General features: G+C 42.4%; 3 protein-coding genes across 8 annotated transcripts in view; all 3 read left to right on the top strand.

Annotated features, from left to right (window-relative positions):
- The first annotated feature begins 18112 nt into the window (after positions 1-18112).
- On the top strand, positions 18113-59366 carry cusr (Copper-only SOD repeat protein). Its single transcript, XM_056410054.1, has 11 exons — positions 18113-18141; positions 38714-38765; positions 43128-45204; positions 46593-46692; positions 48000-48074; positions 48304-48402; positions 51919-52051; positions 52349-52463; positions 53172-53296; positions 58683-58763; positions 58889-59366. The coding sequence occupies exons 2-11, from the start codon at positions 38726-38728 to the stop codon at positions 58990-58992; spliced, it is 2949 nt and encodes a 982-aa protein (XP_056266029.1). The 5' UTR covers positions 18113-18141; positions 38714-38725; the 3' UTR covers positions 58993-59366.
- Positions 25134-36361, top strand: LOC130190575 (uncharacterized). 3 transcript variants are annotated; one of them, XR_008830996.1, is made up of 12 exons: positions 25134-26696; positions 26781-27090; positions 27284-27376; positions 27551-27604; positions 28602-28736; positions 29112-29246; positions 29439-29507; positions 29612-29706; positions 33773-33899; positions 34032-34149; positions 34224-34300; positions 34786-36361. XR_008830996.1 is itself a non-coding variant. In XM_056410061.1 (11 exons), the coding sequence occupies exons 2-9, from the start codon at positions 26947-26949 to the stop codon at positions 33789-33791; spliced, it is 744 nt and encodes a 247-aa protein (XP_056266036.1). In that variant the 5' UTR covers positions 25134-26696; positions 26781-26946; the 3' UTR covers positions 33792-34149; positions 34224-34300; positions 34786-36361. The 3 variants fall into 3 exon arrangements, 2 of the variants coding, with proteins under 2 accessions (XP_056266036.1, XP_056266034.1); XM_056410061.1 differs by having other exon boundaries at positions 33773-34149; XM_056410059.1 differs by lacking the exons at positions 33773-33899; positions 34032-34149; positions 34224-34300.
- A 4747-nt stretch (positions 59367-64113) lies between the features above and the next one.
- The window catches only part of LOC130190150 (xaa-Pro aminopeptidase 1-like), a 13859-nt gene continuing 5883 nt past the window's right edge, over positions 64114-72089 (top strand). Inside the window, exons 1-9 of one of the 4 annotated variants that reach the window (XM_056409420.1) lie at positions 64114-64204; positions 65258-65385; positions 65661-65691; positions 66249-66353; positions 66697-66789; positions 67805-67948; positions 68204-68299; positions 71584-71665; positions 71782-71992. In XM_056409420.1, the coding sequence (XP_056265395.1) occupies positions 65269-65385; positions 65661-65691; positions 66249-66353; positions 66697-66789; positions 67805-67948; positions 68204-68299; positions 71584-71665; positions 71782-71992 (879 nt within the window). In that variant the 5' untranslated portion in view covers positions 64114-64204; positions 65258-65268. Of the gene's footprint in view, positions 64205-65257; positions 65386-65660; positions 65725-66248; positions 66354-66696; positions 66790-67683; positions 67949-68203; positions 68300-71583; positions 71666-71781; positions 71993-72089 lie in introns of those variants that run through there. The other 3 variants (XM_056409419.1, XM_056409421.1, XM_056409422.1) reach the window with 3 other exon arrangements.

The following is a 72089-nucleotide window of genomic DNA, read 5'->3' as shown; positions in this document are numbered from 1 at the left end:
AACAAGAGTCGAGCTAAGATAAGAAATGGAGTAATGGTTGTGACAAGCAACGTCAGAGTGAGTTTCCTTGACCACAGGGGGAGAAGTGTACTGTAGTGTAGGTCGGTAGGTAGGTAGGTAGGTAGGTAGAGTGAAAGACCTGTCACTATTTCCTTTCCAGGATCATTTCCAACACAGTAAAATGTCCAGAAGCAGTTTGCCAGTTGACCACTAACCAAAGCGTTGCCATTTAAATCAAGGCTCTCCAAAAAGAGCTCACTGTAATTCTCCATGTACAGTGCATCCGGAAAGTATTCACAGCGCTTCACTTTTTCCACATTTTGTTATGTTACAGCCTTATTCCAAAATAACCCATAATGACAAGTGCAAACTGTTTTTTGCAAATTTTTGCAAATCTGTTAAAAATAAAGAACGAAAACATAACATGTACATAAGTATTCACAGCCTTTGCCATGACACTCAAAATGTAGCTCAGGTGCATCCTGTTTCCACTGATCATTCTTGAGATGTTTGATTGGAGTCCACTTGTGCTAAATTCAGTTGATTGGACATGATTGAGAAAGGCACACACCTGTCTATATAAGGTATCACAGTTGACAGTGCATATCAGAGCATAAACCAAGCCATGAAGTTCAAGGAATTATCTATAGACCTCTGAGACAGAATTGTATCGAGGCACAGATCTGGCGAAGGGTACAGAAAGATTTCTGCAGCATTGAAAGTCCCAATGAGCACAGTGGCCTCCATCATCCGGAAATGGAAGAAGTTTGGAACCACCAGGACTCTTCCTAGAGTTGGCCGCCCAGCCAGACTGAGCGATCGGGGGAGAAGGGCCTTAGTCAGGGAGGTGACCAGGAGCCCGATGGTCACTCTGACAGAGCTCCAGCGTTGTTCTATGAAGAGAGGAGAACCTTCCAGAAGGACAACCATCTCTGCAGCACTCCACAAATCAGGCCTGTTTGGTAGAGTGGCCAGATGGAAGCCACTCCTCAGTAAAAAGCACATGACAGCCCGCCTAGAGTTTGCAAAAAAGCACCTGAAGGACTCTCAGACCATGAGAAACCAAATTCTCTGGTCTGATGAAACAAAGATTGAACTCTTTGGCCTGAATGCCAAGCGTCATGTCTGGAGGAAACCAGGCACTGCTCATCACCTGGCCAATACCATCCCTACAGTGAAGCATGGTGGTGGCAGCATCATGCTGTGGGGATGTTTTTCAGCGGGAGGAACTGGGAGACGAGTCAGGATTGAGGGAAAGATGAATGCAGCAATGTACAGAGACATCCTGGATGAAAACATGCTCCAAAGCGCTCTGGACCTCAGACTGGGGCGACGGTTCATCTTCCAACAGGACAACGACCCGAAGCACACAGCCAAGATAACAAAGGCGTGGCTTCGGAACGACTCTGTGAAGGTCCTGGAGTGGCCCAGCCAGAGCCCGGACTTGAACCCGATTGAACAGCTCTGGAGAGATCTGGAAAATGGCTGTGCACCGACGCTCCCCATCCAACCTGATGGAACTTGAGAGGTTCTGCAAAGAAGAATGGGAGAAACTGCCCAGAAATAGGTGTGCCACGCTTGTGGAATCATACCCAAGAAGACTTGAGGCTGTAATTGCTGCCAAAGGTGCTTCAACAAAGTATTGAGCAAAGGCTGTGAATACTTATGTACATGTTATGTTTTCGTTCTTTATTTTTAATAAATGTGCAAAAATGTGCAAAAAACAGTTTTCACTTTGTCATTATGGGTTTTTGTGTGTAGAATGTTGAGGAAAATAATGAATTTAATCAATTTTGGAATAAGGCTGTAACATAACAAAATGTGGGAAAAATGAAGCGCTGTGAATACTTTCCGGATGCACTGTACCTCCTTTTCCTTAGGAAACTTAAAGACGAGGGTGAAGTCGTTTGTCCCTCAGACCTGAAAACTTCCGTCAACACTACATTTCAAAATTTGTTTCCATTTAATTTCCCCATCAACTTTGAGTGCTGCGGTGCGAGATAACACTCCACACTGGGCTGTTGAGGCAATCAACAGGTGTTTTAGAAGCTCGAGTAGGAGCGGAAACGGTGCGCGTTGATGCAGAAAGTCTTACCTCACCGCGGCCTGCACAGCTTATGCCTCGCCAACTCAGACAAAAACAGACAAACACATTATTACTTTCTGCATCCAAGTCTTCTGGCAGGGTCTGAATACTTATGACCATGCGATATTTCAGTTTTTCTTTTTTAATAAATTAGCAACAATTTCTACATTTCTGTTTTTTTCTGTCAAGATGGAGTGCTGAGTGAACATTAATGAGAAATTTAAAAAAAAAAAATTTCTTTTAGCAAAAGGCTGCAAATGAAACAAAGAGTGAAACATTTAAAGGGGTCTGAATACTTTCCGTACCCACTGTACACCTGTCCACTAAATCAGAGTCAAATTGTGCTTCTGAGGTGAAGAAATCCTTTCCAGCTAGAGGCGGACTCATTAATATGCTCAAAAACATTATTTACTCGTTGGTTGTTTGAAGTCTGGATACAAAATCACGACTTGGAACCGAGAACGAGTGAAATAAAAACCTGAAATTAAAAAGGAAGACGGCTCCCACAATAAAGCCCGAAGCCTTTTCATTATCCCGGCAAAGTCGGTACGCTCTGTAATTCAGCATAATTGACATACTCAAAAGAAGTCTAATTAAAAAGAAGATATTCAATGTTAGCACACAGCTGTAATATTGGATTTATGTTTTGTTTAAATACCCCAACTTAGGTTTTTTTGGTTTTCGCATACTACAAAACAGCCGCCGATGTCCAGATACAACAGACTTTGAAACTAACAAAGTATTCTACAACAGAAAAGTGAATCCCTTTGTCGCGCTCCGAGAAGCTATATGCATCATGTATTTCCATTCTGCTCCACCAATGGTCTCCACACTACAGCAACCTCCACCATCTCTGGATGTGGCTCCATTACTGCACATGTAACTGTTTGTACTGGTACATCTGTGCAGTGGTTTCCACTACGGCGAGCCGGCTGTGCCCCAGTACTGTACTGGTGGGACTCAGGGACTCGGTCTCTGGCCTTGATCGTCATCCATGTCCTCTGCACAAACACCAACTGTGTCAACACCAGGGAGCGGCGGAGAACATGAGCGCTATTGATAGCATGTGAGACGTGTTATTGTCGAGGGTGCTGCGCTCGCATTCCAATAAAAACGATAACTGGCAACTAGGAATTTGGAATTGATCCAAAATAACACCTACCGAAAAGAAAGTCGATGGAAGAATGTGTAGAAAACATTCTGTGTGTGTGTGAACCCACGCAACTGACATGAGGTTGTGTTTAGCAGAACAGCCTACATTGTGTATCTGGAGGTGTTGTCGGCTTCTGGGAGTTGATGGAGAGTTTGCGGAGCACCTGAAGTGTGAAAAGCTCCAGATGGCCCGGCAGCGGTGGAGAGTAACACACGTTCTGGCCAGGTTGGCTGGGTGAGCAGGAATTGAAACCACCTGCTGAATCTGGTGAGGATGTTTTTATTGTTCGTGGAGGAGGAGAAATGAACTTTCAATAAGGTGTTGACTGACAACGAGACGTGGGAGAAGCGTGAAGCTCGCTGACAGCGCTGACGTTCTTCTCTATTCAGATCCGTCTAGCCATAAAAAAACAGCCCGTCGGAAAGTTTTATCGGTGAATGCCTGACAGACAAATCCAGGTATGAATTTAAGTGTCAAGGCAGAGTTGGACTACAGATTCTAGACAGTATAAACAGACCAATAAAAATAAAATAAAACCTAGGACTGACATAACTAAATATCTTTGGTTTTGGCTCAATTGCTAAAAGATTTGTAAAAGAAATAACTTGGTGTAGGGGACTCTGTTGGGAGCATATAATTCACAAGACGAGTAGGGTGATGTGCATGATACGTGACCGGGTCCCTTTAAGAGCTGGGAGCGTAACCAGGGCAACGGGGTGGCGTCGAGGGGTTTAAAAGGTCACGAGGTGTCAGTGTCACGGGTGAAATGTTTGTGTGAGGAAATAAACGGCCACAGAGGTGTGCAGCCAAAGAAAGTGACTTTGTCCATCTCGTTCATTCCCGCGCTCCTACATTGGTACCTTTATGGAGACTTAAAAAGGTTAGCACCTCTCCCACGAGGGCCCATTATGGGTTATAGTGCAAATATCTTTGTTTCACGCTCATCGTTGAACCTCTGAGAACACTCAGCCTGTGGCCCCAACATTCGCCTCACAACTGGGCACAAGGCACACGGCTGTGTCTCAGTGGTCAGCGGGTCGTCCTCCAATCGGAGGATCGGCGGTGCGATGCCCGGCTCCGCTAGCCCATGTGGATGTGTCCTTGGGCAAGGCGCGAGTTGCGAAAGCCAATCGGCATTGAGATGCTCCGCCCGTCATCACTGACGTCGTGCCGCTGGTGAATCTAACCGGCTGCTGCTGCTCTCGAAGTCGGGGAGGTTCCCCGAGCTGTGTGAGCCTCCGGGTGATGTTATGAACCCAAACACGAGGGCGTTTGATGGTCTGACATATGTGGGATCTCCACAACAAGTATTAAGCAGAAATAGTGGGTAATTCTTTCACGGTGGATGGCAGAAATGACAACTGTTTCCACGGAGATAAGCCTCTCCGGCGCAAACGACGCGAGTATACCACAAATAGTCGGGCGAGTAAACTCACGCGGGTAAATTTACATTTGGAGTGAACGCAGGAAAACCCCAAACATCTCCCGTAGCTGTGCCTCCAGTGTATGAATGTGTGTAAATCTTAGTTACACCTGATGGGCAGGTAGAACCGTAGCCCCTCCCATCAGTGTATGAATGGGTGAATGATGTCATGTAGTGTTAAAGTGCTTTGAGTGGTGGGAAGACTCCACCAGTCCAGGTCTATTTACTGCATTAATAACTCCTGCCAGAGCGAGATGAACAAGCAGAATGAACTCCGCCTCACGTCATTAACAAAGCCGAGCGTCGCCCCGACAGACTCATTATTTTTGCTTCAGGCGAGATGCAGAGGGACAGGGAACACCAGCACAGTTACATAACGACCTTTTCTGCTGACCGCTGTGCTGGCCACAGTGATCTGGCGGACCTGACCGCCCCCCTTCTGCCTCGTTATATAAAATCCAGACAAATGTTATTTTTGAACCACCACCAAGGCATTTGGTTCTCGCCTTAAACGCCATCTCACTTCATTTTGAAAGTTATTAATATTGATATACAGCCTGGCGGCACAGTACAATAGAGGAAAGATATTTAAAATAAAATATATATACATAATTTGATGTTCGTGATATTATAATTTTTTCTAAGTTATCAGTAGTTCACATTTGCCTTTCATTATTATTTTTGCTATGTCTCTTTCTTTTTCGTTTTCTTTTGTTTTTCTTTTTCCTGTTCTGGTTTTTTTGTTGTTGCTTGTACGACATTTTATGTTTTGATCCATATGTGTGTGTACTGTCTGTGTGCCTCTAGTAGTTGGGAGGGGGCGGGGTTAAAGGGTTAGGGGAGGGGCTAAATGGTTCGGGGCGGGGCTAAAGGGTTAGGGGAGGGGCCGTCCAACTCCTCATCTCAGAGGAGCCTACAGACCTCGGTCTTTGGACGGTCCTCCATTCGTACATTTTTTCTGTTGTTAATGTCTGTCAGTATGTACACGTTATGTATGTACTTATGGAAAATAAATTACTTACTTACTTAACCAATTATTGCGAAAGCCCCATTAGGGGAGGTGAGGTCACTTCTGATGAACGCAAAGCACTTCAAGGCCTTCAATAAGTGAGCCTCCGCTCTAAAAGGCACCACTTTATTTAAAACAACTACAGTCAACTTTGCTTTCTGTCTCGTTAGTTTGGCCGCAGTTACACAACAATCCCAAAATCTCATTAGTCTAATTCCGTCAGACGGGTTTAGAGCGCTGCAGTGCCCGGTCAGCCCCCTCAATCTGACCGCGTGCTGGTTGGAGAGCTCATTCAGAGGTATTAGGGGGATGACAGGTGATGCGAGAAGGACGTGAGTCAAGTCGTTCCCCATGTCAATCAGTTCAAACTTGAGCGGACACTACATTTAACTTGATTGGCGTGCGTTGGATACGAGTTGTATGGAACCGTGCTGCCTGGATGAGGAGCATATGGCAACAGAAAGGCAGGATTTCTACCTTGGAGTTAGTTTTAACGTTTGGTGTGATTCTGTCTGTGCGGCTGTCCACACTAAAAGACACCAGATCTGAATACTGTTGACTCTGCTTTAAAGCGTGCTACTTCTGACCATAAACGTCTAACAGCTAAAAATTTACCAACAACTATTTGCCGAAAATGGCAAGAATGATCAGTAGCTTACTAATGAGCAATTAAATCAGGGTGTTTTTAAAAATAAGATAATTAGTGACAGGAAAAGGGTAGAAAAGATCTGGCAGTAAAACACTGAGGACAGAAAACTATATTGACGCTATGTACAGTAAACAAACTGTTTGGTTGGAGTTTTCAACTCATTATATTGAAATTTGTATTTTATGCCAAATGTGCAAATGTACCCATCTGATAGAAGCTCTTAGGTGAATATGTTGGATCTTGTCTTGCAGTAAGTTCACTGGAGAGAATACGGGTACGCATACACGCAGGCCATTATAATACTTTACTAATATGAAGATAAATGCAGCTGCTCAGGTCTGGAATACTGCACACACATGCAAACACATGGAAATATACGGCCACTCTGCAATGAACACATCCGTCTTCTTGTGGCAACACTGAGGTCATTTGTGAGGAAACATCAGCTGTTTCCTTAGCATGTCTCTTCATCTCTGATCCCCAACAACAAATGTGCTGCATAGTGCCGACAACCTCATTTCACAAGGGGAACCCCGCCCATAAACATACACAGCTTTCCAAATAAGTTTCCACCATAAATGTCAGACATACACTCAAAAAAACGATTCAAGCCCTTCTTAGAGGTGACCCATTTAAATATTGTTTGATACATTTAAATAAATCAATTACAAAACGAAGATATTTATAATGAATGGGTGTAACACAAAATGTATGAATACTTTCATTTAATAGATTTATTTAGGTTACACTCACAAAAACGATTCAAGCCCTTCTTCGAGGTGACACATTTAAATATTGTTTGATAAATTTAAATAAATCAATTACAAAAATAGATATTTATATTTAATGGGTGTAACACAAAATGTATGAATACTTTCATTTATTAGATTTATTTAGGTTAGATGGTGTGCATATCAACTCAAAATAAATGTGTTTCATTGAGGACTACCCTTTGCGCATGCGCCAGCTGAAAATCAGTTGTTTGCATGAGGTGAAGACACTTTCAGGGCTGTACGGTGGTGTAGTGGCTAGCACTGTCGCCTCAAAGCCAGAGGTCTGTGGGTTCAATTCCCAGTCGGGGCGTTCCTTCTGTGTGGAGTTTGCATAGTTAGTTAGTTTATATTTTGAGTTGGACAAACACAAATTAATTTAATTTAATGAATATCATCATTTTATTTGAGATGTATTTGATACAAATGAGTTGGACTAACTTAATTACATTTTATTGCACTGATGTGCTAAATTTGAGTTGGAGTTGCATATAATTATTGGATGGAAAACCTGCCAACAATTTAATTGAGTTCATCCAATGAGTCATTTCTTTGAGTGTACTTAGACGCAGCTTGGAGAGTTTAGTCTGTCTTGTGGATGGGAATCATCGTAAAAACATACGTAAAAGGAAAGGTCAAATGTAACTATGGAAAAACCTTAAATACAAGTACTAGTTTTTTTTAATCATTAATTAGAAAAAGTCGACACACTGAAGCTAGATTGTACGTATGTTGGTGTGATGCCCTTCAAGGTAACATTGGGACTGCAGCTCTTGAAAGATTCCCACTGGACAATAAAAGAAAGAACCTTCCAACACCCACTAACATCTGGCTTTTGTCTTTGGTGGGAAAGGTAACAATCAGCATTCCTTCCCTGGACAAACGTCTCTGCAGCAGTCACAGGTCTTCATCAGGAACACGACACCCAGTTGGACGCGCTGAATTTTAACTATTTTTTTGCGGTCAGCTACTCTCAGCCTCAAGTTCTCTGCGTCTCCATCCGAGCTACAACTTCTTTAATAAGTCGGCGCAGAGTTTTTAGGGGAGATTGAATAAGTACCGCCGTAACATGGTCACTGGCCTCCAGGCTGCTGTCTACTTTTTTACAAACACAGGGCTGTGTTTTTATGACACAACATAACAAGTGTGTGTGTGTGTGTGTGATGTTGTTCTGGAGAGATGACACCATCGCCCTCCAGGTCAATCTGTGTGTTCCGCGCTGGCAGCACGCCGCTCTCTACAAAGCCTTTCTGCCCAGATCCCCACAGACAGCTGTATGAACAGGAAGAGCGCCTCGCTGAAGAGTTCAGGCAGAGTGCGTGACACGGCGGCTCTGGAAACATCCCCATCAAACACTCACTTTTGTTTTCATTTGTTTCCTTAATAAGAACAACTTGAAAATGTGATACACCATTAATCCGAGCGTGCAAACACCGGTCCCCGGGGGAGTTCAGGGGTCGCGTTCATCCGTCCACGGCACCTCTGGAGCTGATAGATCATCGGTGCTTTGCTCAAAGGTCCTTCAGCGAGGTCAGAGCTCGATGATGTGACGCGGGCCGTGTAGTTCGAGGGCGCTACGGCCAGCCGCGCTGCCAAAAAAAGCCGATGGAAAGAAAAAATGTAATGCAACTGCCAATTGTCATAAAAAAAAGCCTTCACGTTCATTTAAAGTCACTCATTTAAGATGCGTGAGGGAAAACGTTCGGAAAAGGCTCGTTCCCATCGTTCAGTCACAGGACTAATGTGTTCGTTAGCCGAGTAGCTGAGCAGCTACCACGGCTGGACAGGCTGCTTTAGAGTCACGCCATACTGTCGCGGGCTCAAAGTCTGTCGGGCGATCCAAGCCACCAAATAAGTGAAGTCAGCCATAATGTTTCTTTAACACGCGGTCTCGTTGGTATCTAACCCACAAACTGTTCAGTTTAAGCTGCGTTTGGTGCCCGTGAACTTGAACTGGATTACTGAAATGATTTGCTTTCTCTACACTAATCACCTTGATGCACATTTATTAGTCCAGATCAGCTCAAACTACAGTTCAGCTAAATGTCGTGCTTTGCCAATAAAGACCACACCCATATGTTTTGCCTCACAGGAGCTCTAACCATGATATATCAGATAGCTATGTTCCCAAATTCTGTTTGAATTATAGATTGAGTGTCAACACAATTACAAAACTAACTTCTTATCCTCGTCTTCAGGTCATGCCGGGGACATTTGGGACTTTAAGAACACACACACACACACACACACACACCACAAGTCATGTCCAAGAAGCCATAAAACACCAGAACGAAGCTCAAACTGATGACATCATCTTTAGGACACGCCACCACATTCTCTTTGACCACAAACTGGATGACATCACTCGCCCATGTAGTTATAAACAACGGCTTGAATAAAGAGCAGAGAGACATGTTATGTGGGGGAGACGTCACATGGCCTTGTCCCACATGTTGTGACTTCCCACCCCGAGCGTATCAGTGAGCGTCCTGGAAGGACAGAACAAAAGACGAGTCCTACCCAGTGATTTCCTTTGCTGAGGTAAAGGAAATACAGCGGCAGCATGCGACATGACACCACCCACATCTGACAGGGTATCTCTCCCCGACTCCGACCAGATACATCCTCCGTGGAAAGTGTGTGTGTGTGTGTGTGTGTGTGTATAGCAGCGATCCGACAGGGGGGGGAAACGATAAGGCGGAAAGCATGCTAGTCAAGAGAATCTGTTTTCGAATGCCTGGAAGAAAAACAGTTACTATATTTGTATCAAATTTAGAAGCAGCTGCTGGCATTCGTTTAGCAAGTGAGGTTTCCTTTCAAAAATATAGATTACAGTTATTTTTGGTCTCTGCCCCAATTAATGTGTGTACTGCACAAGAAATGGGCCATTTCTATTGGAACTTAATTATTTTGTTCGTCGAGTGACGGTTAAAGGTCGGTCAGATCAACCTACATTTTATTTTAGTGGGATGAAAATTGTACTGGGAATTTCTAAGATCTCCTAGTCCACCTGAGTGAACTGACACTTGAAGACGATGTTTCAAAAGCCAACCATTTCTTTTTTCGTTTCAGCCCATTTCATTGTCTTTGGGTGGATATTTCCCTTAGAGGAAGGGTTGCGTTGCCATTTGAAAGCACAGGATGTAATGCAACATCGCTCCTTGAGTAATTTGAATGTACTATGCACTCAAGCAAACACACACTGACTCACAAACTGCTTGTGATGCCCGATGTGGTCGCTGAGCAGGGCCCCATTCCTCGTACCTGGCTAACGTAGTTAGCTGGATAATTTTCAGGATAGGATTACATATATCAGGCATTTTGGTTCCTCGAAGCAAGTTTGGCTAAATCACCATAGCAACACATCCCAAAACTTAAACCTGGTCCAGCGAAGGCTAACTTAAGTAAGCTGGATAAGCCCATTGATGAAGAAGCGATATTAGTTCGATTAGCGTTTTATCGGGAGAGAAGAGAGTTCATCGAGATCTGTTATCACGCCATGATGACTTCCTATACGAGCGCTATGGATTCTGCCCACAAGGAATCATTAATTTACAGACCTTCTGGAGCCATCGAATTGCCCTCTGGCTCAAACGAGGCAGATGTTGTCAATCGAAAAAGGCTTTCACGCCATTAATATGCAGGTATTTATGATGTCATTTTCCTCAAATTTCATTGCTATAAAAACAATGATATGTCTTTGAGCAGGGGTGCTCAATACGTCGATCGCGATCTACCAGTCGATCGCGGCGACCTTCCGGTCGATCGCGGCGGAGTATTGGTCGATCGCATGGCATTAAAAAAAATTGACCCGCCCCCCTGAAATTTTCTCTATAGCACGTCTTTGTTCTTTTAATAACCTAAACAGCCGTCTGTTGTTGATCGTATCTACACAACAGCATGTCATTTCTGTCTCTACGTGTCGCGTTGACACTTCTCGGCTCGCCGTCTCGCGCGCCGCAAAGTGCGCGCATCGGGACGGAGCAAAAAAATAGTCACTTGAAAGTCACCGAGCTGTGTGAGCCTACGGGTGATGTTATGTATAAATATATATAGATGATATTAATGTTATGAACCCAAACACAAGGTCGTTTGATGTTCTGACGTTTTGTGAGATTTCCACAACAAGTTTAAAGCAGAAATAGTGGTTAATAACGACATTGTTTATAGCCTTTGAGAAACAGAGAAAGCCTGACTTCAACCATCGGGTTTATTCAAGCTGGCTAAGAGGACATTTGATCGACTGAGTTGAACCACGTACGAGGAATGGGTTGGGATGCGACACAGGCAATGACATGCGTCGGCCCTCCAGGTGTGGTCCCGGCTTTAGTTCATTGAACTTGCAAATGCAACGCCGTCAACCAAAACAAGGAGTCACATGACTATTCGTGGCCCAGCATGAGTAGACATGAACAACATGAATTAGCGGCACGGTGGTCACTATGGCTCAGTCAATGTGTTAAAACACACACACACAAACACACACCTCATTGACAAGTAATTTCTGGGAGGCACATGAATCACGCCGATTGTCTGCCTTGGAAACGTCAACCCCGTTTTGTACGATGACGTTTGGCTTCATGTCACATTTTACTACCACAACACACATCCAAATAGAGCAGCCCATATCAATTAAAGCATGACTAAGGACAACAAATAGCTGTGCTGACGAGGCATTTTAGTTTAGTGGCAGCGAGGATGAGAATCATCCTTTAGTACACAAGATGACCCAGTTACAAACAACAACAGAGGACAGGACACAACAACAACACCAGGATTCAGCCGCCATTTGAACGCAGTAATGTGGCTTGTCACTGTGTGTGTGACGGGACAATACCATGGTGTGTGCCTGTGCGTGTGTGTGTGTGTGTGTGTGTGCCTGTGTGTGTGTCCACAAACAGGAACCGAGGCATGGGTGCGACTGCATAACACTGTGGCAGATGAGGTGGTAAATGGTGTCAGAGAGGCAATAAAGTGTGTTTCCTGGACAAATAAGGGGAGCAAGAGTTCATATATGCACACACACGACCATTTTCATTTCCTGGATACAATTTCCGCTGAATCGCTATATTCCTAAAGTTTAATTTGAAGAAACTTACATTCATGTCGACCGACGACTATTTTGTTATTGACTAATCATTGAAGTTATTTTAAAGCAAAATGTTACATTACAGTAAAACAATTATGTATAGTATTATAATATAGTATTATTTATAGTTTTGGACAGTTTTTAAACAAAACAAGACATTTATTGTCTTCACTTTGTGCACTAGAACTTTGTGATGAGTGTTTTCCACAGTTTACTATTGTTATATTTTCTAACCAAAGGATTACTCAAGAAAGTAATAATGAAAACGATAACATGAATGAACTCGATGATTCATTGACATGAGAGAACTGGAGGGTGGGTGCTACGTGTCTGCAGCAATAGTGGGGCTAACTGCACTAAAGGCCCTACAAATTGTGCTCGAGGGTATATCCGCGCTGCTAATGGCTACTCCAATATCTCTGGAGCGTTTTTGATTGGTTTACGTTTGTATGGCATGGAGGCATTTGCAAACAGAGCCTTCCTCCAGCGTCGAACAGCCTTCCCTGTGAAAACATGGTCCATCGCCACCTGGTGGATGAATTGGGAAACTGCACACATCTTAAAGGCGTGAGCTGATCAAATAATGTTATTCTTTGAATGGGAAAATGTACATAGGTCTAATTGATTGATAGGTATTGATTAAAAACCTATCTTATTGATTTAAACACATTTCAAAGTTACCTAGGAATATTTTGAATGGCACAGCATGTGTGCTAAAATGTACCCAAATGGCCAATTTACACCTTATATCACACCTTAGCTTGCCTCTGTTAAAACCTCTCCAACTTTGCTATATGCTTCACCTCATTAGCATCCGTCTGTGCAGAGGTAATGTTCAGATGTCCGATATGTTTTTGTTTCCGAAATTCCCAAAGGAACCAGCAGGTGGTCAATCCACCAGAAAAGTAACCGGAGCTCCCGAATTTGATTTAAATCAACCCAAATCGTTTTCACCAGCACCGTACCGACATCCGCACGTGTGTGGAGTAAAAAACAGTGAGTGTCCCCTCAGTAATACACATTCCAAACCAGCATGATTCGTTACACAGAAGGTCAGTTAGTGACCGTGTGATAGATCTCCCTATACAACCATAAAGGGTGCACTCAGTATGAGTTACTTGGGATGAACAAAGCACTTGTCACTGCAGGATTCAGAGCTTTTTTTGTGCGCATATGTTGAGAAGAGTTGCTTAGTGGGTCTTATATCCACGCAGGGAAATAAAAGAAGCAAAGAAACATGGCTAAATGGAGAAAAGAAAATTGAGCAAAAGAAAAGAGCGGGCAGCAGCATGGATTTAGATAAGGTGCACACACACACACAATTTGAGCATTCCATCACTCAGAATAGTCACAGTGCATCCTTTCCAGATCCCCACACAGCAAAGGGATCAACACTTGTTATAATGGCATCCACATGGCCACACACACACACACACACACACACACACACACACACACACACACACACACACACACACACACACACACACACACACACACACACACACACACACACACACACACACACACACGAACACATCATGGCTGTTCACCGCACATCCTTATATTATTTTCTTCGCCAGTGAACGACAGTCAGTTAATTACGTGGATTAAGTGACCTGGAAGTTTTCTAATCTAATCTCCATATTAATGCAGACCCTCGGGACACGGTGATGGGGGAGGCGCCCGCCCCTTTCTCTACAAACAGTGGCTGCACACTCACTCTCATGAGCAACCCCGGCAACACAAGTTAGTGCCCTTCTCGGCTCACAATGGAAGCATCACATTGGCCTCAACGATAAAACAAACTATTAAGGTTGAATGAGGTTCAAGACTTCATGGATCTAATATCACGACCAGTCATACTGCACGATTACCTCTATGTCATTGTGTTTATGTTGATAAACTTGTGTATGTGTAGGTCAGGTGTACACAGTAGCTAATTGTTTATGCTTACTTTTGTTCTGCTTTGTTGTCCATGTTTTGTTTATTCGTCTATTTCTGTGTATGTACGTTTAGAGTCAAATTAATTGTATACGTGGCCAATAAAGCCGATTCTAAATCGACTTGAATCCTCATCTTCTGACCAGATTGTTGGTAATTCCACATTTGTAGATCATATCTGTATAAGTTCATAAACTCAAAAACTGGATAATGACCGTGTTGTAAACAATAAGATATAAGAGACAACATATTAGATCTCATCATTCATGAACACCACGGATGATTAAAAGAACAGATCAGTGAGCAGTTAGATCCACATTCCCATGTCAGTGGGGGAACCTTCATGATCACAAATGTTTGACCCTCACAGAGACGCCACCGCGGGGATCAAAAGAGCCGCTGTCCGTCTCAAAAGCTCATTTGGCCCGAAGCTTGGCACCTCTCCTTCTCCCATGGTCGCAGGCTGACCCCGTTACCACGGTTACGCCCCTCTAATATCTATGCAAGCGCCTTCTCGCTGTGCTGGGAAGAACCTGCTGCTGCTGACCGGGGCTGACACTCTGCCAGCGACTGCCCCCTCACGCAGAAACAGAGCGAGGCCTGTGTAAATACAAACGCATTACCATCCCCCCCCCGACGCAAAATAAACAACACATCAAAAACACATCCAAAAGCGATGGCGTATGAATGCACACGTGGACGTTTACAATTCCCCGAGCTTGACGGCAGTCGGCTGTACTCCAATGTCGGGCCGGATGCTTTCAGTGATTCATCCACCCTCAAGTGTATAATAAGGTTATTCTAACCCCACCCCGCGGGGACGTCTGGCTCTGGCAACCGAACAACTGTGGTATCTAAACACACGGCCCACACATGAATCACATGGAGCGGCAGCACCCGGACTGTGGATGCACGCCCGATCGTATGAAACAAGAGACTGTTCAGCCTCCGGCTGCAGAGGACAACAAATACGACATTAAAGAGGCCGATCAGCAGCCAGGCAATGTTAGTGGAACGGCCCACAGCGTGTAAGCATCAGAACGCCTACCAGAGCCGAATAAACAAACAAGCGTGTAAGAAGTAAACAGCAACCGCGCGCGTCACGAATCGTCTTCATGTGCTGCTTTCGTTCTCTCTAATATCTACTGTATCAAACTGTACGTATGACCACCTTTCTCTACACACTATACCACCTTCTGTAAAGTCTTTTTGGTCTTATTATAGTGTTATTTCTAAACTTTTGACTCGGAGAGCCTGCGCAACATTTCCAATGTGTCTGGACTTTTGGTCTCGTCACATATGGAAATTAAAACCTTGAAATCTTGAAACCTACATGTCTGACTCGTATAGGCCCCAAATAAAAAGCCTGGTCACATCAGCTTTTAAATCAATTAATTGCAATTGCACGAAATTGCTCACTGGAACAAAGTAAATGTCCACAGAAATGTGACCATTGACCGAAAGCAAGACATTTTGACCGCGTTGCCCCGATGGACGAGCAAAGAGTCAAAATGAAGTTAGCTCACTAACGTTCGCTGTGCTGACAGTATGAGTCAGAGTATTGAAGAATGGTGTGTGTGTTGAGGGGTGGTTGTGTGTATGAGCCTTTTTTAAATCAAAGAAACAAAATACATAGATGAGGGCAGATTTATATGTATGTGCAAATGTATATACGTGGAATTTGATTGGTTTTCAGGCAAGGGAAAATAAAATAAAAAAATGAAGATGAATTAATTAATCAATAAGATGGGTGGTGTCATGTTTGTAAAAACATAGTGAACTAGAACGGGCACTCGGTAGAGCGCATACCTTCGCATATCACAAGATTGGGCATTGAATTATGAACAGTTTGGCATTAATTGCATGCCAATTGGATAGAAATTGACCGCGCTATGGTAAAAGGAAGATTTTGACCTTTTCATGACCTTGACCTTTGACCCGATCGATCCCAAAATCTAATCAAATGGTCCCCGGATAATAACCAATCATCCCACCAAATTTCATGCGATCCGGTTTAATACTTTTTTAGTTATGCGAGTAACACGCATACAAATAAATAAATAAATACACGGCGACCAAAGCATAACCTTTCGCATTTTCAATGCGAAGGTAATGATGACCAGATGTAGTGGTGTTCTGTTGTAAATGATAGATGAAGTTAGTTTATCCATTGAAATATATTGTCATTAAATTTGTGATATGGAAGTTTTTTCCCGATTTCCAGACTAACTATTCCATTAAAAGCACTCTCTTTTAATATGTCATAATATGGTCAGTAAAATGTACCCCTCGTTATGTTTTTTTGTCTGGTTTCATTGGGCGTAACAGACCTGTACACACAAGCTTAAATGCTCAGGCACGGGCTGTAATCCTGTCAAACTGAGCCGGCCTCAGCCCAGTCTGACCGAGCCCAGAGCTACACGCAGGCCAAATGAATGACAGATGAAGTCAAAACCCAGAGAGGCAAGAAAACCCAAGATAAAAAAAAAAATGAAGCCAGCTTTGACAAAAGGAAAAACATCGGAGTCCAAGACTCACTCAATTTGCAGTTTAGAGGGAGAGTGGAGCCACATGTTTCTGATACGTCTTCTAGCAGAGCCGTGGTGAGGTAATGATGAAGTCATCGCTGTCCTCTGGACAGGTTCACATTGAGTCGTGTGCTTTCTCAAATGGCTTCAGACTCACTAACACACACATACACACCAGTGGCGGCTGGTGAAATTTTGTTTTGGGGGGGGGGGGGCGCAGTTTAAATAGCACTCAACAATGAGAAGAAAAGAGGTTTTGAGTAGAATATTGTAAAAAACAAAGCTTTATTTCAAGAACACACCGTGCTCAACACGGTCCAACAACAACTATCAACACACTGTGACTTTGGGCATGAGAGGTTCAGAGCAGAATGCTTTAAGAAACATTGGGTTGGGTTTCAGAGGTTTGCAAAATAAAAGAGTTTCACCCTCACATGAAAGAGGTTCAGAGCAGAATAGAGTCAGAAAGAGATCACATGTTACATTGGGTGTTTGACAGAGTAGACCCACTACTGTAAAGACAAGTAGCCTCCTCTCTTTAAAGTGGTCAAACTTCTCAATAACTCTCTGGTTAAAGTCAATCATGTCTGTAACCAGCCTGTTTCCATTATTCTTGAGGGAATGTGTCTGTTTTTCAGAACTTCTTCGTTGTGTTTTCGATGCCAGTTCGGTCTCCTTCTGCTGCTCTGCAAACAGGGTTAGCTTCAGGCTGTTAGCGAGTTAGCTTCATGCTCTTAGCTAGATAACTGCGGCAAGATTCGTGCTTCTTACACTTGTCTGAAGCTCTTTAGATCCCTCACCCCGTTGTAGTCCAGAGAGTTTCAGTCCCAGGACTTTGTAACAACAGACAGGGGAAACTAAACAGTGCATTACTCACTGAGCCTCCAGCTAACCAGCTCCATTAGCAACCTGCTCCCGTAGCTCCGTGGAGCTCTCTGGCTGAGGGAAGATACTGGTCTCTGATCTGCCGAATAGTCCAATCACGTGAATTAATAAAACGATGTCATTGGCTAATGAGCGCACATTTTTGTGGCCCAAGATTCACGTTTCATCCGCCAATAAGAAGCCGTCCTTGCCGAAACGACTGAAATGTTTGCTCGCTCCCGTACACACACATTGGGCCGGTGTCGCGAAAATGGGGCGGGGCTTCTCTCCGTGATAATGAGTGGCGATATATTATATTTTTTCACATTAACTTAAGTGGTTGTTGACAGGCTGACGGTCTCCCACACACATTTAGAACGTCAACACGGTATATTTACTCTTTAAATGATTTGGCATATAATGTTTTTTGACAGGATGTTTTTTTTTTTTTCTTCTCAAAATTTTAAGAGGGGCGGCGCCCTAGCGCCCCCTATAGACGGACCGCCACTGATACACACACGCACACACACGTACACACACAAACCTGCCTTGAGTCAACAGTGCAGAGTCCTAATACCGTGAGGGGCTGAACTGAAAGGCACAGACTCGTAAAATCTACACTCAAGGTGAGACAACTGCGCTCAGACTTAAAACAAGTAGCATAGGAAATATTGAAATATTGTAAGTGTGTTGACGTGTTGCCGAGGCTAGTGTTTATTAATCCAGTCCTACAGTGGACACCGCTCACAGGGCACTGCCCCTTGGTGGTCTACGGAGGCGGTGTGTGCATTCCCCGACCCCAGTGGACACTGTACTTCCTGTAGCTCGCCAATGCGTCATGAGAGTAGCTCGGCTGCCTCGGGTTATATTATTAAACCATTTAATAGGGCAGAAAAAATAAACAAGTGAGAGCGGCTCGGCCTGCTGCGGCTGAGACAAAAGACTGCCTTCCGCTCAGCACTATCTAAATGTTATTCTGCAATCACTGGCACTAGATCACAAGTCCACCACGGACGAAGGAGAATGCTACATTCTCATTTTCTGGTGCATTATTCAGAGACTCTGATGAACTCATTACTGTTCTAAATACACACAGATGTCCAAGTAACAGCGCAAATAACAAGATAAGAACAGAGGCTGTTTTGATCACGAGTGTCACAAACACATTCACCAGCCAGCTAGTAAACCGTGTCTGGAGAGTTTCGGGAATCCCCCGCTTTAAAAGCACTTTTTTTATTGAAGCTGAGAGTGTTGGATCCCTTACGGGCAGCGCAAATAAACAAAATATGACGTCTAAGTATTTGGTGTCCGACTGCAGGCTTTAAAAAGGAAGCCGAGTAGAGGATGGTGGCTTTGCTGGAACATAAATGAATTTATAGAGAAAAAGGAAAAGAGTGCAATTACATGGCTAAAAAATAGTTTGATTCATCTGGAAAGGTGAATCTGATGGGCCTGTGAAGCTGTGTACAACAACATTATCATCAATCAGTTGGAAAAAAAGCTTGGGATCGGATTACAAATACTGGGGTAATTAGATTTGTTTAGAATTGATGCTCAATGAGTTCACGTTTAAAATAAAAGAACGATCCATTCGAGCTTCGTGACATGCCTCTTCTTCTAAGAATGGCTACAAGCGCCACCATCTTACCTCCCCAGAGTCCCAAGCAACTGCAATATTCATGGCGACCTTATGGAACCGTAGAAAATGGGAGTTCACATCAAAGAGGAGGAGGTGGCGGAAAAATAAATTTGGTGCATGTTTGCATTTCCAATCTATTCCGTCATTGGCTCTGGGTTAAATATCTCACTTGAAGAACGTCCCTGGAGGCTTTTGAGCGGGCGGGGGGGGGGGGCTCTCTATCTGAGTAAATCAGGGAATGAGGGGAATACCGTTCATGATTTCTGGTCCATCTGGTGAACATTCACAGCTTTGTAAATGGCTCTGTGGAGCAAAACAAAAGAGGGACAAATCAATTATGTCAGAGGACTGGCCTTTTGGAGACAATTATCATATTTGTCTGGGTCAGGCTTTGGCGTGAAAACGGATATCCTCAGAGAGTCATTACAGGTTAAGAAATAGAGCGGCCAGAGGTAGGTGTGGGCGGGAGGGTATGTGAATATTGATCTGCAGAGGGGTATGACGAGAGGAAGAAGGGAGTCTGGCAACAGAAAAGACAAAAATGTAAAAAGGTGGGAAACTGAATGCAAAAAGATAGAAAGAGCAGCAGCACCCATGTGGTAACCGAGCTGATTCTTTATTTAAAGATTTCTGTTAACATCAGACTCAGCTTGCACTGATAAAACTAACATATTTACTATGAAAGAATACCACAACTATTAGTCTACATCTGTGCCTCATAAACGATCTCATCTGCCAGGTTGGCCCATTACACAAATACCTCAGCATCCTGATCGGCAACTGTGAATGGAACCGAGGACAGACACTGAGACTAGGACAATGTACAGGATAAAAGCAACAACACACAACAATTTCCATCGGGATTGTCTTGTTTTTTTTCTCAAAAGACAGTAACCTGCACCATCAGAATAAACTGATGAAGATGCTATAATCACATTTAAATTAGGAGTATTAATAAAGCAGCTCACAACTATGTGTAATGTGAAGATATATCTAACTGATAATAAATTAACTCTGTGTACAATTGCTTTGTTTAAAGTAGTGGCTGTGCATTATATAAGAGAACTGGCTCAGCCGTCACCATGCTGAGAACCGCTTGGAAGGCAATCCCTCAATCGCAGATAAGCATCCCCAAATATTTCATTTGAAATATGTGAGAAAACGATATGTTAGTGTGCTTAGCTTGTCACTTGAACACAGCACGTAGCAGACAGTGATACAATGTGACATTGTGAGTGAATCCCCATCAGCAGCAGAAGGTGCTCTGCCATATCTGACCTTGACCTTTGACCTACCACAAAAACAGCTCTGCAAAAGCTGGGCAAAATTGATAAGAGCTTTGTTTTTTTTCTCCAATAATACACATACATATTTTATATAGATGAAACAGGCCTAACGCGACAGAATTCTTAAATATCAAATACAACCACTTCCAAAGTAGGCTGTTTATGATTTATTCCCAAGTTAACAACATATGTGGACAGGCAGGTGTATTTCCACAAGCTGCAGGATAACACGTTAGCAGGACAGGCCTCATAAACTTATTTGTAAACAGGCAGAGCCAGCAGAACCCATTCGAAGTTATTCCAAATTCTCAACGACCAATCATGTGAGAGCAATCATCCGCATTGTGTGAGGCTCACCGGGTCCCGGTGAGGAGCGGACCGTAGACCTGCAGACACACAATTCAACGGTTTGAATTCACCGGCTGCGTTTGAAGCGCCGTGCACGAGCACAGCTGACGTCCAATCGACACGAGGGCGCTACCATCCTTGCTCCCTCCTCCCTGCTCCCAGCTTCCTACCCTCTACTCCCTACTCCCTCTTCCCTCCTCCCTACTCCCTGTGGGCTCAGCAGGCAGCAACGCATGCCGTTCAGATCTCCGCCGGCCAAAGCGGAAACGCTGGCTCACAATATGGCAGGAAGTGGAATGTCATTCACGGAGACCGGCGACACATTTTTTCGCGGATCCCTTGCTGTCAGACCGGAGCACACGTGACTCGGGCAGTTGTTGCTGTCGTGTATTATTTATGTTTGTCCCAGTTCAGACAGAAAGTCACCGGCAGACATAGCAGAGGACATGTTTCACAGCACAGGCTTTAGACATACGTAAACCTGCTGCCTAACATATATACTACGTAGGCTAACATATACTGGCCTACATACAGGCAATATATTTATGTATAGGCCTAATTATTAACAGGCCACACTTATCAAACTGTATGTTATTCCTCATAATGAGATTGTTGACTGTAGTCAGCGTGGCTCAAACAAAGATGCTGAACTGCCTCCACCTCGTGGCCCGATGGGTGCTGTACAAGCTGTGACTCCAGGAGCAGCACTGACCCTAATAATGGCTACTCCATGGGCCTTTTTTGTTCTGTGTTTGTTTGTGTTGCATTTATCTGTATTACAGTTTTAAAAATCACCTTTTTATAATTGATTGTTAATTAATTGGGGTCAACGCGGCAGCCAATATTTTAAAAGTGTTTAACACTGGTAGAGCATACACTGAGGTGTAATATGTGTAGCCTGTGTCATTAGTGTATCATAAGGACACCAGCATCACATGTTTTCATATATTTAAAAAACGTAACATATCAATGTTCATTATTGTAATTTATGAGCAACTGTGAATCCGGTCCAAGGCAATATAGACTTTGATATCAAATGCACTAATTTAAATATACATTATACAAACCTACAAGGAAAATCCACATATTGACATATAGAGTTCAAAACCTCAATGATAATCCAATATAATATATGTTGTGGGTATCACATTTGGCTGCATAATGTGGTGTCCTTACATTTGTAATAAATATCAATATTATTTAAAATAGCTGGTCAAATCCTTTAACGTCAGCCCTTGTACTTAAATGAAAGAAATCAGCATTGATCAAAGCTCCATGTAATTAATGGTCAAATAGAAACCGGAGGTATGTTCTTTAACCTGTGGGTTTTGAACCATTTCAAATATGCGTGTCAGGAAAGTCCCAAGATACACAGTGTGCCACTCCTCCTCCCTACCACATTTATGTAAACACATATTTGTTTTCATGAAGCGAAATTGAAACGAACTAACAAGTTAACTAGGAGACATAGTAGACAATGGATGATTATATGTGTGTGTGTGTGTGTGTGTGTGTGTCGCACGCACATCTGCTAACTTATATATACATATTTATGTTATCATGCTTACATTCCACTACATAAATATTTCCTTTGTTTACTCAAACAAAAAGATTTTCTTTGGATACTTTAAGTCCATTGTTACTCATAATACATGTGCTTTTACTGATTTAAGATATTGAATGCATTTATAAGATTATTCTTGCATTGTGTAATGGTTTCTTTACTGAAGTAAAGTATATGAGCACTTCTCTCATCTTGAACCTCTTTATTCGATTGTATTTTCTCTCATAAAAAATGGCATTTTTCCAATTTCTTCACCAAACTAGACCAAATATCATCAGGCATCCATCCATGATCTTTAACCGATGCCAGCGGACATCGGGCGAAGGGACAGGACACAAAGAGACAGGCAACTGTTCAGCTACACCTCTTACGGGCAATTTAGAATAATCAGTTCATCTTAGCTACACGTGTTTGGACTGTGGGAGGAAGCCGGAGAACCCAAAGAGAACCCAAACGCTGACCTATAGGGGAGAACCTGCAAACACCCCACAGAAGTGCTGTGAGGTGGCGGCGCTATAGCCACCACACCACCATGCAGCCCACGTCATAGCATGGAGAGACAAATTTCAAAACAGCCACCTGATGATAATATGCCGGGTGGAGCAAGGATGGGTCATTTTCCGACAGCTTCAAACACATGTTTTGTATGAGGAAGAAATCTGAATTGTGTTTCCAAATTATAGGCTTCGGCAGCCACGTGAGTCCTCCTTCCTTTTTTGTTTTGTTTGGCAGCTTTCACAAGTTTCTATGAGAAGATAAAACTATTCCTAATCTCTCTAGCATGTCCTCTTGTTACCTGTGAGTCTCAACCACCAACATAGCATTGCCTTGTGCTTGCAAATTGCAATGTGCTGAGCATTTTTGTGTCCGCCAATTGAACATTTGCCAATCGTGCAACTTTTAGGTAAACGGCTCAGATCAAATGATCCCCACATGAAAACTATGCTCCTGCGTGTTTATTATCTTGTGATCTAATTGTCCGTCTTGTCCTTTCCTGACCCGGTTCTTACCGGACCTTGATCTGATGTTGTACTGTTTGGCACAGTCTTTGGTTGTCTCTGCCTATTGTCTGCAGGTGTGTGTGTGCGTGTAGCCAAAAACGAAACCTGTGTGTCCATGATCACGTCACGATTTTAGCTCCTGCCGCAATCAGTGATCTAAACAAACGAGTGAAGGACCTGACCCACTTCACAGGTCCTCCAATATGTGTGCATAGCTGCAAGGCCGACCCCAAATAGACCCCAATGATGGGCCACTGGGCTTCTATTTTTAGAACAAGTTACTACTTTCTCTCTTTTTTTGTTGTTGTCACAAGGACAGCTGAGGCACATATGTGAGTAGAAAGAGGAAAAGGGTGGTAAAAAGGGAAAAGAGAAGAAGGGATGGACTAAAAAAAGGCATGAAACTGTAAAGTCGACGAGTTATTTATAATCATTGTGCAGGGAGGTTCATTTATAACATTGCATACAGTACAAAGTGTCAGTTTCTTTTAAAATCTATCATAAACACACATCATCAGTTCTAGTGTCTGTAAACAGCCACATCAGTAAATCACTGCGGTCAACTCAGCCGACACTCGGATCTCCTTGGTCAACTCAGCCGACACTTACATTTCTGTGCACCTATAGACTGATGTTGACGGTAAACGCATTCGATCGGGAGCGCGCGAGGGTTTTGATAAAGTTAGCGGAAGGATTCACGTGACACAACATCCGGTTTTGCAAAGTTAGCGGAAAGAACTACGTGAAACAACATCCGTTTTTCAAAATAAGATGTCAACAAATCATACACTAGCACAGCGGTCCCCAACGTTTTTTGAGCCACGGACCGGTTCCGTGTCAGAAATTATTTTCACGGACCGGCAATATAAATGACATAATAAATATGACGTCATACAATTATACGAAGGGCATAAAGTGCCAAAACTACAACTCATCATTACGCCGACTTAGTGTGAGCCGTGCGCTTGTTTACCTGCAACGAGCCGCTAATGGAGACGGCGACACAGACGTGTGTTTGGTCCGCTGCTCCTAACCGAGTTCTGGTCGCTGTCATTAGAACACCGGCAGAGTTGTTGTGTGAAATGTCCCTTAAGGCCACCGTCATTTGCATCTCCAACACATTTTCTTCTAGCTCGGACAGGCTCGATTCACCGGGTGGGTTTGTTTACAAATGGGTTGCAGGTCTATTCTTTTGCAGTCGGGTCTTTTGTGGTTGGAGTACCGCTCAAACTCATTTAAAAGCCTCTTCCACCCGGTCAACGTCTGAAAGATGTAGAATATTCCGCTGTTCACTCGCCCACACAGCAGCGACTTTATCGGCCAACTTGAAAACAGTTGTCATTTCCCTGAAGTGACAGAATTCATTGAGCAGGTTGAATATGTTTTAAGATTCTTTGTCACTGAAATGTGCCGCCAGCAGAGGGTTCGGCGCGTGAGACTCGCCTGCAGCGATAAACCCGAACTTTAAGACTCCTGAACGCGGCTCAGACGTACACACGGGTGGATCCGGTCCTTTTTCAAAATAAGATATTTTCCCGACTGATACAAAAAAAAAAATTACAACTTTTTTTATTCACTTTTTTTCCGCGGCCCGGTTCCAACCAAGCCGTGGACCGGTACCGGGCCGCGGCCCCGGGGTTGGGGACCCCTGCACTAGCATATACAAGTAAACAATTAACTGATTTTGAATCTTTATAGATCGTTTCTGAGATTTAGCTTAAATTATGCTAACATTAAAACTTTTTTACTGTAGGCTACCAAGGAAGTTTATCAAAATAAAACTCAGACTTTTGTATGTTAAAAAATTCCTGTATATTGATTTCCCCAAGAGTTCCAGGAAATGAATGATGCAGCTGTGTTCAAGACAGTCCTGACTTCCATTATCCTGGGAATCAGACATATCTACGGTCCCATTTGGGAGATATTTCAAATTAAAAGTCCTAAATGTTTAAAGAAATCGGTCATTTCTTTAATGTTTGAAGTGCTTTATATATGTTTTTCCTCAAAACCCCCGGCATTGACTGATGCAGCTGTGTTCAGGACAATCTTGACTTCCATTATCCTGGGAATCAGACAAATCTACGGTCCCAATTGGGAGATATTTCAAAGTAAAAGTCCTAAATGTTTACGAGTAATCAGTAATTTACTTAATGTTTGAGGTGCTTTAAATATGTTTTTCCTCAAAACCCCCGGCATTGACTGATGCAGCTGTGTTCAGGACAATCCTGACTTCCATTATCCTGGGAATCAGACATATCTACGGTCCCAATTGGGAGATATTTCAAAGTAAAAGTCCTAAATGTTTACGAGAAATCGGTCATTTCTTTCATGTTCGAGGTGCTTTATATATGTTTTTCCTCAAAACCCCCGGCATTGACTGATGCAGCTGTGTTCAGGACAATCCTGACTTCCATTATCCTGGGAATCAGACATATCTACGCTCCCAATTGGGAGATATTTCAAAGTAAAAGTCCTAAATGTTTACGAGAAATCGGTCATTTCTTTCATGATTGAGTTTGAGTCAGCCTTCAGGAGCTGATCAGCAAATATTACTACATTGTGACTGGAAAAGGACAAGAAGACTTGATAGGGCTACCAATTCTGCATCGCTGCCCCTGAGTCACGTTATGAAGAATGCCAAAGATTTATGTCGAAAACAGTGAGTAATTGCTGTTCATACTTATCATTTCTGATCTTTTAACATGTGAAATCTTTGTAATACTAATTTTACAACCTTTTTCTTTCAGTGCCCCCAGACATTACCACCTGGCCATGCACGTCTTTGGTCTAATGACACAGGCAACAACCCTAAATGACTTAGACAAACTTGTCATCAGTGCAGCGGTAGTTTTTTCCAGTTCCCACAGTGAGAGTAATGTTGAAAAACATTTCCAAAATCTCCAGAGACTATTAACAAAAGCAGGACATTGTGACATTGATGACACAATCATTGTGGAGCAAGACTTTGTGGTATGTAACTTAATAATTTTTTATAGCGCTACTATTTTATCCTAACTTGGATTTACATATAGTAAAAAAGGAAGCTTTTGGCAGGTCTGTATTCACCTGCATATTTATTGCCAAAATCCAATAGACAACCATTCTTCAGTGGTGACAGGGTTTACGTTTGTTTCCAAGATGTAAGAAATAAAACTAAACTTTAATTATTTTTGCTAGAATGATGTGGGACCAACACCATTTCAACATCATTTTGATGACATCATTGGACATCAAGAGCTTGAGAAAAATGGGGATCCAAATGTATACTTCAGCCCAACGTTTATCCCAACATTGGTGAAGTACTTCTTACCTCAAGCCGCTCTGTGGTCTGGCCTACTCCTGGGTTAGTCCTATTTTTCACATGTGCTTTGATATACTTTTATTTTCATAGCTATTTAATTTAAGTAAAGATAACATATTTTGGCAGGTGACCTTGGGCGCCATGGAACAGGTCCCATTTACGACAGACTTTCGCAAGTGTTCAAAAGAGCTTCATGTAGACCCACACAGGTACTATAAGCCAAAATGATGATACTAAAATAAATGTGCATTATTCCATCCTGGATATTACAGAGAAAGATCAAGATCAGGTTATGGAGAAAAGTCAATGGGATCTGAAAAAGATCCGTTTTCAACGGAGACGACTGACCAGACTTGATGACTTTGTCCACACCTCCAAAACCACCCTGAAGGCCCTTCTTAGGGAATACAGTGACTCTTTGAAGAGGAAGAAGAAGGTAAAATGTTTAAATGCTTTGACATAATCCATAAAGGTCCTTGTATTGTTGAATATTTTGTTCTTTAGTGCAGCAATGACATTAAAAAAGCACCTAACCTAGCATAACAGTCTGTCAATCCATTAAATCAGAAATAATTTACTTTAAACTATAAAGTTGTGATTATGTAACTGTATATTTGTATTTTTCTCAGAGCACAACAGAAACAATCATACCACAAGCTCCAACAACAACAAAAGATCTTGACCATAATGAAAAGGCCATTAAAGGGCTTTCAACAAGCTTGGTATGTTGCACAATGAACAGGAATGTAAAACACCTGTAAATCAGCAGCTTCATGTTGTATTTTGTATGTAATACACTTGCATGAATGCAGTTATTAATACAGATTTGACCATGTTGTTAGTCTCGACGAAAATAGTTTAAAGCTTTACATTAATAATGCAATTTTTATATCTAGAAGCCAACAGATGATGAGGATGCACAGGGATGCACAGTTGATTCTCCATCACAGGTGAACTTGTTGTTAACGTTTTAGCAATACATATATATACACTACCGTTCAAAAGTTTGGGGTCACTTAGAAATGTCTTTATTTTTCAAAGAAAAGCACTGTTTTTTCAATAAAGATAACATTAATCAAAAATACACACTATACATTGTTAATGTGGTAAATGACTATTCTAGGTGGAAACGTCTGGTTTCTAATGAAATATCTCCATAGGTGTATAGAGGCCCATTTCCATCAACTATCACTCCAGTGTTCTAATAGTGCATTGTGTTTGCTAATCGCCTTAGAAGACTAATATCTGATTAGAAAACCCTTGTGCAATTATGTTAGCACAGCTGAAAACAGTTATGCTGGTGATATAAGCTATACAACTGGCCTTCCTTTGAGCTTGAAGTTTGAAGAACAAAATTAATACTTCAAATATTAATCATTATTTCTAACCTTGTCAATGTCTTGACTATATTTTCTATTCAATTTTCAATTCATTTGATAAATAAAAGTGAGTTTTCATGGAAGACACAAAATTGTCTGGATGACCCCAAACTTTTGAACGGTAGTGTATATATATATATATATATATGCAATAAATGTATCTGTATTGTAAATAATTTTTTAGTGCAATTATTATTTAAGTATATGTCTTTCTCCAAAGGATCCAATATTAAAAAATATATTTTGAATGGTAATTTGAAAGAGGGAAGACTAAAAAAGCTACAATATTAATCAAAAGTACCGTAATGAATAAATATATTTCCCCTTCATAAGCAATTATTAGCTTTCCTTCTTTCTCTACAATTCATTTTTATAAAATAAGGTAATGTGGTAAGAGAAACAGCAAAGAATAAAATATAAAAAAATAGCAGTTTTAGGTAGAAAGCAGTGATTGAATGATAATTTTAAAAAATGTAAATGTATTTGTTCATGTGTAACTGATAATATGTCAAGTAGGCTTCATGTATCTACTTGAAAAAATATATAACATTACTTTTATGACCCTCAGCTCCAGAAACTGTGGGGACAAAATGACACAGAAGTGGTTGTGTCGGAGATCCCCTCTCAATTTAAAGGAAACAGCTTCATGATCCATCACAGCGAGCTACGAACCCTCAGACCTCAAGAATGGCTTGCAGGCGAGGTATGTAGTTGTGATAGTAGAACAGAAATGATCAGGAAAAAACTCCCCAAAAGACTGAAAAAATTGCTCCACTTCACACAGGTCTAATATTCTTTGTCATGCTGCTTTAATGGGCCACTATATAAAGAACACATAGATTGTTGAGCCCTTGAACTGATTGACTATTCGGAAGGTGTTTAAATCCATCCACAGTTGCTTTTCCATTCTTTTTCTATAGTCACGTACTTTTGAATGTGAATGCAAACTTTATTGTTGACCAAGTATTTTTTTACAACAAAAACAACAACAACACAGTTACCCATTCCATTCAGTTGTAATTGTCCAAAATGTAAATTAATTGATGATGTTTAATAGACTGTCTCTAAACCTCTTAAGGTAATTGAGTGTCTCTTGCATCACACACTCAACGAGCTCCATTTGGGGAATAAACTTTATATCCTCAACTACTACACGGCTAATGTGATCCTCTTTGGAAAGAGAGAAGCTGTCAGGAGGAACAGTTTGTCCAAGGTAACTTGTGTATTTGTTGGGGAGCCAAGCATAGTTTGATCACGGTTTACATGTTAGCTGATGTTCATCACTGTGTCTTAACTATGATAAAGCAAATTCAATTTACTAGATCAAGACTTTTGATAGTAAGGTATTGACAACAACTTTAATATTAAACTCTTTTTACCATGTTAATGTTTGGATGTGTTACAGATCAACTTTGAGGACTACGAAGGAATCGTGTCTTTTGTGAATGTACACAACACTCACTGGAAGTTTCTGGTTAGTAGGAACTACATTTATATTCATCATTATGATCTTTTATTGTTTTATGGATGTTGTGAATAATCTTTGACTGATATTTCATGTCATTCTTGTGATTTTAGTACATCAGTGCTGCCCAAGGCAGCATTTATTTGGTGGACCCATTCCACACATCCACAGAGCTGGCAGACTCCAACAATGCTGCCAAAAGATTCCGGTACTTTTCTAATTTTATTTTTTTGGGACCTAAATACATGTATTTCATTCCCTTATATCTATCATGTATTGTAATAATTATGGTACAGGTGATAAAAGAAATGTAAGTATAGAGGCAACTATCAGAAGCAGGTATAGTTCGAATTGCATAACCCCTTAAACCAGGGATGCCAGGGTGAAATTGGACAGGGGGCCAGATTTTTTTCAAGTGAGATCTCAGGGGGCCGGATTACACTTTCGGACTGAAAAGGCCAAACACTGACTCAACACATGGATAGGTAGGCTATTTGAAATTATTCATGAAGGCCTACACATTAAGAAATTGCATTGGCACCAAAATTGCCTCACAATGAGGCCTACAATTACATAGCCTAAAGCAGGAGACAGTTACCCTCTAAAAACGTAACATTTTCCTATCCATGCAAGTAGCCTACATATATAAATTAGAAATGCACCAAATTAGACTAGGTGCCGACAAAACACATTTCCTATAAATAACACAAGTGTAAACAGTTTTATTATATTTTTTTAGTCTTTATTTTTTATTGGTTTAAATTGGGATTACATATCCCAAACATATCATAACCCCCCACACTCACATGAGATAAATTCATATAACAATTCATATCAACAAAGCACACTGATGTCATCAAATTCATATAACAATTCATATCATCAGCTATCTAAAAACATTAAATTGGCTCAACAACAGATGAGGCACATTAACTTTGCCAGTCATCACCAGTCAACCCCAACTCATATTTACACACACCCATATGCCTATATGGCACTAGCCTTGCCATCAGTCAACCCCAACCCCTTTTATTCCCTCCCACCCATATCACACTGGATTATGATAAATGGGGAGACCAGCCTACTTCAGCTACTTGTCGAAGCCAGACACCTTTTAACTTTCACCAGCTTGTCCATATCGGGGGACAGTTTCTGGGCAGTGGCTATTTTCATAACATCATTCAGATGTCCGTGCGTCATTCGATTGCGCACTTTCGATTTATTAATATTCATCACGGAAAAGGCCTGCTCACATAAATATGTTGTCCCAAACATACAAAGTATTTTACCTGCAAAAGCTGTGATCCTTGGGTATTGTGGTGGCAAGGATTGATAGAATGATTCGATTGAAAAAGATGCATAGTTATCCTTCAACGGTGCGCAACACTGCAGTTCTATCAGTTCCATTTGGATCGCCTCTGGGACCTCGGAAGCGTCAATGGTGAATGGAGAGCGAAAAAGCGCAAACTCCTTTTCCAGTTCAGTAAAAACCGTGAATCGATTGTCAAACTCATGCCTGAGTCTGGAAAGCAAGTTTGCGTACTTGTCCATACTCTGGTGATTGACAGGCTGAGATTTTAGACAGGGGAAGTGGGCTGCATTGTGCTTGGAGAGCTGCGTCTTCCATAACTCCCGTTTACTTTGAAAAGTACGAACACTATCATAATACTCTGTGACGAGTTTGTTGCGGCCCTGCATAGAAACATTCAACACATTTAGGTGTTCCGTAATGTCCACGAAAAAGGCAAGATCCCTGGTCCATTCTGGGTCGTCCAATTCCACCACAGGCTTCCCTTTACCCTGCATGAACTCGGCTATCTCTGTGTGTAGTTTGTAGAAATGTTTGAGCACTGCGCCTCGGCTCAACCAACGCACATCGGTGTGATAGGGAAGGCCATGATGAATGTCGTTTTCCAATAAAAAAGCGTCAAATTGCCTATGGTTAAGTCCTCTGGCTCTGATCAAATTCACAGTCTCAATAACAACACGCATGACATGGTCCATTTTCAGACTCTTGCAGCACAAAGCCTCTTGGTGCAGTATACAGTGAAAGTTCCAGAAGACTTGCTCTGGATTAGCCGCATTTACCCTTTCTCTAAATTTCACAACTACTCCTGCCTTCCTTCCTATCATAGAAGGTGCACCGTCGGTCGCCACACTGACAGCGCGACTCCAGTCCACCTCCAGTTTGTCCAGGGCCCCGACAAGGCTAACAAACAAGTCATTAGCTGTGGTGGTGTCTGTCATTGGCACGACTGACACAAACTCCTCAGTGACATTCAGGGAAGCATCAACTCCGCGAATAAATATCGCTAATTGGGCTACATCAGTCACGTCGGTGCTCTCGTCGAGAGCAATAGAGAATGCAATAAATGAAGGACTTAACTTGTCTTTTAGTTGACTCTTCAAATCACCAGAAAGTTCTTCAACTCTCTCCGTCACTGTAGGCTTCGATAAGCTTATGTTAGCTAAAGCTTGTCGCTTGTCAGGACACACTAGCTCGGCTGCCTTTAGCATGCAGGTCTTGACAAATGCACCCTCTGAGAAAGGCTTGGATGCCTTAGCAATTTCCCAAGAGATGATGTAGCTTGCCTTCACTGCCCCTTGAAATGAAATGAAATGTATTGTCATTATAGGTTAACAAAATTGAGACACTCCTCTTTCAGAAACGGTGCAGTAAAAAATAAATAATAGTTGAAGAAGATATGTATAAAAATAAAACGAACCTTCGTGTGTATCTCGACATTTGGAGAATACTGCTTGCTGTTTCTGTAGCGATGATGCTAGCTCGTTTAGCGTTTGAGTCCGAAGTTGCCCTGTGTACTCCTTGTATTTCTCGGCGTGAGTCTCGTAGTGTCTTTTGATGTTATACTCCTTAGCTACAGCCACTTGTTGAGAACAAATGAGACCTGCAGGTTTGCCTCCTACTTCCCAAAATAAATACTGTTCCTTCCATCTTTCCTGAAAGATGCGACCTTCAGTGTCAACCTTCCTCTTTTTTTTAAACGACATCTCGATCAGCACTACCAGGGCTGCTTCAGCTGAGAGTCCGGCCCTAGGGCCGTAACCCTGGCACCACTGCCTTAAACCAAAGCCTAATCATATTCCCTGAATCAGGGAATATCTTGTTACAGAGGTTCTAAACCCATTTACATCGTGTCACCTAGGGCTGCAACAACGAATCGATAAAATCGATAAAGAGTTGAAAATTAACGTTTTTGCAATTTCATTATCGATTCGTTTGTCGCTGAATAAGTCAAAGCTCAATAAGTCGAGTATAAACAAAGTTGAGTTGAGCGCAGCGCGCAAGGAAACAAGCGTCTCTGATATTGTTCAGGGGGCCACATGGGGACCACTGCTCAGGAGAGGAAAGCTGTCAGTCTGTTTGTGACGGTTCATCACCATGCTGACCAGTGGGTCTCCATTTTCTAGGCCTGCTAATAGCCATTTAAAAATTCCATGACTTTTCCAGGTTTTCCATGACCGTACGGACCCTGTTTTGAATAAAGGGTTGAAAATTAACGTTTTTTTGTTTTTTTATCCGATTAATCGATAGAATAATCAACCGATTAATCGATTATCAAAATAGTCGTTAGTTGCAGCCCTAGTGTCACCCAAAGTTAAAGCTTAGCATGTGGCTGGGACTTTGTAAGAATGCAGTGAGAACCCACGTGCGATTAGACAGGAGACTGAAGCAGCATTCAATTAGTTTAATTCTCTTTGCCCGACAGCCAAACAGTATGTCTAACTTAGTTAGTTGGTGACCTCTAATGTGCTGTGCAGAAATAAAAAAAACTAAGACAGATTAGAAGTTAAGATGAAAAGAGAAGCCTTTCTCTGTATGGTACGAATGAGTGGATCGATATTTGATTAAGCACAGAAAACATTATATAACAGAGCCTATATAGTCTGTATGTTAAGAAACAGTGGAAGTCAAAGATTAGACAAGGATGTTATTGGGTTGGTTCATGAAGCTTACAAACTGCTGGATAGCTCCCTTGCTGTTCCCGGGAGCAGGAACAGCACCTTGGAGAGCGTTGCAACGCACAGTCTGACAGACAGAGACAGATTATATCACGCACTTTTAGTTATGTCCAATATTTTAGGATGTAAGGCTTTGACTAGAGTTACAGAGGCTTCCAGAAAGATGTTGTCAAAATGTGGGAGCCCAACAACTTAGAGACATTGACGTCTTTTTTGCATATTACATACAAATTTCATGTGTATTGTACATATAATTCACACTGACATTTTCATGAAATATTCTCACACAGTGAGTACTTCAAAATGTGAAGGATCTGCCACAGCAAGTCTGACTGGGTGGATATCAAATGGAAGGGAGCGGTTATGCAACACCCAGTGCAGCAAGATGGCAACAGCTGTGGGTTGGTGGTAATCATGGTGAGATTAATATTTCTCTAAGACCAAGCTTTTCCCAAATTAATATTTATCAATTCTGTATTTTTCATTTTAGTTGGTTTAACAGCATCTGCAATCACTCACATGTACATCACATATTGTGCCATTGTTTAGATGGCAAACAAAGTCATGGAGGCCTTCCCAATCGTGCCAAACATGGTATTTGGCACGACAATCAAAGAAATGGAAGATCAGCGGAAACAGTTCGCTCTGAAAATATTGAAAGCATCAGGTGAGTGAGAACTTTTGGTACCCATATTTTTTTAGTGTAGTACTCAAGATCTAACAAGTGTATTTTTATCTTAGTGTTTGAATCGGAGTACAAATGTTCAATGTGCTCGGCCAAAAAACCACCCGGTCCAGGGCCTGCTTTCACTGACTGGGTAAGTAATAATTTGACTCGCATCATTGTTTGTTTGGGCAATTTGAACATATTATTTGAAAGATAATAGAGGGATTACGTTAAACAAGAAATGGAGAATGACATGCAACAAAGAGCTCTGGCCGGAGTCCTACCAGTTCATCATCCGTTTTAGTCTTCTGACTGCATGATAGTGTTTATTATTTTAAGATTGTTGACATCATGTGATGGTGAGCTGATAAATGATCAAATGAGAACTAATTTTTTTTTTAAAAAGGCTATTATTTTGAAGGTAAGATCATTTGAAAATAAAATGTATACATTATTATTTTGGCCCCCAAACTGTTGAACATTGTAATAAATGTAGCACATGGTGTAATACAAAAAAAAAAGTTTTAATTGTAAAACATTATTATATTAAGCTCCAAACTGTTACATTTTAAATAACAAAACAGCATGTAACCGTGGTCAAGTTAAAGGTGATTAATTTTCCCTCTTTTTTTTTAGATTCAGTGTGACAGCTGTTCCCGCTGGTTCCACAGCCAGTGCCTCGGAATGGACACATAAACCCTTCAGAAAGCATCAAATTCCAACTGGAACTGCTGTCTGTGTCCCTAATTATTGCACCAAAAGGATGTGCAACATTTTTAGGGTCCGAGCGACAGACGAAGTCTGACCGAGAGGAACCTATTGAAATTGTTAGGGGTATTATTATTCTTCTTCTGGATTTTTATTTTAGAACATTGGGGGCATATTGGGGGTATGTATCATATCCCAAAACTCACCAAATTTGGCAAGCTTGTCAGGCTTGGTGAAAATAGCCGGATGACACCGACTTCGAAATTCGGCTTTCAAAAATTGCTCTCTAGCGCCACCTGGAAGTTTGACCGGCGACGCCCCTCACCCAGTATGGTCAAATGACTAGCTTTTATTTTTCCCAAGTCCACTTGGACCTGCTCTACAAAAAAGCCTCTCAGGACCCTAAGCTCCGCCTACTTAAATTTTCCGCCATATTTTTTTTGGTGAAAAACACATCAGAGGCGTTTGCTCCGACATACGGGGTCCAATTCATACCAAACCTATTGGAGATAATGATCATGGAAGCTATATCATCTAAGATCTGTCATCTTTTTTCAAATATATTGTTGTGGTAAGCATCTATGGCCGAACGAACATTTTAGGGGCGTGTCCTGTTTTGTAATGCTCATAACTTCAACACTATTGGGGAAAAAAAATAACAGACTTTCAGGATATGTGCAGAATGGAGCCTGAAACATTCACAGCTAATTTCGTGCAATTTGAACCGTAGGGGGCGCTACAATAATTCACCAAAGTTGGCCGTTTTGGGCATTTTTTGGCGTTTTTCGCTTGATTTGGCCAGTTTCCACTTTTTCCCCTTCGATTATTTCTCCCACAAAACGCCAACAGAATCGGCTAAAAATCAGTTTTATAGAATGTCAAGACTTGAATAATGAACACTGTGAAAAAAAACGGACTTTTCGTCGGTAGAAAAGTTACGTTTTTTTACTGCCAATAATTTTGTACTTTCTGTGATTTCTTTATGTTAAAAACTATTGCTTAAACTCATCCGATACTTCCCCAAAAAATCATGTGTGATGCCAGTCAAGGCCTGAACACATTCACACGAAGAAACAAGCACATTTCTTGGAGGAACACCTATTGATCACCTATTGAGAAGTAAAATAACCAAATTTTTCTGCCCAAAATAATGTGAGCTCCTACGGCTGCCTGTAAACCAGCTGGCTCATAGCTCACCATGATAAGTGTTGGTCTGGACACCTGGAGATGCGTGTTCGATTCCAAGACAAGGCAGCTTTTTTTCATCACTTTTTTTTTACATCGTATTTACATGACGTGATCTCTACTTCACGTAGGGACACACGACGCATGAATATGTTCACATAGTTAAAGCGCCACCTAGTGGCTCAACTGTACTTCCTTCAGTCCGCCCCAAATTTGTTTGACTAGCCCGTTATTTAGAATGGAATAAGAACTCTCTCTGTCTCTCTTTTTCTCTCTCCTCTCTCTCTTTTTCCTTCTCTTCTCTCTCTCTCCTCTCTCTCTTTTTCTCTCTCTTCTCTCTGTCTCCTCTCTCTCTCTCTACTGCCCTCCTCGCTGGTCTGATACAGATCCGTATTGCCCTCTTACGTCATTTTCAAAATGAGCTATATTGATAGACAGCCAAGAGCAGTGGTCCTCAAACTAAGGCCCGCCTCCACATTTGGCCCGGGCCTCTGAACAATACCAGAGAGGCATTATGATTTTTTTTTCAGTCTGGCCACGTAAATCCTAGACTAGCCCGTTATTTAGAATGGAATAAGAACTCTTTCTCTCTTTTTTTCTCTCTTTCTCTCTCCTCTCTCTCTTCTCTCTCCTCTCTCTCCTCTCTCTACTCTAACATAACTAACGTCAGTAAACAGCTGGACGAGGCTTTTAAATCACGGATTTCGTGAGTTTTTGTTTATAGGGACACATGATGCATGAATATGTTCACGTAGTTAAAGCGCCACCTAGTGGCGAAACTGGACTTTGTCGAATCCGCCCCAAACTTGTCGCGCTCGTTACAAGTCGCGGCCCGAGTCGAGTCCGACCGGCGTGCCCGCGTCCTCGGCCTGGCGGGCCGGCGTCACGCCGGCTCCCCCGACCGGCGCGGGTGAGCGAGGACCCGTTCGACGCTGCTTGCAGCTTTAATTTCCATTTATTATTTTACATTTATTCTAATTTGTGCAAAATAAAGTTTTATTTCATTTTTTCTGTAATTGCACTTTGGATAATTCACGGTTCAAATGTGTGACTTTCATTTTGAAATATATTAGGATTAGTCAAATAAAAAACGACGTCCTGAACACATCTGCCTCAGTCATTTCCTGGGGTAATGAGGAAAAACATATATAAAGCACCTCAAACATTAAGTAAATTACCGATTACTCGTAAACATTTACGACATTTACTTTGAAATATCTCCCAATTGGGACCGTAGATAAGTTTGATTTCCAGGATAATGGAAGTCAGGACTGTCTTGAACACAGCTGCATCATTCATTTCCTGGAACTCTTGGGGAAATCTATATACAGGAATTGTTTAACATACAAAAGTCTGAGTTTTATTTTTATAAACTCTTCCTTGGTACAGTAAAAAAGTTTTAATGTTAGCATAATTTAAGCTAAATCTCAGAAACGATCTATAAAGATTCGAAATCAGTTAATTGTTTAATATGCTAGTGCAGGGGTTCCCAAACTTTTTAGACCACGCACCCCCTTCTACATCCCGACCGGGTTCACGCACCCCCAATCCCCCACACCTTAAAAAAAAAACGCAACAGAATGCAAGAGTTGTTGACGGGGGGGGGGTGCTAGTGAGAGTGTGCTCACCTGTGCGCGCATCAAGGCTGGGCGTTACGCGCGCCGGCATCGAGCCGAGAAGAGTTGTTGACGGGGGGGGGGAGCGATGCGCGTTATGGGAGCGGCGGCGCTGGGCTTAGCACAGAAGAGTGAAGCAGCGAAATTTGTAGACATAGAAACACTCTCAGACAGCAGCTTGCTGTTACGTGCGCCTGCTGCCAGTCTGACTCCGCTGCTTTGGGTGAATGACGTCACGTGCGACCTGGAGGTGTGAACCACTTGTGTGCCAAATCTTTTTTTTATTTTTTATTTTTATTAACATTCGGGGCTAATTTAACACCACACTTTGGGAATCCCTGTGCTGGGCGTTACGCGCGCCGGCATCGAGTATGATTTGTCGACATCTTATTTTGACAAACGGATGTTGTTTCACGTAGTTCTTTCCGCTAACTTTGCAAAACCGGATGTTGTCACGTGAATCCTTCCGCTAACTTTATCAAAACCCTCGCGCGCTCCCGATCGAATGCGTTTACCGTCAACATCAGTCTATAGGTGCACAGAAATTTAAGTGTCGGCTGAGTTGACCAAGGAGATCCGAGTGTCGGCTGAGTTGACCGCAGTTGAAAATCTCCTGAGCATTTAAAACCCAACACAACACTGGAACAGTATAATCAGCAACCTCTTTCCCAGCATGGCCACGACAGGGTTGGGCCACTTCCAACCCTTCCACGCTGCCAAATATTCAGCCTCAACTCCCCTGCCTCTGTGCACGAGCTACTGGCGCCTCGTCGGCCAATCACAGGAGGTCTCAGACGAAACTGCAGCTCTGAAAATCAGATGCACAAGGGTGGCTACACACTTTTGAAAACCAGCTAAACCTGACATGTTCTTGGAGAAAACACTTCGATGCGCACTCCATCCTTATCCAGACATTCAACTCTTCACGATGTAGTTAAGCTGCTCCTTTTTTTGTCTTCTCACCTCACCCATGACAGGATATGCATGTATTTTAATATCATTGTCCTCCCGTTGTATATATATAGAGCGTTTCCTCTTTGCTGTGCGCCTTTCAGAGATCTGCCATCATGCATCCTCTGACAGCCGTCCTGCTGCTGGCTTTACTTGGTGAGTACTTGGTCAACTTTTACCTCTTACCACATAGACCTCAGGAATTATTTGTGCAGTCTAATGTTCATGCCAAGGGTTTTAAACCATGTGCAACTGAACGTTTTGACAGTTTATGAAACTAGATGTGATAAAACTATTCTATATATATATTTGTATTGGATTATAAGGATATGGTTTTACAACCTTGTGACTTTACCGCCTGAGGAGTCCTTCACAGCATATCACACTAGCACTTGGTAAATGCTTTGAAATTGATCATTTATAACAATTACAACATCAACTCACACCTCTCATCAGTTAGAAGTCATTAGATTAGCTTTTTTTTTTTTAAACCACTTAAAATAGTTCAATAGAATTCAAACGATAATTGTAATAAAGCTAATGACAAAAATTTCTGAGCGAGAATGTTGTGACAATGTTAAAGTAGTGTTTGCACTAATAACTCTCAATTGAAATGCCATACAGGCTGAATGACATTCAAGAAAAGAAAGTGGCCCCTATAAATACCATTTAACCAGTGGCGGCTGGTGACTTTTTTTTGGGGGGGGGGCGCAGTTGGGCGACGTGGTTTAAATATCACTCAACAATGAGAAGAAGAGAGGTTTTGAGTAGAATATTGTAAAAAACAAAGCTTTATTTCAAGAACACAGCGTGCTCAACACGGTCCAATAACAACTACCAACACACTGTAACTTTGGGCATGAGAGGTTCAGAGCAGCTTTAAGGAACATTGGGTTGGGTTTCAGAGGTTTGCTAAATAAAAGAGTTTCACCCTCACATGAAAGAGGTTCAGAGCAGATGTAACTGATGTGGAACGGGCATGGAAGAAGTCGGCTCAGATGGTGGATTTTCCCAGCACTTATTTATTCTGCAGAAGACAACAGAACACACACATTTGCCTTCTGATTTGTCTCTGCACTTCCACTTCCCTCAGCAATAAAAAACCATTGTCCATGGAAGACAGAACCACATTAAATCTAAATAATAACAATTCTCATCAAAACCATGACATGTAACATACAAGGGAAAACAGAGACCCTAATGGACAAAATAAATAACTACATGAGCTAGAAAGTGGCTCAATGAAACCGCCACCAAACGTATATTTTGACAGTCTAAATGACACGACAGCTGGACGCCGGGATCGTATTAACATTCCATTACTGTATGTAACATAAGCGGTTAATTTTATTAAAGAATATAGCCAAAATAGTGCAAAATCGTTTTCACTGAACTCACCTCGGCAATATAAAACCATTGTGACGGAAAGACGGACTCAGGAGCAGGAAGTGCAACAGATGGAAAGCAATTTCCAGGAAACAGATTTTAAAAATAACGCTAAATAAAAATAGCTCATTAAAATAAAATTCACAAACACTCAATAATATCGTTGAACAACAAACAAAAATAAAATACAATACATTGAAAACAAGAAATGACAGAGTGCATTTCTAACTGTTTGACAGAGTAGACCCACTATATGTAAAGAAAAGTAGCCTCCTCTCTTTAAAGTGGTCAAACTTCTCAATAACTCTGGTTAAAGTCAATCATGTCTGTAACCAGCCTGTTTCCATTGTTCTGGAGGAATGTGTCTGTTTTCAGAACTTCTTCGTTGTGTTTTCGATGCCAGTTCGGTCTGCAAACAGGGTTAGCTTCATGCTGTTAGCGAGTTAGCTCCATGTTCTTAGCTAAATAACCGGCAAGATTCGTGCTTTACACTTGTCTGAAGCTCTGTAGATCCCTCACCCGTTGTAGTCCAGAGAGTTTCCGTCCCAGGACTTTGGAAAACAGACAGGGAAACAAAAACGAATTACTCATGGAGCATTCAGCTAACCAGCTCCGGTTAGCATATAGGCTTGAGGAGAACCTCCGGTGTCGTCCTCCGCGGTCAGCGCTTTGCTGCAGAATTTTTAAATCCGGATGTTCGGGTCCCAACTCTTTCAGCCTCTTCTTGTCAATATCTGACCGTCGATTGAAAGGTGTTTGGTGTAGAGATACCAGAGTTTTCAGTCGCATACTTACATAAAGCTTCTGCTAGCTATGTTGCTCGCGTACCTCCGTGGAGCTCTGGGCAGCAGGGTTGCCAGGTCTGTGTGACACAACCAGCCCAAAAACCAGCCCAATATCAGAACTCAAAATATGCCCGTGCCAAACCATATACACTGCTTTTAAAGTTCAACAGCATTGCTATCATTGCCAAATGTATTGTAATATCTACAAAGTAACAACATATTTGCCAGCATTAAAAGCAGTTTTCCCTCAAGTTATTTCACCTAGGTCCTAAAATGGCCTTGTGTAATTAGATACAGTATATTATCATAAATAAAATGTGTGCACGTGCTGATCTGGAGTCAGTTTGGTAGGATTTGGGTATGAATACATTATTTCATTTAAAATATGGATTTTTATTGAAAGATATTCATGTAATTTGCATGCAAAATAGGTCTACCCGAACCAAGGACAAAAAATTCAACCCGCAACACTTCAAAAGTGGCCCGATTCAGGAAAACCGCGACCTGGCAACACTGCTCTATGGGCTGAGGAACATACGGGTCTCTGATCTGCCGAATAATCAATCGCGTCACATTTGTGCGCCCAAGATTCAGTTTCATCCGCCAATGTGAAGCCGGTCATTGCCAAAACGACTGAAATGTTTTCTCGATGCCGTACACACACGTTAGACCAGCGCCTCGAAAAAGGGGAGGGGCTTCTCTCCGTGATAATGGCGATATATTATATTTTTTCACATTAACTTAAGTGGTTGTTGACAGGGGCTTATGGTCTCCCACACACATTTAGCGCGTCAACACGGTATATTTACTATTTAAATGATTTGGCATATAATGTTTTTTGACAGAATTGTTTTTTTTTTACTTCTTCTTCTTTTTTTTTCATCTCCAAATTTTAAGAGGGGCGGCGCCCTAGCGCCCCCTATGGACGAACCGCCACTGCATTTAACTGAGGATAGAAACTAAAAGGTGCACCAATCTTAATTTAAACACCGGTTTCACTAAAAGGTGGCTACTGTGTCTGCTCCTGTACACAGCGGCAGAATCTAACTATCGTGTTTTCAATACTACAAAAACACACCTGTTGGTCGAGACCATCGCTTCACTAATACACACTCTTAATAAATGTGTTTTCATATCTTTATTATAGTCATTCAGCTTCCTTTTCTTAGCACACTTCTAAAGGACTCAGAAAGTCATTTAATTGGAATTTCATTCTATTTTTATATCTTATTTTTTGTCTCCTAAAACTGGTTTACACCTTTTTGTACTTTTTGGTGTGATGTAAACTTCTTTATAGCTCTTCAGTTACTTAGACTCCAACTAATTGTGTTGTAGTATTTCAACTATTTCAATAATACTTCAACTGCAAACCTGCAGCCGTGAGCGCAAGTCAGCTGTGAGTATCTCCAAAGGAATCCCCGGTAATCAGTGAAATAATGAATATCCTGAGCTCGAGTCAAGACACGTGCAAATAAATACATTAATAACAATAATAATGCATTTAATTTATATTGCACTTTTCAAGGTACTCAAACACACTTTACATTACATAATTAAAACATCCTAAAATCTATACAATAAAAGATTACAGTTTAAAAAAATAATAATACTAATACCTTGTTGGGTAATAGTTACACATCTCTTTAACTCCAGGAACTAAATACAAGTCAATGTAATGTCTCTAAAAACACAACAGTGTGTATGTGTTGTTTTCTGTGCCAGAAGAAATTCAATTGCATTGAAACCAAAGCCGTTGCTGGTTAAAGTGTGGTGAAAAGTAAGGAAGCGGAGGTTATGGTGATGCACGTATGTTGTATAGTTTTGATAATTGTGTGCAGTCCAAAAATGTGGCCCCATGCTCTCAAATCATTTGCTTGTTGCTACTTTACTTGGAAAGTTATACATTACTCAAACATTCATTGAATGATTTATGTGTCGTGTTTGAAACCTGAAGGAAGTCAACTAGCGTGGAAGTCAATCATTTGCAGCTTGTGAAGTAGGAGACGTTGTGTGTGTCCTTTAGTTAAACTTTTGAATTGAAAGAAAATTACATATTTATATTTGTGCTTATGAGAGAAAATAATAATAATACATTTTAAGGATTTGTGTCCACATTGGACGAAAATGACTACTTTAAGTACTTGACTGATGTCTGAAGGTTTTTTCTTAAACTAAATTGCTTGAGCTGTCCAACATTAACCGTTTTGTATTGTGTTGTAGCCCACAGATATCATTGGACCGTTATTTAAACATTGGGGATTGAACATTCATTTATTGAGGAGCGATGTGTATAAATAAGAATGAATACTGAGAGTACCATCACTTCCTCCTTGTCATCCTTTTTTAGATTCCATTTCCTGTGTTCAGTTTGAGGCCCCTTTCAACATGGGCGGAGTCACAGGGCAGGTCCACTTTAACTCCACCTCCCAGATGGCCACTGTCAACGTGTCCGGTGCAGGAACCTGTGGTCCACTTAACTTCTCCCTGAGCCAATTCCCCGTCATGTATGGCCATTATGCTCAGCCTTGTTCTGAAGCAAGTATCGGCCCCAGCGTCTTCGTCTTCGCGGCTGATCCCTCCTCAAACCCCACCGTCAACGTTTCAAGCCTCCTCGAGCGCCACTCAAACCTGGACGACTTTTCGCTGACTTTGCAGACGTGTAACGGTACTAAAGTATGCACGGTTGTAAGTCAAGGTCAAACGCTCAACACCTATCAGGCCAGGTTCACCGGCCCCGTCGCGGGAAACGTTTACGTGCGCCGTAACAAAGGAAATACCGACCCCAGGCTGCTTGCAGACCTAGTCACTATCGGTCAGGTCAATGCCTCGCAAACCAATGGCACTATCTTTGGATCCCCAAGCACCGCTGCAAGCTGTGATGTGCTTCTTGGAAGCTTGGATCCCTCTGCTTTGACCAATCTGGGCGTCGTAAAGATTGGAACGCCCTTAAAGGCTGAGAAATCCCGTCTGGACCTGACCAGCTTCAACAATCGCTTTCTTATCCTCCACATGGGGTCAAGTTACAAGTGTGCTCAGGTGTATATTGTGCCAGAGAAACAAGTGAGCGCTGTCGTGAATATGGGAGAGATCAAAGGATACTTCAGCTTCCGTCAGGCTTCCCCGTTTGACCTGACAGAGTTGAGGGTGAACCTAACTAACTTACAGAGCAGAGTGGGCCCTTTCCATGTCCACAATTTCCCTCTCCCCTCAGTCAGGTCGCCTTCATCCAGCCGGTGTTCAAATGACAATGTGGGCGGCCACTGGAATCCATTCGCTGTCGACACGAGCAACCCGGCGTACCCAAAAGTGCCAGGTTCCACCCACGACATGTATGAGCTCGGTGACCTCAGCAGCAAGCACATGTCCCTCGCAAATAGAAGCGAGGTGGACATGATGTTCATGGACTACAGCCTCCCTCTGTTTGGACCAAACAGCATTGTAGGTCGCTCAGTTGTAATTCACCAAACAGACGGCGCGAGGTATGCCTGTGCGAGCATTGGTTATCCTGGTGAAGTGATAGGAGCCAGAGCCACATTTCAGAGCCCTGTGGTCGGTGAGATCTGGTTCACCCAGCTAACGGACAACCCCCTGTCTGACGTCTCCATCTTCATGGACCTGTCATATGGAAATCCCTCAATGATGGCAACCAAAAACCACAACTGGCATGTTCACACCTACCCCATCAGCGCAGAGAGGGATGACGATGAAAGGCGCTGCAGCACAACAGGAGGACACTGGAACCCCTTTAACATGAACACCAGCGACAGCAGCTACGCCCTCCACTGTGGCCCATCCACTCCTTTATCCTGCGAGGCGGGAGACCTTTCCTCAAAACACAGCACCATCAACCTCGACACCACAGTGGGCGGAGTGCAAGGGAAAAACTTCTTCACCGATGTCTCTTCCTGGTTGTCCGGGTCAGCCATAATCGGTAAATCTGTCGTCATCCATGAAGCAGAACGCGGAGGGCCAAGGATGGCATGTGCCAACGTCACAATGGTGCGGATCGTCACAGCGAGCTCAGGCAGCTGGTTTGGCGCCCAGATTCCCGGCGGACAGGTCCGGTTCTCCCAGGCTGTCCCACAACGCCCCACAACTATAAACGTGAATCTGACGAACCTGAAGTCCTTAGCTGGGGGTTACCATGTTCACATACTGCCCATCAAACCCGGCAGCACAGACCCCTGCTCCAACGCAAACATCCTGGGCCACTATAACCCGTTAGCCATCAACACGTCAAACAACCCCGCACCTGGAGTGGGCACAATGGACCAATATGAGATTGGGGACCTGGGCGGAAAGTTTGGGACTCTGCATGGCCTCAACCAGTCTCAGGCTGTATACATGGACCCTGCCATGCCATTAACAGGACCCTACAGCATAGTGGGAAGGTCACTGGCGATTCACTACTCAGGACACTCAAGGTGAGAACCTGTGGTCAATTATGTTTTTGTGTTTAGACAGAAAGAAACCAAAAGTATGCAAGAGTGAAGGAGATATGAAGTGACATTTTACATTCAGGGCCACCTCAGGTTCCTGCATGTGAAGAAGTAGTGGACACCGTGACAATTATTCTGTTGCCACTTATTCTTTTTCTCATTACTTCATGTGCACTTGATAAAGATAGAACATAGACAAATGGCATCAACTCGTCGTAATTTGAAGAGTCACTGATGCCTTGGAAGGATAATGTCGAAGGTTGGGAAAAGATGACCAGGACGGCAAAGTAAAATTCAAAACAAAGTGGATTTAATTAAGTGTGGTAGAACAAAAAGTCCAAAGACACAAAACATTTAACGTGCAGCACGGGCCTGGATGAAGTCGGCTCAAAGCATCGTTCAATAACAGACTGGAGTTCTCCAGGAGAACATGACTCTTTATATCTTTCAGAGCCAGCGTGATTAGATAATATAGATGGAGACGTCACTCGGTTTAATCTTTGTCCGTCTCATCGTTGGAGCTCAGGGTGGTGCCACCCTCTGGGCTCACGACAGCAGCACTGGTTGGTTAAAACAGATGGAGGTGTTCCTGGTTTAGACTTTGAACACCTTCTGATGGAGCTCAGGGTGGTCCCACCCTCTTGGCTCACGATCTTCTCGTCATCATCATAATCAGTGTGTGTGTATGTTGTTCTCCATCTAAAGCAGGAGCTGTGCAGTTTCTTTAATAGAATAGAAACTAAAAGGCATTGAAACTATCTGTTGCTGTCATAAACAAGTTCTTTGACGGTGACAGGTACGGCTCTTATTTAAATCTCAATTCTACGACTGAGCGTTCAGGGTGAGGTCAGAGCCAAGGGTTGCATAGAGTTCCTGATTATCTTCCCTGTGTGGATGTGTCATCTTCTGGCCGAGGTAAAGAAGTGTTTGTTCCTACAGTATCTGTGCTTCTTATCCAGCAGTGTCAGTATGTTCCAAAACATGTGGGTGAGCATGAGTATGAGCTGTTCTCTCTGGTCAGAGCCCGAAAATGGAATCGAGCCATAGAAGGACACAAGATTTGGTGCTTCGGGGCCTTAATGCAAAGTGAGGGACATGGGGTACTATGTATGTATTTTTATATTCTTAACAATTAGCAGACAAATAAGCTTCACCACGCTGTGGCCCTCTGGCTATCGTCTAGTGAGGGTAATATAAGTTGTTGGATATCATAGGCAGTGTGTCATATCCTCCTCATGTTTTCTCTTATAACACACAGACACACCTTCTCATTCATTGCGGAGGAGAATATTCTGAAAGTTAAACCTTGAGAATTTTTATATGTTTCTTCTGATCTTGTGTTTTTGTATCTTCCTCTTGTGTTTTCTGGGCAGAATGCGCTGTGCTGACATCTCAGCTGACAGGAATACAGACGGCCAATGGACCGTTGCTCAGGCTGTTTTCAATGGTACAGTGACTGGCACAGTGAAACTGGTAAGAGCCTATGGCTGTGTCTACTACCGGACACTTTACGAAGTACACTGCAATACAGTGCACTGACTTCTGTAGTGCACTCCGTCGCTGATAAGTGCTGTATCAAATGGAACACTTACGTTAACCACTTGGCGGAAGTGACGGACGCAAATCTGTTCACGGCACCCGCGAAATTAAGCCGGGAGTGGCGACGAAATCTGCTTGCGATACCCGCGAAACTTAAACTGACAAAATGAATGCACTTCTTGCCCTCTTGTTGTCCCTTGTTTACCCCTTTCTCCACCCCATGTGGAAACTGCGATACCTCCACAATCACACACACACACACACACACACACCTACACACACACACACACACACACACACACACAGTTTTCTCTCTTTCTAATCTATTAGGATCCAAGCTGCCACAAAAACATGACAGAGTAGTTCTGCTGCACTGGACAGACAGTGAATTCATTATGCTTGTGGTGGGTTGCAACAAGGAGCCATGGGAAGCAGGGGCGGGATCATTAGTTTAGCTTAGCATTTGTTTGCTGGCTAGTTCAACCTACAGGCCCCCTGAACTAGGAAGCTCCCCATGGGAACAGATGTCTCTGTCAGCCACCCTCCAGAGGCCCCATACTGAGCTCTGCACTACGTCTATGTATAAAAGCTTGTAATACTGTATCACCTAAGAGGCTATATTATCAAGGAGTGGCTGAGGATTAAACATTGTCACTCACATCGGCTACATTCGCAGGCAGCTTTAACTGGGTGGCAGAGTGAGTATAACAATGTAATAACAGTTTACATTGCAACAACTCATCCAGGCAGCAACCTCATTTCTGAAAAAGTCAACGTCGAAGTGCCTTGAACTTGCATTCTTTCTAATAGACAGCAGGGTGTGACTCCTCTGGTTGTAAGAAGTCTGCTAATATAGACGTCCCAACTTCTCACTTGAATTATTACCTTCAGTAAACATTGCAAACACGGGGTTATGGTCTTAATCACGAGTTTCAAGTCTTCTTCAATACAGCATGATATTCATTTAGTAAAGTATGGTGCCATTTAGAGGTAAATAGCATTCAAAATAGAAATGAACTCTTCATTTGTTTTCTTTAATAGGATAATGCCCTTGGAGCTGCATGTTGTCATCCATTAATTCCTGATAATGGACACATCATAAAGCATTATCCATTCCATATATTTCAGCAAAACAAGGCCCTAGGCTCTGGTTGAACTATCTACTATGAGAGTATGCGTGTTCATTTCAGTCCCTTTGATTGCCTGTTAATATTGGACATGTCTGTTGTTCATTCTCGCAGCGCCAGCAGACGTTTCCTGACGGAAGTAGCAGTGATGTCAAACTGGAGGTGACCCTTAAATCAACAACACAAAACGTAAGACTCCTAAATAGGGTTAAAATCTACACTAGGACCATATTAATCATTGACCATCAAGTTAGTTTCATTGCTTTTGAAGGCAACGGGATCAAGAGATTGTAAATGTGTGTCTGAATCATGTGTTCATTGTTAATGTGTGTGTGTGTGTGTGTGTGTGTGTTATGAGACACATTTAAATCACACAGATATACAGCAAGTACACTTGTATTTTACTCCCTCTCTGCAGATAAATGTGGCCTCCATGTTCATCACAAACACCGGACGCGTTGACACCCGCCAGTGCAACGGGGGAGGAACATTCAATCCCTTCAACATGACATCAAAGGTGAGACCGGCCGGTTGCTTCTTTGACTTCTACACTTTCTGTTGACCGCTCTGGAAGGCTGATATTAGTACTCAAGTATTGAAGCGGTTGAATCAGCAGTATAAATCCACAGAAAATCAGTGATCTTGCTACTGCTACTTTATTCATTTATTTGTTCACTTTATTTCAGGTCTGTCAGCGTTAACGCATTAATCTATGCGATTAATTTGGCCGCGTTAACGTACTAAAATATTTTAGCGCAATTAACGCAACTTTGTTTACTTCCGGTGTTCCTTGAAGTTTTTACACTCTGAGTGTCAAACCGCGGCAGTACGGTTTAACACTGTTTCCGTTTTTAAAACAAGTATTTCTTCGTGAAAATAAGGAGCATAAATCAGTTTAAACTCGTGGATGAATCAGTCGGGTTTCCTCCTGCTCCTCCTTCCTCCCGTCTCCCCCTCTGATACACAGAGGAACGGACGGGCGACGTGTCGGGTGACGCGGCGCGGAAAGAACTCGTCACACGAAACCTTCACCGTGATTTGTCAATCCGTTTGTCTGTCAACATTTTGCGAAAAAAACAACCAATGAACACTCAGTAAATCACAAAGGACCTCCCACCTCACAGGTGAGGCTCATTAGCAGCCTGTCAGTCAGAGAACAGAGAACACGGCGCGAGGACAATGTGCCTCATTATATAGAGCTGAGATTGTTCTGGAATGTTTGATGTATAACACACGTGGGGATGTGTCATATGCAAACGCCTTTAAAAGGTGAATTTACATTTTTTTGTTCAATGGAGAAAATGCCCCCAGTCTCCAGAGGGTTAACGTGACATATATGTAGGGATGGGTATCGTTTGGGTTTTTTCCGATACCGGTGCTTAAACCGGTACTTTTGAAACGATACCGGTGCCTAAACGGTGCCTGAACCGATACTTTTTTTTAAACGCACAATGAGGACATTAAAAACCTCTTTGGCCATATTCCCTGTAGAAGCCGTTATCATGGAGCACTGACAAACAACGGATATCAGACTGTTAACATACACAATATATGTTCTCCATGATATGATGTGATATGTATTGTCATGTGCAGACCTTATAGGGTTAATCCTGTCACTGTGTTGATGGGCAAAGAGAACAACCAATCAGAGGTACTGAAGATGACACGTGACAAATAAAGTTTTGCTTCTGACAGCGAGAGTTCCACTGAAACAAAGTGACGCCCCACGGTCTTTATTCCTCCGTCATTATATTCCCGGTAACACCGGGTATACAGCCGGGATCGCTGGACATCAACACAGCTGCTAGCAGACTGTCACGCTCGTAGCTCGCGCTAGCTACGAGCTAGCTTAAACATGGTTATAATGGCTAATTTATTATTTCTTGGCCTACTTTTATGAATGCAAGACTTGCAATCAACGATACGGTACTAATCTGAGTTAAGGCTGCTCGTCATAATCGGTCTCCCCGTGTTCAGGGGGACCGGTGACGGTCTCCCCATCGCGCCCAGCCTGACGCTGGTGTGCTCGACACGGGCTCACGTAGTCACACACGGCCAGGGTTGCCAGGTCTGTGTGACAAAACCAGCCCAATGGCCAATTAAAACCAGCCCAATATCAGAACTCAAAATATGCCCGTGCCAAACCATATACACTGCTTTTAAAGTCCATGTCCAGTACCGCTGCTAACCATGTTGGTGTCCTAAGCATAACTCCTTCATGATGGGGGGGGCGCAAGTGACTTTTTTTCGTCAGGCGCCGGCACCGGAGCTCTGACAGAATGACATGCTGCTGTAGAGACGACCAACAACAGACATATTGGAAGCTCATTCTGCACATGCGTTAAATGCGGTAAAAAAATTTAACTAATTAATCCTGTAATTTAATCACAACGCGTTAACGCGTTATATTTCACAGCACTAATATATATATATATATGGTTCTTTGAAATAAGTTTTTTTGAGAAATCATAGGTTAGGGCACTTATAAGCTAGATAGCTTCAGCCTCGACCCTTTCGGTCAACCACTTTCTTCTTTTGTTGAATTCTGATTGTTGTATATTTTGCTGATCGAAATAAAATAAAATAAAATAAAATAAACTAAACTAAACTAAGGGGTTAAATAGGGCCCCATTTGTGAATCCCACAGAACCAAACCCACCCCGGGATGGGGTGTAGGAGTAATCACACGAGGTGATTCTCGCCAAACCGTCCCACCCCGTTGGGGAGGTCGGCGATTCATAATCATACTCGCCTATGAATCGCTCCTCCCGTGTAGGCGATTCTGAACCGCCTATCGCCCACCGCTCCTGTGAGATTCACAAATCCCTGCTGCTTTGCTGGAAATCACTTCTACTTACAGACTCTGGTTCGGGGCTCCGTGACGTCACTAGCACCAAAGCGCTTAGATGTCACGTGACAATGTTTCCATGGTGACGGACAAGGTCGCGGAGATCGAAGGCACTGCGCGGATGTGTCGGCGTGTACGTGCTGATCTGGAGTCGGTTTGGTAGGATCTGGGTATAAATAAATTATTTCATTTAAAATATGGATTTTTATTTAAAGATATTCATGTAATTTGCATGCAAAATAGATCTACCCGAACCAGCGGACAAAAAATTCAACCCGCGGCAACACTTCAAAAGTAGCCCAATTCCGCGGGAAAACCGCGGACCTGGCAACACTGCACACGGCGCAGCCTCCGCTGTCAAAGTTAAATGAGAGGCTATCGTAACCTGCTGACAGGGCGGAGTCACCAGAGAAGTTCACAACAATAGTTTTTTTCAATTTTAATCGGCTCAGGCACCGGAAAGAAGCACCGAAATGTGCGTTGCGTTTCGGTCTGGGTAATACCGGTTGTATTGGAACCGGTACCATATTGGCACCGGGTTTCGGTACCCAACCCTACATATTTGAATGTCAGTCAGTTACTAAGTTCACTGGTTCTGCTGCTGTTCAATGTTAAAGATGACAGGACCAATGGGGTCTCAATATACTTCATTTTTTTTACTAATCTGGATGTTTCACTGAAGAAACAATTTATCATCCACGATATTAAATACCTCACTGGCACTTTATAGGTAGGAGCCTCTTTGAAAACACAGCTCTGTGTGAAGTTTTGTCTTTAAAAAGAAGGAAAAAAAACTTTTAATCGCGATTCATCGCAATTAATGAATTTCAAAATGTGCGATTAATTAGTTAATTTTTTTTAATCGATTGACAGCCCTAGTTTATTTACAACAAAAAATAATGACTGAATCAAATGTTTAAGACATGTGTCCCCAGGTGTCCACCCCGGTCGCTTTAAAAAAAAGTTGTTACCATGTTTGATCAAGATCCAGTTTTTTACCATGTTTTACCATGTTTCCCCCACATTCTTTGAATCCTACAAACACCCCTGGTACAACACTTTGAACCTTTGCAGAGAGGGATTCCCAGTTATTTGTGTTGCAATAAAAGCATGACCATTAAAATGTGAGATAACATGCGTAATGGTGGTAACATTACCCGCTCTTCCTTTCGTTAACCCCCTCAGAGCTCCAGCTGTTCGCCATTGAACCCTCTGAGCTGTGTGGTGGGGGAGGTGTCCGCCAGAGACGGCCCAGTCAGCCTGACTGGGAGACAGCTCCTCACTGACAGCATCCTGCAGCTCTCTGGAGACAGGACAGGTACACCAACGCTGCTGTTTTCTTCTCTGTGTATCAAGCAGTGGTAAGAATTCAAGTCTCACTATAATGTTGCTCTTTTACTAGCCATTTAGATTTATATTTTTTTTAACATATAACAAATTATAAGAAAATAAACAACAAGAATATCCCATGAAATGATAAATAATGTATTTGCATATGTGGGAAATAATAACAAACAAAAGAATATCAAGAATGTTATAAAAGGATTGGGCAGAGGTAATCTCTTAAATGGTCCTGATGCAGTGCCATGAAAGTTCATGGTTCATGTGTCTGCAGTGGTCCATAGAGCTGTGCTGCTGATGGACGGAGACAGCATCCTCGCATGTGCAGACATCGTGCCGGAATCACCTTCCTCACAGCTCACCTTCCCGACAATGAGCAACTTCAGCAGGTGAGCGCAATAAAAACCTGAACCCTTTCTTGAGAATTGGATTTTAAATCTCACGATATACAGTATATTTAGGCTGAGTTCCAGCTGAAGGGTTTGGTGATCGGAATTTTGTTTTTTTGAGAGATGACTTCCAGTAAATGAGTGCTCAATTAACCTTACAAGACCAGTTCATCTTCTCCTGTTCATCATGAAATACCTGAAGTGTAAAGCAAATAGAACAACAGGTTTTCTGTTAGGTTGTTGTGTGATAGTGAAACTATCCAAAAGAAAATCAGTGTCCCGTCTCGCAAAAGAAGGGCGATTTGCACGAACATCTGACTAATTAATTAAAAATAACAGAGTATGATAAAATACATACGTCTGAATTGATTAATTGATGGATGATCCACCATGTATTAAAACTATTAAACATGAACTCCCTGTGACGTGATCATTTCTTCACAATGAGCAACAGGACTTCATGAAACACCCACCATTCATAGTAGCCATGAATAATTATGACTCATAATTTACTTGTTTTTAGTGCACCTATTATAAAGTGCAACTGACAAAGCATTACAATACCTGAAGATTGGTTGAAAACAGTTGTTTGGTCAAATCTGGATTTGATCAGAGCAAATACACTGACTACAATGTATTTACAATTATCTCCAGTTAATTATCGTATTATAAGACCGCAGAGTTGATGTTTCCTTTATTTTCGCCCAGATATGACTTCCGTAAGAGGATTGCAGAAGTCCTGGAGTTGGACAAGTCGCAAGTCACCATCCTGGCTGGCTCTCCTCGCTCTGCAGTTGGTGGAAAGTGCCAGCAAGTCGACTTCATGGTGTCTGGTGAGACAGAAACCCCTCTCAAAATACCCGTGTAAATGTTTTTCTAGTTATATTAAACACCAGATAGAGAGTGAGTCAGTGTTCCTTCTTCTTCCTCTTTTTATTCTTAACATCACGAGTGTTCACGATGTTTTCATGTGTGAGATATAAATCTATCGGCCTGTATATGTGCAGCACATGAGGCTATAAAGACGTCAGCTCCTTCAGGCTGCCAGCATCTGGGCATAGCTGTGTCCATCGGGACAGTGAACAATTACAGCCATTGAAAAATCTTTAGAAAACCCAAAAAAATTGCACAGTAACCTGATCCACGGAGATGTGTGTCTCATTGTCTGTCCCTTCCTGTGTCCCAGGGGGGAACAGAGACGTTTCCCTTCAGAGGTTTCACACATTGTCACGACGCTATTAGAGGGGACCCAAAAGCACGACTCAGACAGGAGTAACAAAGATTACTGTCTTTGGTTGGAAACAGGCTGGGTCAAAACCGGGAGATCAGTTTCAGTTTCAGTTTATTTGTATAGCCCAATTTCACAAATTACAAATTTGTCTCGGAGTGCTTTACAATCTGTACACATAGACATCCCTGCCCCAAAACCTCACATCGGACCAGGAAAAACTCCCAAATAACCCTTCAGGGGGAAAAAAAGGGAAGAAACCTGCAGGAGAGCAACAGAGGAGGATCCCTCTCCAGGATGGACAGATGCAATAGATGTAATGTGTACAGAAGGACAGATTTAGAGTTAAAATACATTCAATGAATATGACAGAGTGTATGAATAGTTCATAGTAGGCATATTCCACGATGGAGACCTCCACGATCCATCAGGCAGATGGCGGTGGGGAGGAGGAGGCGGAGTCTCAACAGTGGGCGGAGTCTCAACAGGACAGTGGCGCAGTCAGGAGCAGGAATTCCACGACCCAGACGATCCATCAGGCAGATCGGATCTATGCCGTCTCATAGGGTCCGATGACCCCATGGGACGTGAAGTCAAGGACTCCGGGAGAAAGCAGAGTTAGTAACGTGTGATTGAGAGATGAAAATTCATCCTTAAGGAGAGAAAAAGAGGAGATAGGTACTCAGTGCATCCTAAAACGTCCCCGGCAGCTATAAGCCTATAGCAGCATATCAAGGGGCTGGACCAGGTGAACCTGATTCAGCCCGAACTATAAGCTCTGTCAAGAGCAAAGTCTTAAGTCGACTCTTAAACGAGGTGACTGTGTCTGCCTCCCGGACTGAAATTGGAAGCTGGTTCCATAAAGAGGAGCTTGATAACTAAAGGCTCTGGCTCCCATTCTACTTTTAAGACTCTAGGAACTACAAGTAGTCCGCATTTAGTGAGCGTAGCTCTCTAGTGGGGCAATATGGTACTACAAGCTCCTTAAGATATGATGGAGCATCACCAATCAAGGCTTTGTAGGTTAAGAGAAGAATTTTAAAAGTGATTCTTGATTTTACTGGGAGCCAGTGCAGAGCAGCTAGTGCAGGAGTGATGTGATCTCTTTTCTTAGTTTTAGTGAGAACACGAGCTGCAGCATTCTGGATCAACTGGAGGGACCTAAGAGACTTATAGAGCAGCCTGATAATAAGGAGTTGACCTAAGAGACTTATTAGAGCAGCCTGATAATAAGGAGTTGCAGTAATCCAGTCTCGAAGTAACGAACGTGAACCAATTTTTCTGCATCTTTTTGAGACAAGATGTGCCTGATTTTTGAAATATTACGTAGATGAAAGAATGCAGTCCTTGAGATTTGCTTTACGTGGGAGTTAAAGGACAAGTCCCGATCAAAGATAACGCCAAGATTCTTTACAGTGGTGTTGGATGCCAGGGCAATGCCGTCTACAGAATCCACATCACCAGATAATTGATCTCTGAGGTGCTCAGGGCCGATTAAAATTACTTGGTTTTGTCTGAGTTTAACATCAAGAAGTTGCAGGTCATCCATGTTTTATGTCTTTAAGACATGCTTGAATTTTACAGAGTTGGTTGCTCTCCTCTGGTTTTATCGATAAATATAGTTGAGTATCATCTGCATAACAATGAAAGTTTATGGAGTGTTTCCTGATAATATTGCCCAAAGGAAGCATGTATAAGGTAAATAAAATTGGTCCAAGCACAGAACCTTGTGGAACTCCGTGATTAACGTTGGTGGTTATGGCGTCATCGTTTACAAATACAAACTGAGATCGATCTGATAAATAGGATTTAATCCAAATTAGTGCCGTGCCTGAAATGCCAATCGACTGCTCCAGTCTCTGTAACAGGATGTCATGGTCAATGGTGTCGAATGCAGCACTAAGGTCTAACAAGACCAGGACAGAGAGGAGTCCTTTATCTGCTGCCATTAAGAGGTCATTTGTAATTTTCACCAGTGCCGTCTCGGTGCTGTGGTGTTTTCTAAATCCTGATTGAAATTTCTCAAATAAACTATTATGATGTAGAAAGTCGCACAACTGATTTGCGACCACTTTCTCAAGGATCTTGGAGAGGAAGGGAGGTTAGAGATCGGTCTGTAGTTAGCCAACACCTCTGGATCCAGAGTGGGCTTCTTCAGGAGAGGTTTAATAACAGCCACTTTGAAGGAGTGTGGTACGTGGCCTGTTAGCAGAGACACATTGATAATATCTAATAGAGAGCCGCCAATTAAAGGCAAAACGTCTTTAAGCAGCCTCGTCGGGATGGGGTCCAAGAGACAGGTAGACGTGTTCGAAGTAGAAACCGTTGAAGATAATTGGTCACGGTTGATGGGAGAAAAGCCATCCAAATATACACCAGGGCATACAGCGGTTTCCAAGCCCATTCCACTTGAGGACAGATTGGCACTGGTTATGGGCAAGAGAATATTAATCTTGTCCCAAATAGTTAAAATCTTTTCATTAAAGAAGTTCATAAAGTCATTACCACTAAGGTTTATAGGAATGCTCGGCTCCACAGAGCTGTGACTCTCTGTCAGCCTGGCTACAGTGCTGAAGAGAAACCTGGGGTTGTTTTTATTTTTTTCTATTACTGATGAGTAATAGGCTGCTCTGGCATTACGGAGGGCCTTCTTATATGTTTTAAGACTATCTCGCCAAACTAAGCGGGATTCTTGAGATTAGTTGAACGCCATATGCGTTCAAGCTTCGTGACGTTGCTTCAGTTTGCGGGTCTGAGGGTTATACCAGGAGCAAACCTCCTCTTCCTCACTGTCTTCTTCTTGAGAGCGGCTATCGAGTCCAGTGTCATTCTCAAAGAGCCTGTGGCACTGTCAACAAGATGATCAATCTGGGACGGACTAAAGTTAGATCAGGAGTCCTCTGTTATATTGAGGCGTGGTATCGAATCAAATACAGAAGGAATCGCTTCTTTAAATTTAGCTACAGCACTGTCAGTTAGACATCTGGTGTAGAAACTTTTGACTAACGGAGTACACTCCGGTAGTATAAATTCAAAAGTTATGAGGTTGTGGTCTGACAGAAGAGGATTCTGTGGGAAGACGTTCAAATGCTCAATGTCAACGCCATAAGTAAGAACAAGATCAAGCGTGTGGCCAAAGCTGTGAGTGGGTTTCTGTACTCTCTGGCAGAAGCCAATCGAGTCCAACAAGGAGATGAATGCAGCACTAAGGCAATCATTATCAACATCCACATGGATATTAAAATCTCCAACAATAATAACTTTATCGGTTTTAAGAACCAAACTTGATATAAATTCTGAGAATTCAGATATAAACTCTGAATATGGACCTGGTGGCCGGTACAGAATCACAACTCTAATTGGCTGTAGTGTTTTCCAGGTTGGATGTGAAAGACTAAGAACAAGGCTTTCAAATGAGGTGTAGTGTAATTTTGGTTGAGGATTAATTAATAGGCTCGATTCAAAGATGGCTGCTACTCCACCTCCTCGACCGGTGCCTCGAGGAATGTGAGTATTAATATGACTTGGAGGAGTCGATTCATTCAGGCAGACATATTCTTCATGGCTCAGCCAGGTTTCAGTTAGGCAACATAAATCAATGTGATTATCTGATATTAAATCATTTAGTAACACAGCTTTAGATGACAGATCGAATATTTAGGAGACCACATTTAATAGACCTATTTTGTTGCACTGCTGAAATAATGGTATTAACTTGTATAAGGTTATTGTGTACGACTCCTTCTGCTTACTTTTGATTTATTTAATTGAAGTGGCCGTGGGACAGACACAGTCTCTACTCTAGAGTCATGGGTGGGTAACTGCTCGAATGGAAGAGCAGAGAAGGGTGTTAAACTACAACTCTGCTCCCAGTTCCTGATCTGAACCCTGGGTTGTCATAGATTAAGTCCGGTGATCAACTTGGTCATATTCGCAGAAATGAGACGCGCTCCGTCCAACGTGGGATGAATGCCGTCTCTCCTCATCAGATCAGGTTTTCCCAGAAAGTCTTCCAGTTGTCTCGTAGCCCACATTATTCGCTGGGCACCACCTCGACAGCCAGCGGTTGAAAGACGACATTCGGCTATACAATTCGTCTGTCTGCAAATTTGGGAGAGGGCCAGAGAAAATTACGGTGTCCGACAACGTCTTGGCATAAGCACACACCGATTCCACATTAATTTGAGTGACTTCCGACCGACGGGCTCGGGCGTCATTACCACCGGCGTGTATTACAATCTGACTATCTCCGCTTGTCCTTAGCCAGCAGCTTCAAACAAGACTCCACGTCGCCCGCTCTGGCCCCCGATCAGTCGAAGAAGCAAACAAGTCCAAAAATGGGCGGAGCAGAGAATCAGAGGTCAGGGCAGGCAGGCAGGCAGGCAGGTCAGGAATATACTCTAATAACGCTGGAGAACTTGGCACGAAAACACAAGACAATCTGGCAGAGGACAAGTGGAAGTGAGGGAGCTAAATAGTGAGGGACTAATGAGGGGATGGGCTGCAGGTGAGGACCAGGTGAAGGGAATGAGGGACTAACAAGGTGATCAGAGGCAGGTGAGGGGAGTTGGATTGACGAGATGGTGTGACAGGATGAAAACAACTATTACAAAAAGGAAGGCGTGGAGCTAAACTGTTACACACATTATAGCACAGGACCGGCATTTATGCCCTCCCAAGTCTCCCACAAGAGCTTATTGCCTATCGCAGTAATAAGGCCTCCTGTATCGTGATAATGAGTGTGGCAGCAGGCAGCTGAGAATGTGTGAAATTATAGTCTTTGCGGTGCTTAAGAGGATAGTAAACTAAAATAATAAACAGATACTGTTTTTTGAAGCAAAATGACGAGCAAAGCAATCACACCTATTGAAAGTTCAAGAAGTTATTGGCTTGAAAAAAGACAGTGCGGCATTTCTAAACAATTCTGTATTTGCAGCTTGGACAGTGTGTGTGTGTAATTAAGCATTGCCACATTGCCTTTGTGTTAAAAGGGAACGTCAGCACGGAGCAACTGCAGTCTGTCAAAACCAACGAGAAGATGGGCATGTTCCAAGAGTCTGACTCATGTACAAGTAAGTACGCTCCGGGCTGTAATCAGAGCTTTTACATTGTTTATGCATTCAAGGAAAAGTCCTTCGGTGTTCTTTTTAATTCTTATGTAATCATTCATAATGGATGCTGATTAACCGTTCTGAAGTGGTACCCTCAGGAAGCGCAGGTCTGCTGCTGATGCCAGGAACTTTTCTTCTGAGTTTGATGTTCGTCGCCGCCTTTCTGCTGCCGACCACAGTTTCGTTATAAGCTCAGCCATTGGGCCACACCGTGCATCATCATGGATCCTCATATTGTAAAAAAAAGTGTTCATGAACTGAAGCCCACCAAATGATACGATGTTCATCTGACTAATTATCAAGCAAATAATAACCGTATTTCTTCGTACAACTGATTTTAAGCAACACGCTATTCATTAAATGTTAGATGTATAGCTTTAAAGACACTTCATTGTTCTGCAACAGATATTGCTTTTATTTGATCAATTTATTGTTGAAGGATGGCGAAATGTATGCTTTCCGATAACCTGACTTTATTTTTTCATTTATGCACCGTCCATAAATTCGTGTCAAAATGTATGTAAATGTTTGGAAAATTGGGAATAAAATATAATAATGTTTGTATGTCTTGTTCCAATAGTCCAATGTTTTCTTTGCCTAAGCAAATCTCAGCACATAAATATATAGACCTATGAGTGAGCACAGAGTATGCAGTGCTTTAGCAATTCTAGAAAATGTTCTTAAATTATTATTAAATTGTTAACTATTGCTATATATATCAGTTATAACAAACCATTATTAAGACAATGACTAGGTTGTGAAGGAAATCCCTGGCTTGGTCTTGAAGCTCTTGACCTCTGAGCTTCTGGAAAATTGCGACCAAAATTAATTAATGTACAACCTGTACATATTTACCACCGAGGACTTTACTGTTGTAAAAACGATTCATGGCTAACCTATAAATGATTTATAACTGATAAATAAAGCACTAGTTAGTTAATTATATTAATGTATCCTTTAAATAAAACCAAACATCAGGAGAAAAAAAATATATATATATATATTTTGTTTTCCTATATATATATATACACAAAATACTTCCATAGGTTATTTATACTGACGATGCAGGTAATGTATCATGACTACTGGGGCAATACAGACACATTCTGAAAAAAAAGGGATTAAAAACAAGAAGTGGAACATTAATCTTGTCTAGTAAAACATACATTGATGAGCTGAATAAATGAAGTCTAAATTGGTGTATCAACTGATTTAGTTAATCTTCTATAAGTAAAACGCTAAAGCTATGAACAAACTACACCGCGGTCACATGACTTCAGGAAACCAGCGTTGAATTAAGATTAGTGTTGGCCGTGAGGCCGTGAACGTCATTTTTAGGACACTTAAAAGATTAAAAACTCAAGAGTGGGGTACTTACTGATGTATTGTATATGGAGAACAACATTCAAATATCTTGCTCGTGTTAACTGCAGACCTTATTTCAAGCATTTAACCAAAAACACATTAAAAACTCATTGAAATCGAAATGAGGAAAACGAAAGTGCAAAAATGATGACTCAGTGTGCTGCAAGAAGTCTTAAAACCTATTTGTGGCATTTGAAGTATTCTGACATGTTTAGGTTATTTGACTGTAAAAGGATACTTTACAGATCATCATATTTAAGACGTTTATTTTAATATGTATTATTGATCTGGTGATGTTATGGGTATGCTGCATATATATATATAAATATATATATATATATATGTATAAATAAAGACTTATTTGGACTTAATGACATTACTAATATTTATCAGATTCAAATAAGAACATTAAAAGGACTTCTGTACTCTTTTTGTAAACTGCGTCTGAGGGAGAGGTACCACAAGTCCTTCCTTCCCGCTGCTGTCAGGCTGCACAACAAACTGCAGTAGATCGCTGGAGATCCTGGCAAACTCAGCACTTTATTTTTCCTCTGTATATTTATTATTTTAGTATTAGTATTTAGTATTGTTATTGTGTTTTGTGTTTTATATTTATTTTCTATTAATGCTCTGATGTGCACTGCTGCTGTGATTTTGAAATGTCTCCACTGTGGGACTAATAAAGGAATACCTAATCTAATCTATTTCTATTCTATTCTAATCGATTATATTCTAATCTATTATATTGTAATCTAATCTAATCTATTTATATTCTAATCTATTCTAATCTAATATATTCTATTGTAATATAATCTAATCTATTATTTTCTAATCTAATCTAATCTATTCTATTCTATTCTCTTCTAATCGAAACACTATTTGAACCGCCCATGGAGAGCTTCCTTGTTCAGGGGGCCTGTAGGTTTAACTAGCCAGCTAACAAATGCTAAAATAAACTAAGATCCCGCTCCTGAACAGCTCAATGCTCAGGGTCTGCGAGCACACGACTCAAACTCCTCCACCACCATAAGGGGGAGGAGAACATAAGACCCCTGGACTGCTTTTGAGTTCGCCATCCACCGGAGATGTGGATCAATGTGAAGAAGGAACAGGTGTATGACATGAGACAGTAACGAGACGAGAGTGGCTGAGGGCAGGTGCAGGTAATGAAACAATCAAGGAGACAGGAGTGGCTGAGTGCAGGTGAGGGGAATGAAACAATCAAGGAGACAGAGGAGACACAGAGAAGACACAGAGAAGACACCGAGGATACACAGGAGACACAGGAGACACAGAGGTGACACAGAACAGAGTCTTACAAAAATCACTAAATCAAAGACCAGAAACCGGATTACTGACAGACAGCTCACAGACTGCCTCAGACTGGCTGTCTGTGCTTATGAACTAACTACAAGCTCACAGACAGTGTTCAGTTACAGCCATCACACTGAATTGAGTCACATGATTTGATGGGATTGTGATGACAGAGCTGAATTTACATTAGTTGCACTGACTGATCATGTTGTGTAGTGTTGTAACGTCAGTTAATAAACAACATTTATATTGGTAGTTCATCCAGCTGCCTATTGCAAATGTGTTTTTTCTTGTTCATATTGTGTGCGGTTAACAAATCATGTACTTTTTATGTTGCACTTAAATGGTGTGTTCCTGGTCTCATCAATTTGAAAGCTGGACCAAAGTGTTTGCTTTAATTCAATTAGAATTAGGCCAAATAAAAAGCCTGAAGTTGTAAATCCAGTCTGCAGTCATTTTCTCGCAACGCCTCAATAGGTAAGGCAAGGCAAGGCAAGGCAAGTTTATTTATATAGCACATTTCATACATGAATGCAATTCAAAGTGCTTTACAAAAAATAGATCAAGAATAAGAAATAAAAAAGAGGAATACAAAGTGCATCAAAGAAACAATTTAAAAAGGCATAAAAGCATAAAAGAAGATTAATAAAAGAAAAAATAAAGATACAAATCTAAGTGCAAAGAATCATTCCTTCTGTCGTTGTCTTATTATTTCAGGATTAATACAAGATTCAATTTAAGGCAATGGAGAACATAAACGTTTTTAGCCTGTTTTTGAAAGTAGTAAGAGTTGGTGCAGATCTAAGCTCTTCCGGAAGTTTGTTCCAACTGTGTGTGGCATAATAACTGAATGCTGCTTCACCATGTTTTGTTTTAACTCTGGGAACAGTTAGCAGACCGGCCCCAGATGACCTAAGAGGCCTAGAGGGTTCATAAGGTGGAAGCAAGTCAGAGATATATTTTGGACCTACACCATTTAAAGATTTATAAACGAGCAGCAGTATTTTGAAGTCGATTCTCTGACGTACTGGTAGCCAATGCAGAGACCTGAGAATTGGTGTAATGTGTTCAACTTTCTTAGTCTTTGTTAGGACTCTGGCAGCGGCATTCTGAATAAGTTGTAGCTGTCGAAGTGCTTTTTGGGAGACCTGAAAAAAGACTATTACAATAGTCTAACCTACTGGAGATGAAGGCGTGAATTAGTTTTTCTAAATCTTGTTTGGACATAGATCCTCTAATTCTTGCTATATTTTTAGATGGTAATAGGCTGATTTTGTTATTGATTTGATGTGGGTATTAAAATTCAGATCCGAATCAATTATAACACCTACATTTTGACTTGATTTTTCGACTTTAAAGAAAGGGAGTCCAGATGAGCACAAACTTTCAGCCTTTCTTCTTTAGCACCAACCACAATTATCTCGGTTTTATTTTCATTTAGTTGGAGGAAATTTTGGCACATCCAATCATTGATTTGGTCTGTGCACTGACGCAGTAAGTCTATGGGAGCATAGTCACTTGGTGAGAGAGCTATGTATAGTTGAGTGTCGTCCGCATAATTATGGTATGCGATTTTGTTATTTTGCATAATTCTGCCTAAGGGGAGCATGTAGAGGTTGAATAGAAGAGGCCCAAGGATTGAACCTTGTGGAACTCCACACGTCATGTTAGTCCGCTCAGATACATAGTTGCCAATGGAGACAAAATAGTCCCTGTCTTGTAGGTAGGACTTGAACCAGTCTAGGACCGTACCAGAGAGTCCAACCCAGTTTTTTAGTCTGTCTAGAAGTATTGAATGGTCGACAGTATCAAATGCAGCGCTAAGATCCAATAACACTAGGATAGAAATTTTGCCAGAATCAGTGTTTATGCGAATATCATTTAGAACCTTAGTGAGAGCAGTTTCAGTGCTGTGATGGGGTCGAAATCCGGATTGGTATTTGTCTAAGATACCATTTGAGGTTAAAAAGTTGCTAAGTTGCTGATAGACGACCTTTTCTATTATTTTACTTATAAAGGGTAGATTTGATATAGGTCTGTAGTTGCTAAGTACAGTAGCGTCTAGGTTACATTTCTTTAGTAGAGGCTTAATAACTGCTGTTTTCAAAGCCTTTGGAAAAATGCCAGATTGGAGAGAGCTGTTAACTATTTGCAGTAAGTCTGTTGCTAAGCAGGTAAAAACCTTTTTAAAAAAGCTTGTGGGCAAAGGATCAAGACAACAGGTAGATAGCTTAAGAAGTTGCACAGTTTCCTCCAGAGTTTTGTAGTCAATTGCGTTAAACTGTGTAGATCTTGCCTATCACAAAGGCGGAGGTCAGGGATCTTGGGATCAAAAACCTAGGTTGGTGACCACTGTTCTATAAGTAACTACCAGTGTGGTCCATGGAAACAATTGTAATTGCTATTATAATCAATTATATAATACATTCCCTGATACCTCCTACTTAACCTTTTAACATGGTGTAATTTTACCGTGGTGTAATTTAAATGTATAGCATGGATTATAACGGTAGGCATATATTTATATCGTGTGTTTTTTTGTTCGGTGTATGAATTATTATTCACAGAAAAGAAGGCGAGTCCGGATCCCTCTGTCTATTGGAGGAAACTACAGTCACGTGACCGCAAACGTCAACAACGAAATGGCAGCCTCCTGTTTAGTAAATTAACACACGGTCCAAGCTGATACACGAGCACCTCGCTTACAAGACGAAAACCCCCGGGTGTGTATTCGGTATTTTACTGGCTGCATGTGGGGGTGGGGAGGGGGACGTTAACAAGCCGTGTGGGGAGCTAACATCCCCCGGGCGAGATACAGAGGGACCGGGGCTACCACACGCCCCGAGTCTGCACCGTGTCGGTCCGTTTGTCCAAGCGGGGAGCGGTGCGTTCACTGTGATCTGTAAAAGCGAGTGAATGGCTCGGAAATGTACTAATATCCCCCCGCGCGCCACCAACATGTTAAAATCAACCAGCGACTCGCTGAATGAATTAACGCGAGGATGACCTGTGTTATGGTCGGCCTGCTGCTGATGACGCGGGTGTTTTGTGAATAAAAAGTCTCCCTTTCCCTTCAAACCGAGCCCCGTGGTTATGTCGGAATGCCACGAACAACCGTTTGACTTTATTTGAGCTGGTGAGCTGCCGTAGCTAACGGTCGCAAATTGCGTTTATACGGCTTCTTATCCACAATGGCTACTTATAAACAACAATCGCATGCAGAGCGTGTAGCCAATGGGAGAGCTCATCGATGAAACCTACTGCGACGCCATTGGTCAGCTCGCAAAGGTTCATTTTACGCCGAGCTGCATCGCCCTGCAGTCAACGTGCATCGTAAAAGTGAATAATACGCCACTGCACGAGAGCACGCCACCGTTCTTTTAATATTTAACTTGGCAGTTGCTCAATGAACGCGTTGCAGATGGTTAATTATCCAGGTGTGTACTTTGAGCTCCACGTTAGTAGTCAGGCACAGTCACTGCCCTGCTCCAGTCACCTGAAAATCAACATGACTTCCCAAAAGTCAGGTAATCTCTGGTTAATTAGGGGAAGGGTTGCATAACAATAGACAGGGAACATCCCCATGTGTTGTTGTTGTTGTGTGAAATCTAGTGGGAATTATTTTCGAGATTGAACCAAATCTTTTCACATCATTACGTGTCCACGCAATTTATCTTGACCTTCACCTATTTATACACAAGACTAACACTGTAGCTCTGTTTTGAAAAGCGTTTGGTCATAAATGGTGCTTTCTTTCATGTTCTTTCTCCACGCAGACACTGCCACCATGTCTCCGAAGATCACAGGAGAGCTGCTCAGGCAGCTTCGCCAGGCGATGAAGAATTGTAAGTTCTTCTCTGAGCCCATACAGGCGTACATCGTCCCTTCTGGAGATGCACACCAGGTAAGATCACAACCGAATATATATAATTAGATGCATAAGCTCACAGTCATGCAACTGGTATTACTGCATATCTTACTTTGTGTCTGTGTGTCTGCGTGTCTGTGTGTGTCCTCACCCACTTCTGACCTTCACAATTAATTGTAGTCCTTTTGAAGGCATTTTAAAGGACAGACTGGTTGATGGCCACTCACCGCTGATTGTTAATGAAGCTGATCTCTCTCTCTCTTTCTCTCTCTCTCACTGTCTTTCTCTCTCTCTGCCAACCTGACTTTCAGAGTGAATACATTGCACCGTGTGACTGCAGGCGTGAGTTTATCTGTGGATTTAATGGCTCTGCAGGTATATTTTTTTGCTTGTGTGTGCGAATGCCAATGTAACACAATCCTAGCCGGGCAGCCTCGTAGCTAAGATCAAATTTCTACTTTTGAATAGATCCAGGTCAATGTGATACATTCACTCCTTATTCTGCGATCTATTCAGGTTAAAAGACAAACATATCCCGATGCATCCTCTCATGTTAAATTGTATTTGTACTGTACGACGTGACACATCATTTTTGTATGATGTTTGCGTAGTTGTGCTTTCAGCCTACTTTGGGATAATCCCTGTGGGAAATCAGCAAAAAAAAGAAGAGCTCTTTCATTCTAAGGCTGTTTTGTTCACCTCTGTAATTACAGAGGCAAATCTGTATATTTTGCTTCTCAGGAACTGCTCAAGAACAACTGTAACACGAGACGTGGAACAGACTAGTTAGTGATAGTAATCGAGTAGTGTATCACCATTCCAGACAGTCAGTTTTCTTGCATAATGCTGACTCAGCTCCAACAAAAGGTCCAATCCGCCTCGTGTGTTGCGATGTGTAGGCACGGCCATCGTCACAGAGCAGCACGCTGCCATGTGGACCGACGGGCGGTATTTCCTCCAGGCCACTCAGCAGATGGACAACAACTGGACCCTGATGAAGATGGGTAATTTAGCCCTCATTGATGTTTCTGCTGCTTTAAGAAAATAAAAAACAGCCTCTTTAGTAAGGTAATCCAAGTTGTTTTCTGTTGGGGCTTTAAGATTACAATCTGAACTTCAGATTCAGTTTTGAAGTCAGTCTTTATACACAAACACTAAGTATCCTTCAACCTGATAAGGCATGAATCACAGCCAGACTGTTAGTTTCAACCTCATTTGAGAATGGAAAAAACAAGGCATTTAAATAAATAAATACAATTTTCTAAGATGCTGGATTTGAAATACTGGTCTAACAACTCCGACCTTTTGTTTATTTTACGTCTCTGTTTATTTGATTATTGTATCCAGGGCTGAAGGAAACCCCCTCCCAAGAGGACTGGCTGATCAGCATCCTGCCAGAGAATTCCAAAGTGGGAGTGGATCCTTGGATCATCGCTGCTGGTAGGTTCGCAGTCACATCTTTTCCTCCCAGCGGTCATGGAAAACCTGGAAAAGTCATGGAATTTATAAATGGTTATTTCCAGGCCTGGAAAAGTCCTGGGGGGGAAAACATCCAGAAAAGTCATAAATATTAGTTATATTTATACAGGACTGTCTCAGAAAATTAGAATATTGTGATAAAGTTATTTATTTTCTGTAATGCAATTAAAAAAACAAAAATGTCATGCATTCTGGATTCATTACAAATCAACTGACATATTGCAAGCCTTTTATTCTTTTAATATTGCTGATTATGGCTTACAGCTTAAGAAAACTCTAAAATCCTATCTCATACAATTTTAATATTTCCTCAGACCAAGTAAAAAAAAAGATTTATAACAGCTGAGTGTTTGTCAAGGCTCAGGAAACCCTTGCAGGTGTTTCGAGTTAATTAGACAATTCAAGTGATTTGTTTAATACCCTACTGGTATACTTTTTCATGATATTCTAATATTTAGAGATAGGATATTTGAGTTTTCTTAAGCTGTAAGCCATAATCAGCAATATTAAAAGAATAAAAGGCTTGCAATATTTCAGTTGATTTGTAATGAATCCAGAATGCATGACATTTTTGTTTTTTTAATTGCATTACAGAAAATAAAGAACTTCATCACAATATTCTAATTTTCTGAGACAGTCCTGTATGTGCGCTTACGCTGAGTTACATAATTAATATCCTTTTCAAAGAATGACGCCCAAAATGTTTGCTCATGGAAATTTGTTTATAAATCATGGAAATCCATTGGTCAACAGTGACACGTGTATGATCCCTGAAATCTTAAAATGTTCGCACAGTGAAAACTAAATGTTTGACTCTTCCTTTGGGATCTGAACTTCTGTCTCCTGTATGACCAGCGGGCCTATTGCCGAGCCTTCGGGTCCAGTGTGGTTCCAGAAACATTCTCACATTGAACAACACCTTTTGTGAGCTTTCCACTCTCGTGCTGCGACAGTGACTCGTGATGCTCTGCTTCAGACCAATGGAAGAACATGTCCAAGGCGCTGACCAGCGCCGGCCACTCGCTGGTGGCCGTGCAGGATAACCTGATCGATGCCGTCTGGATGGACCGCCCAGAGAGGCCCAGCACACAGCTGCGCACCATGGGCTTAGAGTACACCGGCAAGTGCCAAGAACCATTATTATGACGTACACGGCCATTTGACGGTAGCTAACGAGAGATGACGGAAAACAGACGTGAAAGGGAATTCTTGAAGAATTGCTTATTTTATTGAGAGCAGTTGATTTTGATTTGTGTTTAAGACTTTTACCTTCCTTATCTTCTGATTACCAGACAAACAGCATGCGGGTATGTCACTAGATGCGCAGGTATTTTGATTTTCACTGAATTTCCTGTCTGTGGCGGCCCTCCTGTAGGTATTTCCTGGCAAGACAAGGTCACAGCCCTGCGAGCCAAGATGTCAAAGAGGAAACTCAACTGGTTCGTTGCCACGGCGTTGGATGAGATTGCATGTATGAATACATTCTTTTCTGTAATTACTACTTCTGTATTTAAACACAGTGATGGAAGTGTCGGGTGGATTTACTCAAAACTACGAGCTGTCAAATGTCAGACTTAAACACCTTCTTTGTGGAGATATTTAAGCGTTTATGAGGAACTGCTGTTTGACAGAAAACATGCTCGTCTGACACTTTCACTGTCACCATACAGTTCATCTTTCATCTGTGTTGGTTGGGCTAACTCTTAAAATAGCAGCTCCAGAGGGCGTTCTCTTAAGCCCGGGGTTATGGTGGTGGTATGGTATGGTATTCGGTTTTATTGTCATTGACTAGAGTACAGGTACAAAAGCAACGAAATTGCAAAGAAAGGGTGGATGGAAGATTACAGCATAACATGAGGGAAGAGAGGCGAGAAAAAAACAACCCCCCGACTATACCCTAGAGGGGTACAGTGTGGGAGCAGGAAAAAAACACCTTAGCACATAAGCACATACATCTTAAACATGACTTGCAACGAGTAGGAAGGGGGGAGGGGAGGTAAGCCAAAGACTGGGTGATCTAAGCCCAGCCATTGGAGGCAGAAGGTGACCAGCACCGACAAGCAGCCAGCCCGGTCCGTCAGCCATTACAGCGCCAGCCACAGACCCCGTCCTGTCACACTGGGGGGACGAAGCAGACGAAGGCGTGGGATGGGGGAGGGGGGTAGTGAATGCAAATCAGTATGTTGAAAGTTCGTGTGTGCGTGGCCTGGTATGTCGTCCTCCCCCAGGCCACAACAGACAGAGTTCTCAGACCGCAAGATGGTCGTTGCCATGGAGATAGCCTTGAAGGGTCCTGGGGAGAAAACAACCACAGGTGTCTGTGGATCGGGGGAAGGGAATGAGAGAGGTTCTCGCTTCAGTGATCTTCGGGGGAGTTGTTCCAGTCACGGCCTTGGCCAAGGCCCGTCCTGGTAGAGGGAGCCGAAAGCAGATAAGATTGGGATTGTTTGGTCTTCCAGTAGCTGCATTAGAATTTGCGCAACTACTATTCCTCCATTTTCCTCCCATTTCCCAATAGGATTTCAAATCGATCCAATTTCATTTGCAGAGCCGTCAGCTTCTCCACGATGTTGTCATTCTGGCGGTTTAATGCCACAGTCTGAGTGCCAACAACTCTACCCAACGCGTCAATCATGTCGGGCAGCCTTAGGGGGCTTTTAACGGCTGTCACCGTTTCCTTAATTTTCCGATAAGCCAGGACAGCGCCAAATCCAAACAGCAGAAATCCTGTAATCATAGTTCCGAATAGGTAGATGTCTTCTACGTCCTCCACGGAAAGGGCTGCTAGGCACACGACACGCCACTTCCCCACGCGTCCATCGTCATCATCAAGTTTGCTGACGACACAACAGTGTTGGGGCTGATCACCGACGACGACGAGACAGCCTACAGGGAGGAGGTTGGATCACTGGTACAGTGGTGCCAGGAGAACAGCCTCGTCCTCAACGTCAAGAAGACCAAGGAGCTGATCGTGGACTACAGGAAGCGGAGAGGAGAGCACACCCCCATCTCCATAGACGGAGTTGCAGTAGAGAGGCTCAGCAGCTTCAAGTTCCTCGGCGTGCACATCTCCGAGGACCTCACATGGACCACGCACACCACTCACGTGGTGAAAAGGGCCCAACAACGCCTGTATTTCCTTAGGCGACTGAGGAAATTCAACATGGCCCCGCATCCTCAGAACATTCTACACCAGCACCATCGAGTGTTCTGACAGGTTGCATCACCGTCTGGTACGGGAACTGCACCGCCCTGGGCGTAGGGCACTACAGAGGGTGGTGCGGTCGGCACAGTACATCGTTGGAGGTGAGCTTCCCTCCATCCTGGACATATACACCAAGCGGTGCGTGGCCAGGGCCAAGCGGATGATGAAAGACAATAACCACCCGGCCACAAACTGTTCACCCTTCTACCGTCAGGCAGGCGATACCGCAGTATCAAGTGCCGCACAAACAGACTGAGGACAGCTTCTTCAGTCAGGCCATCAGGCTGCTGAACAAGGACTGAGACCCTCATTAACACTACACACCAGAACATATTCTGTGAATATCTATGGCCATGGTGTATATTTTATTACATTGTTTATATATATATATATTGTATATATATATTGTATGTATATACATATATATATATATATAGTCTCAAAAAAAGTGTATATTTTATTACATTGTTTTATATATATATATTGCCATGATGTATATTCTATTACATTGTTTTATATATATATTGTTAATACTTTCTTCTTTTTTTTGTGTGGATATTGTATAGTTTATTCTCATTCTTATTCTTTTTTTAGTCTGCTACTGCTGTCGGGTGTTTTGCACATAAGAATTTCACGAACCGATTATACTTGTATAAAAGGGGATGTGACAATAAAAACTTGAAACTTGAAACTTGAAACTTGAAACTTGTAACCAGCAACCCACGTCCCGGCAGGACAGGCAGGTTCCCCCGAACCCGAGCTTCTCGTCGAGAAGATGGTGTCAATTGCGTTAAGAGACCAGTTGATCAGGTCCATGGTTTTTAGTTCGAAGAGCGATGCTGAGAGAGTCTCTCAAGTATAAAACAAGACAAGACATGACGATAGGAGCCAAGCAGGGAAGGGAAGGTCATGGGGAGGAGAGGGAAGAAAAATGCGACCGCCGTCGAAGAGAGCCAAAAAAGATGTTCGGGATTAGCCCAGCGCTACTAGATTTCTAAATGTAGGGTCCAAGCATTACAGCCCAACGGACCCGAAGAACAAAAGGCTAATTTGGGAGACTTCTTGTTGATGTACAGGGTATTTGTTTGTTGTGTGCGCAGCATTACCCAACATCCCTTCTGATACATAAGTCCATTGTAATACACGACCACGATCCAAGGAACCAGGGTTGCACAGGTGTCCCTCTAGATGCTTGTCTGAGCACCTCGTTCACCCTCCTAATGAGCTCTTGTTTCTGATTGTCTGGTCTGAGGGGCGGAGGGGGGGGGGGGGGTGTTATTTAGAGTAAAGCTGATTTTGATTGTCATTAGGTAGAATTCGGGCAAGAGGGGTTTCAACGGGCAATAAATTGAAGGAGATACGCTCGGGCGTCCACACAGGATGAGTTAAAGTCCAATCAGAACTTTGATATTGAACACCAAATAAAATTGCAATGACATCCATACGGTGTTTTACGGTTCACTATACTGTTTACCGACACCGTCCTTGGGGGATGAAAGTGTTTATTTTTTAAATTTGACCAATAAAATGCAATGTTTTCTTTTCCTCAGGGCTTTTTAACCTCCGTGGTGCCGACATAGAGTACAACCCTGTGTTCTTTGCGTATGCCATCGTGGGGATGAACACAATAAGGTGATGCAGTATAGCAATGCTCTGTTAACCTCCTTTTATGCTCCTGAATAAATGATGAGGATTATGCATTTCTTAAACTATAATACCACACTGAACTCCCCCCTTCCTCTCCGCAGGCTTTTTGTGGACCTCAAGCGTCTCTCCGACCCCGCGTTGAGAGAACACCTGCAGCTGGACGCCCCCAGCGAGCCTGAGCTGAGCATCAGTACGTTCCCGTACGAGTCGGTCTACACGGAGCTGCAGGCCATCTGCGCGGCACTCGGCCCCAAGGACCGGGTGTGGATCTGTGACAAGGCCAGTTGTGCTCTCACACAGGTCATCCCCAAGGTGAGCGAGCACCATACAGACGGCCAGATTGGGTTTTCCTTGTTCATACACGGTGGCCACGCCCCCCACGTGTCAGCTGTCTCCTCACACTACTATA

This window comes from Pseudoliparis swirei, chromosome 24, assembly GCF_029220125.1.
Source record: "Pseudoliparis swirei isolate HS2019 ecotype Mariana Trench chromosome 24, NWPU_hadal_v1, whole genome shotgun sequence".
Taxonomy (NCBI): domain Eukaryota; kingdom Metazoa; phylum Chordata; class Actinopteri; order Perciformes; family Liparidae; genus Pseudoliparis; species Pseudoliparis swirei.
Note: the sequence above shows the minus strand (reverse complement) of the source record. Positions and strands in the feature narration are given on the sequence as shown.

Excerpts from the sequence above, each read along its gene's own strand:
- LOC130190575 (XM_056410059.1), top strand. The coding sequence starts at position 26,947 with ATGGAGAAAAGTCAATGGGATCTGAAAAAGATCCGTTTTCAACGGAGA. Across the intron at positions 29,508-29,611 it reads ACACTCACTGGAAGTTTCTG|TACATCAGTGCTGCCCAAGG; the intron begins GTTAGTAGGAAC and ends TTGTGATTTTAG. Across the intron at positions 29,707-34,785 it reads AATGCTGCCAAAAGATTCCG|ATTCAGTGTGACAGCTGTTC; the intron begins GTACTTTTCTAA and ends CTTTTTTTTTAG.
- cusr (XM_056410054.1), top strand. The coding sequence starts at position 38,726 with ATGCATCCTCTGACAGCCGTCCTGCTGCTGGCTTTACTTG. Across the intron at positions 46,693-47,999 it reads TGACTGGCACAGTGAAACTG|CGCCAGCAGACGTTTCCTGA; the intron begins GTAAGAGCCTAT and ends TCATTCTCGCAG. Across the intron at positions 48,075-48,303 it reads TTAAATCAACAACACAAAAC|ATAAATGTGGCCTCCATGTT; the intron begins GTAAGACTCCTA and ends CCCTCTCTGCAG.